This window comes from Lampetra planeri, chromosome 22, assembly GCF_965212315.1.
Source record: "Lampetra planeri chromosome 22, kcLamPlan1.2.h2, whole genome shotgun sequence".
NCBI classification, from domain to species: Eukaryota; Metazoa; Chordata; class Hyperoartia; order Petromyzontiformes; family Petromyzontidae; genus Lampetra; species Lampetra planeri.
In genome coordinates, this window is record NC_136128.1 from 9828117 (window position 1) to 9889064 (window position 60948).

General features: G+C 49.7%; 2 protein-coding genes across 2 annotated transcripts in view; both read left to right on the forward strand.

Moving 5' to 3' along the window:
- Positions 1-12599, forward strand: part of LOC144725116 (collagen alpha-1(XXII) chain-like) — a 14179-nt gene extending 1580 nt beyond the window's left edge. The window contains exons 2-9 of the mRNA XM_078604587.1: positions 74-307; positions 1501-1727; positions 2367-2537; positions 4095-4320; positions 5592-5715; positions 6347-6734; positions 8099-8180; positions 12403-12599. Of these exons, the coding sequence (XP_078460713.1) occupies positions 74-307; positions 1501-1727; positions 2367-2537; positions 4095-4320; positions 5592-5715; positions 6347-6734; positions 8099-8180; positions 12403-12599 (1649 nt within the window). The remainder of the gene's footprint in view (positions 1-73; positions 308-1500; positions 1728-2366; positions 2538-4094; positions 4321-5591; positions 5716-6346; positions 6735-8098; positions 8181-12402) is intronic.
- A 5362-nt stretch (positions 12600-17961) lies between these two features.
- LOC144724996 (uncharacterized) lies at positions 17962-60707 on the forward strand. The gene is made up of 19 exons (XM_078604393.1): positions 17962-18010; positions 19955-20008; positions 21808-21861; positions 23197-23250; positions 24295-24348; positions 26430-26483; positions 27774-27818; positions 32282-32335; positions 35682-35735; positions 37653-37706; positions 42400-42471; positions 44007-44042; positions 45677-45721; positions 45981-46013; positions 46946-47092; positions 53320-53496; positions 54926-55016; positions 57871-57948; positions 58444-60707. The coding sequence occupies exons 2-19, from the start codon at positions 19979-19981 to the stop codon at positions 58644-58646; spliced, it is 1335 nt and encodes a 444-aa protein (XP_078460519.1). The 5' UTR covers positions 17962-18010; positions 19955-19978; the 3' UTR covers positions 58647-60707.
- Positions 60708-60948: the final 241 nt, after the last annotated feature.

The following is a 60948-nucleotide window of genomic DNA, read 5'->3' on the forward strand; positions in this document are numbered from 1 at the left end:
CCCACGGCGCGCCCGCCCCCCCGACCGGGTTGGTACTGAGCTCCTCCAGGATGTGGCAAATATCTGCAAACAGACGAGTACTGGAACATCGGGCAGGAGGGCGAGCCGGAGCCGCGATCGTCACAGGGACGTGACCCCTGGGCGACCTCGGGGGAGAGCGGCCCAACCCCCGAGCCTCCGCCGGAGAGCGTCCTGCCCACCATCCCGCCCGTCGCCACGCTCTCGCCACCGCCGCTGCACTTGTGGTTCGAGAGTGGCGAGGACGACAGTGCCGCGTACCTGGAGGACGCCGAGGCCATGCTCGGGGGTGAGCGACAAGTGGGCGAGTGAGCGAGCGAGCGAGCGGGCAAGCAGGCGAGCGAGCGCGCGACTGAGTGGCGAGGGTTGGTGATTAAGAAGGAGTTTCACATTTGTTTTGTTGAATCGGTTGAGAGAACTGCACTACGTACCCGACGGACCTGAGTTTGATTCCCGCTTACGACCAATAACGGCGGTGATTATCCGGTCCTGGGCCTCCCCTAGGTCGACTCAGCCTCAAATTAGTACCACCACCACGACTGTGGACACCACCATGGCCACTGTGAATCCGAGGTGGTGGCAATTCTGCCAGCCCTTCCCTCCAGCTCTGCGCCCCTCCCCCACCCCTTGAGATCCAGACAATTGGTTTTGTATGAATAATTATTGGAGAAAATACATTGAATGATTCATTTTGCAACATTAATCCACTACCCTGTTTAAAACAGGGTCGCCGCTGTGGCAAGATGTTATCTGTCTCGCCTGGTATACAGGAGATCGTAGGTTCGATCCCGACCCTGACGCCTCCTGTATATTTGAAGTTGGCGTGTGCTCTCTCCACGTGGTCGCGTGGATTTTTCTCCGCATCCTCCTGGTTTTCCCTCCAACATTTATAAAACATGCGCTCAAAATTATTCAGCTGCTATGAACGCCACTTCGTTGAGCTATCATTTGTGGCCATGTCGCTGCTGAAAAAGAGCTACACAGTTCAGTGGGCCTCCCCTGGTTCAGTAAGAAAACTTGTTTACATCTTCTTGGTTCTTTCGGTAAAGTCACGTAGAAAGGAAATAATAAAATAATAAAAATAAAACATAATAAAATAATTCTCACGACGTTTCGGCCACAACGCAAGCGCCGTCTTCAGGTGAAGAACAGGTCTGTCAGAAAGACAGCGTCTGTCTTTCCGACAGACCTGTTTAATTTTTATTATTTTACTATTTCCCTTCTACGTGACTTTACCAAAATAACCAAGAAGATGAATCCCTACAGTCACGAAAGCTTTAAATCGAAGCTTGTTTACAGTTTATTGTAAAAATTTGCGAGCTTCTTCGCCGGGACAATTTTTTTTAGCTCGCACCGCTGCCACCGCTGCCAGCGTTGACAGGTCGTGTTCACCGTGTCGTGGCATCGTGACGCTGACGGGTTCCCGGTGCGCGCCGGCGGTGGCGCGTCGTCTTCATCGTCGCGGTCTTCGTCGTTCCACAGCCTCGCACGATCTGTGCCGCGCGACCCCGATGGACCTGGTGTTCGTGCTGGACGGCTCGCGCAGCGTTCTCGCGCACAACTTCGTCAAGGTGAAGCACTTCGTCAACGCCCTCGTCGACTCGTTCAGCGTGGGGCCCAGCGCGACCCGCGTCGCCGTCGTGCAATACAGCAGCCGCGTGCGCACCGAGTTCACGCTGGGCGAGTACGACTCCAAGGAGGCTGTCAAGGTGCGCACGCACTCACTCGCTCGCTCGCTCGCTCACTCACTCACGCACTCACTCGCTCGCTTACTTGCCCCCCGCACTGCTGGGGCCCGCTGCGTCGCTCGGGCGGGGACGTTGGGGGGGGGGTGGTGAAGAGATGCCAATTCTGGAGGATGATTTTTTTAGTTTGTTCTTATCTCCTGGGTTAATAAACGGGGTGGGTGGGGGAGGGCTTTTTTCGTAACGGGAAACTATTGTCGCAAGAACAATAAGGGGGGCGGCCACGCATCACTGGGAGGAGCGGTGGCCGGCGGTCGACACTCGTGACCGGGGGGGGGGCAGCCAAAGAGGGGGGGAGCGCTCCTGAAATCACGACCGCCGCGATGGGAGACGGAGCGATGAATCCCCCCGCGTGCGCTGGTCCTCGGAGGATCGTTTCATCGCAGGATCGCCGCGAGAGGTGGCGGCAGTTTTGGTTTGGGGTGAGGGGAGGGGGGGTTAGGGGAGGGGGGGTTAGGGGAGGGGGGGTTATGGAGGCCTTCGTCCAGCAGTGGGTGGGTGGACCCTGTCCGACGGTGTCGATGACGACGGTGAACGTCGTTGACCGTTACCCGATGAGAGCCTGCGTGTCAAATTGAATGAATGGCTGTCGCCGCCGCACAGGCGGCCGTGATGCGCATGAGCTACATGGAGGAGGGCACCGTGACGGGCAAGGCGCTGAGCCACATGACCGAGAAGAGCTTCAGCCCCGAGGAGGGGGCGCGACCCAAGGGCCTCGGCGTGCGCCGCGTGGCCATCGTCATGACGGACGGCCGCTCCGCCGATGACGTCAAGGTACGGCGCGGCTCACCACCACCACCGCTGCCACCGCCACCGCCACCACCACCGCCACCACCACCACCGCTACCGCCACCACAACCACCGCCACCGCCACCACCACCGCCACCACCACCGCCGCCGCCACCGCCGCCGCCACCACCGCCACCGCCGCCGCCACCACCACCGCCGCCGCCACCGCCGCCGCCACCACCACCGCCGCCACCGCCACCACCACCACCACCACCGCCACCGCCGCCGCCACCACCGCCGCCGCCACCACCACCACCACCACCGCCACCGCCGCCGCCACCACCACCGCCGCCGCCACCGCCGCCGCCACCACCGCCACCACCGCCACCACCACCGCCACCGCCGCCGCCACCACCACCGCCGCCACCGCCGCCGCCGCCACCACCGCCACCGCCACCACCGCCACCGCCGCCACCACCACCACCACCACCGCCACCGCCGCCGCCACCACCACCGCCGCCGCCACCACCACCACCACCACCGCCACCGCCGCCGCCACCACCACCGCCGCCGCCACCACCACCACCACCACCGCCACCGCCGCCGCCACCACCACCGCCGCCGCCACCACCACCACCACCACCGCCACCGCCGCCGCCACCACCACCGCCGCCGCCACCGCCGCCGCCACCACCGCCACCACCGCCACCACCACCGCCACCGCCGCCGCCACCACCACCGCCGCCACCGCCGCCACCGCCGCCGCCGCCACCACCGCCACCACCGCCACCACCACCGCCGCCGCCACCACCACCACCACCACCGCCACCGCCGCCGCCACCACCACCGCCGCCGCCACCGCCGCCGCCACCACCGCCACCACCGCCACCACCACCGCCACCGCCGCCGCCACCACCACCGCCGCCGCCACCGCCGCCGCCACCACCGCCACCGCGCTCGCCCACACTCTCTCGCTCGTCCGCCCTCAGCCAATTGTCCCGCTACTCGTCCGCTCGCTCGCGAGTCGCAAGTCTGACCCCGCGATCGCTCGTTGCCCGGAATCACCATCTTCCTCCACTTTTGTATGGCAAGGTCAAGTTTAGCAACGTTAGCCGTGTGAAGATTCTCATTCTATGGTTCTTTCGGTAAAGTCACGTAGATAGAAAAAAATAATAACAATAAAATATTTGAAAAAATGAAAATAAAGTGACTGTCGAGGCGATTCAGCCGTTCGTTAGCCCCTGTAGAAGCTTGTTGGATGTCGGTGTGGGATAATGAGACCGATGGTCTTGGCTCTGGTGACCACGGCAGCCATGTTCACTGACCTGCGCTCACCCGCTCGCTCACTCGCCTAAATTCCGGTACTTGCCCGCACGACTGCGCATCTGGGAAAAAAAAGCTTCGTAGCTCATCGGATTCCTCGAGGATAAATGTCACGATGATTCTGATTCCGCCTCGCCGGCACTCATTCACCCGCTCGACTGCACAGTCACTCGTCAGCCACTCACCGTAACCACCGAGACTACAAATTCCTCGTCGCTTGGTGAACACGTTCACCCGGCCGGCCGACATCTGCCGCTGTGTTCACGCGTGCGCGTCCAGGACTCGGCGCGTGCGGCGCACGAGGACGGCATCCTGGTGTTCGCCCTCGGCGTCACGGACAGCGTGGACGTGTCGGAGCTGGACGCGATCGCGTCGAAGCCGTCCAGCGTCTACATGCACCACGTGGACGACTTCGAGCTGCTCTCCAAGCTGCGCGTGCAGATCGTGCGCAAGATCTGCGAGGGCCTCTCGTGCCTGGGCGCCACGGGACGCGACGGCGTGCCCGGTGAGACCCGCGCCGACGACGCCGACGCCGCAGTACGCGCGTGCGCCCGATGCGAGTGAAACGCAATCACGCGTGGATTTGCGCTGCGCCTAAATGCGAGCGCCGTCGTGAGACACCGCACAGGGTCAGAGGGGCACATTCCATAGGTTATAAACGCCGCGGTTACTGAAGAAGGCCCCGGCACGCGGGAGCGAAACGTCGGACGCCGCGCCGAGCGACGCGCGGCACCGACGCTAAAAGACGATCGCCCGCTTCCAACGGAATCGTCGGGGCAAAATCTCCCGACGGAAGATACTTCCTGACGAGGCTTTTGCGAGCGAGCATTTCAAATGATAATAATAATAGTGTTAATTATTATTAATTGCATTTCCGCGAAGGAAGTGGGCAAACATTGCGAAGCCCCAGCAATGCGCAGGCGACGTGAAGCCCAGGGATTAAGGACTTGTCCCCATCATTATCCTCACGCACGCACGCAGCGTGAGTGCTCGCCAAGCTGGCCCTTAATGCATATTTAAATAGCCAAACGTCTTTATTAATGAGCTGATGGGCAAATGTGTGCCGTTAATGAGGGCCGCGTTTTAATGAGGGTGTGTGTGTGGTGGCGGGGGGAGGGGCGGGGGGGATTTGGTTTAACTCGCGATGACAAAGTTTAGTTTTTTGGCTTTTGAAGCCCCGCATGCCTCGGGGTGAAGTTGAACACTTTTAGTGAATTGGTTGATGTAAATGTATGCAAATGAAGGGCGATTCATTAAATCGCACACGCCTCGGTCTATTTGAGAAGTAACAAATCGGTGTAGGCTCCCGTGTCAAATTACCATTCAAACATAAGCAAACTGCAAATATGTAAGCGCCTCTCTCAATGGCATTGAGGAGTTGATTCATTTTTATTTTGTTTAACATCGTTGCGAATGTTCGTGCCTTTAGTGACTGCAGGGGTGACTTGAACCCATTCACATACAACGTGGACGGAATAAATAAAAAACCACTCGACTCTTACGTGCTCCGATCCAAGCCGTGTATCGCGAGCTCAATAATCGAGGCTGCTCATTGGTCAGCTCACCGCGCTATGAACCCGGTGACCTGAGTTCGATTACAGGGTCATGTTCAAACCACTGCACAATTTTTTTACCGACCTTGTAGATCTATTGAAAGCCTTCTGGCTTATTGAAAGGCACCCGTAGTACATCGCTCTACTTCGGCACCTGATTTAGCGTTCACTTTGTTGCTTCGTTTCTTCTTTTTTTCTTTCTTCCAACATCTTATCGCCCCAGGGACCGACCTGGTGAAGGAGTTCGGTCTGGCGACGGCTCCTGGAGTGACGTCGGTAGAGGGAAGCTCCTCGGATCATCCCGCGTTCCACCTCGACGCTTCCGCCAGCCTCATCAAGGACACCGTGTACATGCCGCTCGCTCGCTCGCCCGCACTCACTCACCCCCAGCTACCCCCCCCCACCCCCCGTTTCTCCCCTCTGACCCCCGTCCCCCACAACCTCCGGTCACCAGTCCGCAAATAAAACAAAAACTCAACACATTTCTGATAATAAAATTAATATTTTTACTATAGAGAGCGTCATTCATGCTAATTGTATCCCACAACGCCGTACATTAATTATATATAATGGCCACATCTTACGTATAGCAACTACCTAGCAAAATAAAACCCATAAGAACATTGTTTTTAAACAACAAAGAAGAAACGGCACGAACAACAACAAAAAACATCACAACAGAGAAATTAGTTCATTATGCCACATCCCCGACCGCCAATGCCAACTTCACCGCCATAAATTGAACATTGGTGATGATGTTTGGCACGTGACACTTCTCCTATGGCCCAGCTTCTACTGCTGCGGGCTGGACCCTGATCAAGGCACCCAATGGGAATCCCAGGCGCAACCGGGCGGAGGGGGGGGGTGGGTCATCTTCCCAGTGGCCGTGGGAAAGGTGGCCGTGGGAAAGGTGGCCTGTGAACCTATCGCTAAAGCGCCGGTTCCATCGTTGTCGCTTCATCTGACCGCTCGATTCAGGTCCCTCCACCCGTTCGGGCTGCCCAACGAGTTCGCCCTGGTGGCCACGCTGCGTCTGCCCATCCCGGTCAACTCGGAGGCGCCCTGGAGCCTGTGGTCGGCGCGTTCGCCCGACGGCGAGGAGCAGGCCTCGCTGCTCGTCGACGGCCCCTCGCGCTCCGTCGAGTTCTCGTCGCGCCGCTCGGGGAGGCACACCTTCGGCCAGCTGGACGCGCTCTTCGACGGCGAGTGGCACAAGCTGGCGCTGTCGTCGCGCCACGGCCGGGTGGCGCTGCTCGTGGACTGCCGCGCAGCCGGCGCGTCCGACGTGTCCGAAGCGAGGGACGAGGCGGTCGTCGAAGGCGGCACCACCGTCGTCGCGCGCCGGGCCGACGGGTCGACCGTTCCGGTTCGTCGCGCGCCCCGCCGGCACGTCGGTCGGGGTTCAGGCCGATTGGCTCGACAGCTACACGGAGGGGAAAGATCTCAACGATTGTTGGTTTTGCGATGGTTGGCTTGCACATTGTCAGCTTGCAATGATGCCCTGTGGCGACTGCTGCCACCACCCGCGCCTCTTGGGCTGTGGCCGTCCATGTTTAAAGAGCTGCTGAGCTCAATGAGGCCTTACCGGCTGAGTTTTGACAGCCAACCCCGAGACCTGCTCGCCAGTGTCCCAGCTAAACTGCTCAGGAGGCCTCGATGATGCTCAACGGGGTCATCTTCTGCAGCAGCGGCAGCTGGCACCACTGCCACTGTGACTGCTTTCATATACGGGGTGCCATGGTGGTGAGATGTTAACTACCTCACATGGTATACAGGAGGTCGTGGGTTCGATCCTGACCCTGATGCCTGATGTATATTTGGAGTTTGCATGTCTCTCTCTCTGCCCGCGGTCGTGTGGATTTTTTTCCTGGTCCTCCAGTTTTTCCTTCCACATTTAGAATCGATATTCTATTCTATTTAGAATGTATCAACGCCCTTTCTAAGGCGCTTTACAACGCAAACCGACGGCGGTAGACAAATTGGGCAAACGGGGAGCAACGGGTGGGGTGGAGCGGCTGTCAGTGAGGTAGGTGACGGAAGGGATGGAGGGACAGGGGCTGGGAATGGAGCCACGTGATGTCGCAAGGGGTAGTGAAGGAGGAATAAGGTGGAGTGTGATGATGAACGAAGGTGACAGAGGGGTGCAACGTGGATGAGAGACAGCGGCAGGTATAGGGCACAGGCGTAACGTGGCAAGATAGATAGGTGCTACGGCTGGGCATGGATGAGGAGGGTAAGTGAAGGGAGGTGGGGGCAGAGGTCTGGTGGCCGGAGGGTTGGGCTGATTGAGGAGCACAGCGGAGGACTGGGCGACAGAGGTGGTTCAGTGATTTGTTTACATTCTAGATTTGAAGTTTTCGTGACTGCAAGGATCCATACTCTTTGGTTCTTTCGGTAAAGTCATGTAGGTAAAAAATAATAAAAGTAACAAATTAATTTTTTTTTTATAAAATAAACATAAAAAATTAAATAAATGTATTTTACTTTTTTTTTTCTTATATTGATTTGCTTATCTTTTCTATACTTTGCACTCTTGTCGTGTTTTTGTATTGTTTGTCGTTGTAACGATCTGACCCCGTGCCCCCTACTGGACATCCTTCGGGGGGGAAACAAAAAAATAGCTTCACAGCTCAGCGTCAACAAAAAATGTCTGCACGCCGATGAAGTTGCGACGTCGTCTGGTTTTGCGACCTGACGCCCGATCGCGTGTCCGACCGTGTCTGGCTGCAGATCGACGTGCAGCAGCTGCAGGTGTACTGCGATCCCGAGAGGGCCTCGCTGGAGGTCTGCTGCGAACTGCCGAACGTGGTGAGTCAGCACCGCCGCTGGGGCTGCTTTTGTTGTAGTCGTAATAATTATTGTTTTGATTCAACAAGAGGCCGGGGGACAAAGCACCGTTCAGTTTGCCGTCCTTCCCACCCGCACCTCCGATTAGCACGGTTGGGGGCTGTCCATAAATGACGTCACGCACCTAGAGGTGGGGGGGGTTCAGGCATTTGTGACGATGTGTGACGACGGGGGGGGGAGGGGGGTTTGAGAAATGTGACGTCACATCAAAATGCGCAACTTTAAATAAATATAAACAACACGTTCTGCTTAATTAAATATACTTTTTAATAAATGTTTTCTCCTACAACATCAGAGTGCAGCGCCACATTAAATACGTACTACAATGACAATAGTTTAAAGCGATTTGAAGCATGTTTTATATTTTTAGGGGGGGAGGACAGAGCTTTGTGACGTCATATTTGAGGGGGAGGGCTCTGACTTTTTGTGACGCCGTGTGACTAGGGGGGGGGGGGGGTCAAAAATCGTCCAAAATCGCGTGACGTCATTTACGGACAGCCCCTTGGCTACGTACGGCGTGAAAGAAGTTCAACGCGCACATGAGCACGAGCGACGTGGTAGAGGGTAGGGGGGGGTTACAGATCTTCCGCAGACAGCAAACCCCGAGACCAGGTGCCCTTGGGGCAGGGGAGAGGGCTGGTGGTTTGGGCTCAACCCCCCTACTCACTTAGGGGTAACGCTTTTATTGTAAGACAAGGAGAGGAGTTGAACACGCACACGTGCGTACTCACCTCTCTGACTCGACATCAATAACAATACTCGAGCCCCACGTCAACCCACTGCTTTAGATGCAGGCCTCCCCATTCATCGTAGGTGGGTGCGTGTGTTGAACTTCTTTCTCACCGTACGTAGCAAACCGTGCTAATCCAAAGCAGCCGGGGAAGGACCAAAGAAAGGGCTTGTCGGTTCACACCACGGGTTGCCACTATACAGCGTGGTTTAAAAAAAATGTGAACACTTCTGAGAATTTGCAACAGTGTCACGAGAAATGTGCTGCCTCCGAGCTCTGGAGACCACCTGGAGAAGATTCCAGGAACGCGTTGACAATGTTGGCGAACAAGTGGAGACTCTTTGAACTTTTTTAAGCTATTAACATTTACATTTGTTATCATGTTACAGTGTATTATCCTTCTCTTTCCATTAAAAACTAAAGTCTCATATAAGTGTTAACATTTTTTTGAAGCACACTGTGTTAAGAATCGAAAGTTCACGTCTGCAGTTGGTCCCAGCTTGCCCTCTCTCCGACTCCCCCCTTAATGAATCCCACGGTCCCATTGGCAGCTGCCTGGCCCCCTCCCCGCTGTGTGAAGTTGGCCTCCCCGACAGACGAGATTCACTCGTGCGTTGGCCCAGACTCGGGTTCGTCATCTTGGTTGAGCAACAGCAGTGAACACCCCCCCCCCCCACCTCTGCATTGGGTTAGCTCTGCGTTTGAATGTAACCGTGAATCGATTAGTCGATTTAAAAAAAAGCTATTGTTATTTTCACGATACGAGCATTAGCCCTGTGCCGGTAAGAAGTGGGGTTGCCACCCTTTCTGGTTTTCCCAGAATTCACCTTTTTTATTGAGGAGGTAGCTCTTCTGCGACGTCTGCAAGTCTTCCCGGGAAGTATGTACGTATATATGTTGAACTTTCTTCGCACCAGCCGTGCTAATCGGTAGTGTGGGACATTGCAAGTTCTGGCATTTGTCAGTTGCGTAATATAACGCGCTACTCAAGACAATTTATTTTCGTGCACTTTTCCCCTCGTTTGCCCTTGCGAGGAATTCTTTTTTTCTTTCCGTGAATCGTCCAGGGTTTTGTGTACCTCCGAGGTGGCGGCGGCGCTTGTGAGAATCGATGATGATTCGTGCAAACACAGACGACCGTTGATTCAACCGAGCACGTGGCAATGCGTTGATGTATCGGTTAAAAATGTCGCGCTCCCGATAGATGCGAGTGAAATGTTATTACTTAGCGATTAATGCAAATAATTTGGCCACGTCACTATGTAGGTTAAGGCGTGGACAACCACTGTGCAAAGTGTAATCAACAAACAAAAATATTCAGACATGATGCGGTCCAAAATGAGACAAACAGGAATCGAGCAGTCGTGTAACCACGTGGAGATTCATTGATTGAAATCCACCTTTCCAGCCATGATACATCCATCAGGTCATCAGGCGTTTCCACTTTCCAACATTTACTCCCCTTTACCAATTGACCTCCCTTTCAAACACAGTACAAATTAACTCATTCCACGCTGCACACGCCTGATGATTGATGAAAACGGCCCACGTGACGCACTAGACAATCGACTATATGTGCGTCATGCGGAGCACGCGCGCGCGCCCAGATTTTCGATCTTCGTGAGCGAATGTGCTCCATCAAACGCGGACGGTGGGGAATTGCCCTAGCGCATCACGTCGCACGCGCCGGTCAAACATCGGGCGCGTGTTGCGTGCATTGAGTGAAATTTGTATTTGAATGGAGAGAGTAAATTGGTCAGCGGAGGGGAAAAACGTAGCGTGGCCGTGGGTCGCGAGGAGCAAAGTTTGGGAACAAATTTAAACCTGAAACACGTGACGTTGCTCATACTCTTAGGTCTTTCGTTCAAGTTACGTAAATAAAAAATAATAGATCACGACGTTTCTATCGCAGCACAAGCAATCGTCTTCAGGTGAAGACGATCTATTATTTGTTTTTATTAACGCGACTTTACCGACAGATCCAAGAGTATGAATTCCTGCGGTCACGAAAGCTTTAAATCACGTGACGTTATATTCTCACTCGTTGCATGCCACTTGTTCACGGGACCCCCGGTAGCCGCTAGAGGGCTCTACATTTTACTTATGTCGTGGGTTTACTCTCCAACACGCCGGTGTTGCTGAACTAGTTTTACGGGACTAACCCTATTAATTGGCTGCGTCGGGTGGTGGTGGTGGTGGGTTTAACGACACAACATTTATATTTACTCGATCTAACCTTCCCCCCCCAAAAAAAAAAATCTATTACGGATAATACTGGTCGCGATAGCCTACTACGCGTTACACTTGACTCACTGGTATTAACAAAAATAAAGAGAACAAATCTAGAATGGAATCGTCACGTTGTAGAATCGTGGAAATTCCATCGGATCTCTGTGGGGGGTGTCGTAGTGGTCGGGGGCTGGAGTCGTGCACCCTCAGCCGTGTGACGTCCTTTGGGCTGCAGGCAGGCGTTCTCGCTTGAAGACGCGGATAAAAGAATACTAATTAAAACTTGATTTGAAGCTTTCGTGACTGCAGGAATTATAATAATAATTGTAAAATAATAATTGTCGCGCGCGCAACAGTGAAAGAACAAAAAAAACTATCCGTTGCTGATCTTTTTGTTAATTTATATATTTTGTGTTATTGTTGTCCCGTGTGTCTCCGTTTCAGATTGACACCAGGGTAAGTTGCGCATCTCGTGCCCTCTCCTGCACACACACGGACATGCACACGCACGCACACGCACACGCGTGAGCATCCACAATTTGTGCGCGGCTAGCGTTGGCAGGGACCATCCCAACGACACGGCAACCGGTGTTCAACTCTCACGCACGTGTGTGAGGCTTATTGAGGCTTGACCTGCGTTTAAAAAAAAACACCCGAAGCGATTCAACGCACGTGAAATTCACGTCGAGTGTTGTGTTTTCTGTTGTTGCTGCTGTTGTTGTCGTCGCTCGACGCATGCGTTAAGCGGTTGTTTGATTTTCTTTTGTCCGTGCGCGAGTTTAATTTGTGCCGCCCAGCAGTCGGCTCCCACGCACAGTAATACTCGCACGGGGAGTTGATTAAAAAGTAATTATCCCAAAGCAGCGTTTTATTTATATCATTAATAATTTTAATAAACGAAAAGTGTGAAAATGCATGCATCAACAAACAAATCTTTTGTCACACTCTTCAAATCCAGTAAAAGTTTCGGAAATAATTACTAAGTCTCTGGCGAGACGTTTCTGTGTAAACAGATTAATTACTCTCATATCATTATTACCGATTGATCATCTACATGCCTGATGAGACTTTTCTAATACACACGCGCACGCACCACCGCACAGATTACTATTACCATCTTGAAGTGGTTCTCCAACCCCGCCATCGTGAGGTGCTGCCTTCTTCTGCACGCTTGCTTTGAGTTCTCTCACGACGCCCGCTTCGTTACCCTCGCCCCCCCCCTCTCCAGTGCGCCCCGCGGGTCCTCGTGGTTCCGACGCCACCTCCGCTCCCGTCGCCGCAGCCCGCGCCGGCAGCCGAGCCTTGCACGTGCCGGATCGGACGCCTTGGACAGCCGGGGTTTCCTGGGACAAAGGCATTCGCACGCGCAATCACGCACGCGCGCGCGATCACACGCGTCGGAATGAGCGGTATTGCCAGCTGTAACAAACAAAAAACGTGTTCCCTAGATCGCCCTCTTCATGTGGTGTAGGCATCGCTAGGAAAGCCTCGGGACGGCTCATTGCGACGCGAAAAGTCCTGGGTTTTTTGTTGTTGTCGGTTGCGTAGTAATAATCATGATAATTATAATGCACCGTGTGATATATTCTTGTTTCCACATTGCGTCCCCAGTCTTTAGTAGTTTAGAGGTAGCAATTTTAGGACGGATGTGAAATGCGCTGTTTTAGCCATGCGTACACAGGTTGACATCTCGCTCTATGTGGTAGTCGTAGTAGTAGATGCGTTCCGAACAAAGAGCACGCAAAGTGAAACTGCGCGAGTAGCACACACACACAGTACCGACGCACAGTACACACATAGTACACACATATTGCACACACAACGCTGTCCCATGTCCGACTGGATAGCCACACGTATGGTGAATTCAAACGGCATGGTAGCACATTTTGGGTAGAAATAGGTTAGCTGTATACGCGAGTAACCGTGAAGGGCACCACCCACAGCCGCCTTTTTCTTCCCAGTGCTGATATTTACCGACCGCGCCACGTGGCTCATTCAACAATTAGTCGAGGCCCAAGCACTGCACAACAACAACAACAATAGTCGCCATTCGCCGCGGTGATGTCACCGCGCGCTTGTGCCAGGCTAGGTGCGCTTCGAGGCCACGTGAAGTGTCGAAGGCTCGCTGGCAAGAGGTCACGGGACAGACCCAGGTGGCATGGGTTGACTGGCTGATCGCACGCAAAGGCAAAGATCCCCCCCGTATAGCCTTAAAAAATTGTTGGGGCAAGTGGTGTTAGTGAGGAGCACCTGTGAAGGCCGGCACGGCACGTGAGGGGGTGGGTGGCCAACACCACGCCCGGCCGCCTTTGTCTCCCTAGTGGTGATGTTTACACACCACACAGGGTACTCATTTGAGGCTGAGTCAACCTAGGGGAGGCCCAGGACAGGTTCAGGTAATTGTCACTGGTGTTAGCCGTGAGCGGAAATCGAACCCGGGTCGCCAGGTTCGTATGGCAGCACGCTAACCGCTACACCACCACTCCCCAAGGGGCATGGGTCGACTAGCTGACCACACACACATCGACGTACACAGAGTGCATTTCCACAGACGAATGTTTATGTACGGTTGTTTTCTTGCGCAAGCTTTGGGCCGGATATAAAATTATTCAAACCAAAGGGAAAATATGATATCGCTCGTCGTCGTCGTCACAACCAGCCTTCGAGCGGTAAAAACGCGTGTGCCTTCAGTGTCATCCTGTCACCTCATTGGCATGCAGTTCGTGTGCAGCGTGTCCCCTGGGAGATATTCAACTCGCCTTTGCTCTCATTTACAAAATGTTGTTTTGCTTGATACTCAACAGCTCTGAGCATCACAAGATTAACAAACACATCTATTACATCCATGATACAGGTGTTTTTTTGGGGGGGTTAGATCGCGTGAATATATAAATGTGTCGTTAAACCCGCCACCACCCGACACAGCCAATTAGTAAGGTTTGTCACGTAAACAGAACGTGCCAATTCGTCACTAGTACAGCACACCGGTGTGTTGGAGAGCAAAGTCACAACATTAACAATCTGAGTACCATGTGTTGCCAGTAACTACAACCTGCTTCATCAGGCGACAGCCAGATTTGTGGAGAAATCCTCCTGTTACGTTCCTGAAAGAGGGGTAGATGTGATGACGTCACTTGTGTGCTCTCCTTGTTCCTGTCGTCATCGTTTTAGCAGCATGATTTGCACCCTTGTGCCGTTCGCATATTTCACCATTTGTTTCATGTTTTTTTTTACTTTGAAACCAGGGTCCAAAAGGCAACAAGGGAGAATCTGGATTCCCCGGGAAGCAAGGTCGAGCGGTAAGCACAGGAACCAGCGTCGTGCCCCGAAGCGACGAATCCATTCAGCGCTCTTGCGGAGAGCCCTTGCGACACACACCCATGCCAGAGAACATCCTGAGCAGAATCGGATATATATCACGATACTTGACCATGCTGGTCAGTGTAGGGCTGGTAAAAAGGTGTGGTGGGGAGGAGGCAGGACCGGTTTAGGCTATCACCTCGCCGCCGAAGTTAGCCGTGGCCTGGAATCGAACTCGGGACGGCTCCACCCAAGCGCCTGGGGAACAAAAGTCATTTGTTCGCGTGCGGATGGCGGTTTGACAACTGGATTATGGCAATCTGGACGTCACAGGGGCCGGTTGTAATAGTTGGGGTTTGGTACAGAGCCAGGTTTAGAGGCTTTGGTGCGGGGTAACATCCTAACTCTGTTTCGTTAATGGGACGTTAAAGAAACGTAGACAGAAGCGGGTTCTGTTGAATGCTCTCACACCAAATTTATTACTGAAGGTAATGGTGGTGCTTTTAAATAATTTGACGATACAAGTTTAATGCAACTAAAAGTTAAATAATTTTGTTCAAGGTACATGACCCTTAATGGGTCCATCAACCTCATGTTTAGTAATGAGGGGCAATGAAAATCTGCATAATCACCTCTCTGAACTGGGATTTCATTTATTTCTGGGCCGTTGGACAGTTTTGTGATAATTTATGCAAATGTGTTTGGGTTTTATATATATGCCAGCTCTTGATGACTCGCGAAAATGGGCAGAATTTAATTTAAGGAGTGAAATGAGTGATTTTTTTTCGGTACATATTTTAATTATATTCCCTGGTATTTATTTATATCGCTTTTTTTTCGCCTCTCTTTTTTCTCTCTCTCTCCCTCTCTGTCTCTCCCGCAGGGATACCGAGGCTTTCAAGGAGCCCGGGGGAGAACCGGAGACGGTGGCCTCACGGCAAGTTGCTTTCCTCCTTGGCTTCGCCCGTGTGTTCAGTCGTCTTTGTGGTCGCTGTGTTCCCACTGGACACAAATCCCACCCCCCCCACCCCCCACCCCCGCATTTGCTCGTTCATGCTCATCGCCCGAGGTGTGCACGCGAGTGATCGTGCCTTGCTGATGATCACCGAGCAAGGGCGAGTCGCAATCCGGCGTTACGTGCGCTGCAGGCCAACGACCCTAATGCCTCTCTTCTTTATTAGAGCCTCTTTTGATGGGAAAAAATATTGTTTGAAAGTGAAGCTTGCAAATGCGTAAAGGCAACACTTTATGTATGCTTGCAATTAATTTTAAGATCAAGTTTATCCAATTAAATATTTGAGGCCTTTTTGGAATTTTGTTACATTTTGGGGATTAAAATGTGATACATGTGAATAGGTTTCATTGCTCATGCACACACTGTAATAATTTTTAAAATGTTTATATTTATTAAAAGACATTTGACAATTTTTACGGAAAGATTCTCTAAAATCAAAACGAATGCAATGTAAACTTGTTTACTTTATGATGATTTAAGCAAAAGTAAAGTTTGCGTGTCGTAGAAATTACTTTGATAAATGGCACTTTCGGCAGGAAAGAAGGCAAAAGTGATGTCACTTCCTATGACATCATAAGATTTCAGATCAGTTAGGAACGACTAATTCATTTTGAGAATCATCCAATGAATTCGGATCGATCAAAAAATCTGGGAAGCATCCAAGTTTTTTTTTACAGCACTAAGACTGGTACAATTTGTTCATCTTGTGCTATTTATCAGTAGCAGACTTTGCTCGTTTTTTTCTTGGCTGTAGCCTCACACCCCATAGGAAGAAGACTACTTGTTTCATTGATGGTAGAGATCGTACATGTGTGAATGTTTCACAGGAGACTTAAAGCAATGTAGGCCTTTATACTCGTAGGTTTTTTTCGGTAAAGTCAAGTAGGTAAAAACAAATTTAAATAACAATATAAATAAAATGAGAAATCAATCTCAACCATCATTATTTTATCATCAGTTATTTATTATTTTATTTATATTATTATTCATATTATCTTTATTATTTTATTTTTTACCTACGTGACTTTACCGAAAAAACCTAAGAGTATGAATCCTTGCAGTCACGAAAGCTTCAAATCTAGAATGTAGGCCTTTAGGCTGATAGAATTAAATATTGGTATCGAAGTCCTTATCAGTCCTCCCTCTCTATATACATACTGCATCGATACATTAAAAGCAGTTGAGAATGCAGCCTGACTCACGCATGCATGCACACGCACGCACACACGCAGTTTGACACGTAAGGTTTTCGCTGCCAATATTATTCAGAATTAAGCTGTTTTAGGTTAGATCTCGTAAGTATAAATGCGTCGTTAACCCGCCAGCGAAACGTCGTACCCAAATTCTGAATGTTGTGGATTTGCTCTCCAACACACCGGTGTGTTGAAGTAGTAACTAATTTGGCTCGTTTGGTTTACGTGACAAACCTTACTAATTATTATTTGTCTCTTTCGGTTAAGTCACGTCTAAAGATGAAATAATAAATTAAATTAAATAATAGAATACGACGTTTCGATTGCAACACAAGCAATCATCATCAGGTATAATGAAATAGCGACATAAAATCTAACCAGAAAACTATAGACAGACATATTAGCAGACAGATATCACCAAGATACATAGCGAGAGCAACACAGGTAACAGAGAGGGGTGATCGTCTCTGTGTGGTGGCCTTAAATAGACAGAGGGGGGGGGGCGGAGGCAGAGAGAGGGAGGAGGGTTAGAGAAAAAATTAGCATATCAATGAGTGGTCAACAGACGTGGTGCTGCGAATGCGATGGCACGGCAAGCAAGCCTGAAAATCAGGAGAAGGACACACTAAAATTAAATAACCTAGTAAAATATCGAAATGTAATGTAATACAACACAGAGGGTCGGTCAACACACAATTAACGCATAGCCTGGTTGATTACGTATTTCAAAGATTGCTAAGTTAGAATTTAAGTGTGAACAATCTAAAGAGAGGACACAGGCAGAGAAAACAAGTCGCCAGAGAGAGAGACAAAAGATAAGCTTAAAACTTCCCCGTAGAAGTGGTTCAATCTTAATTTTAGAACTTTCGTGATTGCAGGAATTATTATTTGTCTCTTTCGGTTAAGTCACGTCTAAAGATGAAATATTATTTCATCTTTAGACCTTACTAATTGCCTGGGTCGGGTTGTGGCGGGTGAACGACACATTTATAAATGCGCTATCTAACTTAAAAAAAAAATCACCTTCATTGTCAACGCACACAGTTGCGTGTGGCGTGCTACCTCTGTGCCTTGCATTGCCACTTGCAAATTTAATTTCGAAAGTTTTCCGCTTCTGCGTTTTCCAGATCTCTGCGGACCCTGCGTCTGTTATCGCTCAATAAATGTCGTCGCTTTCTTCATTTCTCTCCGTAGCCCCGAGTATTGGTTTCAATCGGTTGAGGGGTTGTTTATTTATCTGTCTCTCTGTCTATTTGCCCGATTGTTTACTGCAGGGAGAGCAAGGGGGCTTCGGCGCTACTGGTGAGGTGGGACCCCAAGGACCCAAGGTAATGAAGTGGCGGCTGCGAACTTGTTTCTTCACGGAGGCCGCGGTGCGCTGTTAGCTAAGCCATCCCAATGGCAGTAATAATTAGAAGTGACAACAGCAACAACAAACAACAACAGTCGCGCCAACATACGTACGTACAACAATACACGCGATAGGAAGCAGGGTTTCGCCACCTGTATTCAGATTCTTCATAGTTTGTCGGGGTCAGATCACCCCCGCGAGCAAAAACGTGCTTCTTAAAGCCTCCTCTCCCCAGACACGCCCAGTGAAAAAAGTTTCCACGTGATGAACAAACGTGCCGATGTATTACCGCCTCAATGTTTTCCGACGTTTTGCCGGCAGGTATAGCAAGCATCGTCAAATGGAATCGTTGTGACCCATGGAGTATCGGTCCTCCCATCACGCCTGGCATGTCACGAGACATTTGTTAATGTAATGATTAACCGTTTCCGGTCCTGAGACAACTCCAATTTGCAGGTTGGGTCCCGTTCATCGTTGAATCTCGGACCGAGCAAGCGGATTCGTCATTCATTTTCCTTGTTTGGCTATTGGTGTTTCATTATTGAACACTGAGTGTGTGTTGATTCAAACAAAGTGAGTTCACAAGAAAGAATGCAATTCCCCCAGCAGTTCGATAGATCGTCGGCATTCGGGGGGGGGGGGGGGGGGTCACGTTTTGATTCCTGAATCAATTTGTTTCCATCTTGTTTGAGCCATCGCCCTTGTTTCGTCCGTCTCGTGTTCTACCACTGAGCCGTGAGAGCTATTGATGCCTCTCTTGAAAACTCACCGATTTAAATTGGCCTTTAAGCCCGAGTTCTGGCCATCTATCCTGTCTCCGTTGATTTCCTGCTTTCCACGCATGGCAAATTGGTATCTACGGATGAAATGCGCCTTACAAATCTAAATTATTATTCGTTTCTTGCCTCATTCTATTGACCTCAAGGTGAATTGTCACAAACTTTCCAGATAATTTATTAAAAGCATACATAGTCAATTGTTCGACGCGTAAATTATTGTTTTTGGTATTTTCAGCATGAAGAATGCAGCATCCTGCATCGAAACAAACACTAAAATATATCAAATTTAATAGCATAAAATAAGAAGAAATAGACGTATATAATTTTATCCAGATACGACTTACTGAGTCTCAAAGCTTGGCAGTAGGATGTTTGGCATGATCCTTTTCAACAGAGTGGTTTGGATGCTGTAGACTCTTATGAGTAAACGACCCTCGAAAATCCACACGGGTGCACTAGGAACCCACTTGCAGTTCTTGCAATCTCCTGCCCACCTCATAGCCGAGTAGATTTTGGAATTTCACAAATACATCTGAATCACTGACCCTCGGTTCAAAAGCCACTCGTTAACAAATGAGTCCTGATTGAGTCTTCAAACTGCTTTTTTTTTATAATGCTCCTGCCCTGCGATGTTTGGCCGAGTACATTCATGAATATTCACCTTGGTGTGGGGAAACCACTTGGAGAAACCCATACACGCATTAGACCCAAGGCCAGACCCATAAAATCAATCCACAGACGCACTCAACTCGTTGAGTGGACCAAATCTCCCTGTGGACCGAAGCCATCGCTGTACCGCATCCTTCCAGGGACCTCGCATCAGTTGCAGTCATACGCGTAGGGCATGCGCTGTGCGGTCCCCGAATCGAAACGCTAACCCAGGCCAGTCCCTGCTCGGTTTTCATTGTCGCGTGCGATTGGCATGTTGACCACGTGCCCTGGATGAGGCCCAGCAAGAAGAGCTGTGTGAGCGGCTTCCACTCGGATCCTCGCGTGCATTTCCCCGTCGTGTTTCCGGCTGCTGGCGGCCAACAACCTGAAATATTAACAAGGCGCAAGCGATGCTTTGTGTTCCGTTGTGGACGTTGCAATACGTCTTAAGTGTTTGTGTGTGTATGTGTGTTTTATAACTGTGTCTGTAGGGATATCCTGGTCCAATTGGGCCTATGGGTCTCACTGGGAAAAAAGGAGACAAGGTAGGGCAGCACAAAGGGAACCCTTCTGCATTCAATATAATTTAATGTTTGGAGCCTTACACCGATTGTACCGTAAAGTATGTTTCTATTCTACGTTTAAGGGCCTTGCGATGCGACTGCATTTACACACTGCATGCACATGCACGTGTCATTGTTGTCGTCATGCAAAATAGATCAATGCTCCTCCATTCGTGTCTCCACAGTTTTACGGATCGATAATATTTGGCAGCGTTTTTGCTTAAACCAGTCCACCTTTACTCGAGCGTATTTAGACGTTTTTTGAGTCCCCCATCTGCAGGCAGGCCAGTTCAACACACACTGCTGGGTTGACAAGAGAAGTGTCGTTGGCAAGAGGTCTCGCTCATCACGGCAGGGGGTGCTATTCAGCGAAACAAAAAAACAATCCACGACTGTTTTGTTGAACAAAAAAAAAACTTCGCTTATGCTGCTATTGTGGAGCAATACTGTTAGGAAAATAAACAAACGCACCAGTTTGTTTATAGTTGTGAATATGTTTTTTCCCTCCACGGACTTCCCGGACTGGCTGTTATCAAATCACGATTTTATTTCAGCGCGGACAAAGAAAAGCCAACCAACGTGTTCACTTCACACTCGAAAGCTCGTAATCCCACTGAGCTACACATACATAAACTGGAAAGAAAGAAATAAAAACAACGGACAAATAAAATTCAACAAGGTAATATGTCTCAGTTGTAAAATAAAAATAGAAATGCCTCGGTGGAGTTACAATGCAAACATATTTTGGCTGCCATACGTAGTTATACCAATACGGGACAGAGCACCGGAAGAACTACAAAAGTGCAGCCCCGCAATTGCCCGCTCGCGCCAATGCTGGCGGAAGGGCCCTCCCCGCTAGAGGGAGCTCGAGAGAGCCGCTGTTAGGGGCCACGGTTTCCGTGTGAAATATCGTCGCTGATTTTACCGTTCAGCGTTGTGCGCGAGAGGCAAGTTGCACCAAACTGTTTGATGGCCCAACTTTTGGGAAAGGCGTTCCTCTCAATTCGCGTGAGTCCTACGAAGGCGAAGCCTTATTCATCAAACCTTCGGCAGGCACGGTCTTAATGTCGCCGCTTCCATGTGCGTGCCGCACGCCCGCCGAAACAGTGGACACGCGCGCCTCCGATGGCCGAAAGCGCAATTCGTCGCAATCTGGCTTTGCTTTTTTTTACCCACGTTTTCTTCAAGCGTTTAAAATTTGCCGCTCGGATCTATGGAGCATCTTTCATGATGCCCGATTTGACCGCGGAGGGTCCGAATTTAATCATAAGGAAGCGCGATTTTCAAAGCGAGCGAATTTTTAATGGTCAATTCCACCACGCGCAACGGTCCACGGATAAACCGGAGGGTACGAATCGAGCATCTGGGCTTTCGGATGCTCTCATATCCCTGTTCCTCTTGAACATCCAAGGGGCACACGTCCGTCCCTGCTTTGTGCACGGACACAGACAGAGACACCTGCAGCTGCCTCCCTCCACGAAATTTCTCCGCCGTTTCCGCGCGGCCCTTGTAGATCCGGCTGCGTTAACGACGCCGCCGTACAAAGTTCCACATTGTTGAGACGCAGCCACGTCCAGACGCTTCATGAATACAAATAGCGTGTATGCAGCAGTGCACGCTGCTCCGATGGCGATATGGACAATCGCTTTTCAAACTCGAATATAATGTCAAAGTGAACTTCCAAGAATGCCCCCAAGCGTTTTCCATATGTAAGACAAATGCAGCAATGCCCAGATTCCAGGAATGACGCTAAATAATGCATTGTGCTTTATTCTTTCTAGGGGTCAAAGGGCTTTGTTGGACTCCAGGGAGAGTTGGGACCTGACGGTGACCAGGTAAACTGCCTGAAATTACGCTTCACGTTGTGTTTTTTTTTCCCCCATCACGGTAATTTCCTTCTTGTGCTTAATAATTTAAAGCCGGGCTTGCCTCACTTCTTAGCATTTACAGCCCCTTCTCAACCACCGTGCCTTTTTCCCCTGCCGTAATTTGTTTTAAAACTTTGAATAAATAATGAGGTTTTAACGAGTTGTCAATTAACCTCCACGAAAATTGTGGCCATTCCGACAAAAGGTTTCTTTTTTTGTCGCCCCTTGATGGATTAATATTGACGGGAAAAGTGTTTTGGCAGTTAGCGAATGTACACTCTGCTACCTCTCTCGCTAAGCATGCATTTCCTGAGAATTTCAAGTGGGCTGACACCACACTTGTCTGTGTGTGCGTGTGCCCGTCTCTGTACAATTCACTTTGAATAAAAGATGTTTGAAAAAAATCAATCGAGGGTGGACACAAAAAGAATTGCACATGTCCTTCCGAAATATAAAAAATAATGTGCCCAACTTGCGAACAGAATCGACAATTGTGCACACGTGCCTTGCGTTTTTTTGTTACATTCTGGGCTAAGTGAAGGGGGTTTGGATCGGTTGAAAGTAAGCAGTTCGTGACAAACATCGTCCAATCGCAGACGGTTATCGTCAAGAAGCTACAATGTAAAAAAAATAGGCCCCGGCATTAGGCCGAGTTCAAATCCTGATTTGAGCCGGTGGACTCAGCCAATCACCCATCTGGGATTTATAACAATAAGTTACCCCAATGTGCGGAGAAGGCACCCAGCCAGCAGTGGTTGTCCTATGGTTTACTCACCCCTGCCATAGGATTGTGGAATTTCCTACAGCTGGCTCAGAGCTGTAAACCGCCTCGATGCTGCTGATTTGAGCGGGAAATCACCATGAATGTAAAATTAGCTATACGTGATGGATTCTATCCGATCACAGACCGGTTTCAATCAGAATCTGACCGTGATAAAAAAAAAACGCAACACTTCGCAGCACGCAAGAGCCGGTAAGTGGCCACGTCTCAGGAACGACTCCATTTTTATAAAGCGATCTGTTGCTCCGTCTATGCAAATTATAAAACGGGGCAATTTTAGACCCAAAATTCTCGCGGACGTGTCGTAATTGCTTTCTGTTGATCGCCGAGCGGTGACAGGCTCCGTCTGCTGGTGGTTTGCCAGGCCGCAGGCTGCTGCCCCTGGGTTGTGCGCTCATCGGCAAGGCGCAGATTGGAAGGGGAAACGCGGAAAATTCATCCTACTGTGAATGCGTCGATGCCTTCCCTCCGATGCGTATTTCTCTCTCCCCCGCCCCCCTCCCAACTTTCACCCAACGCAGGGAAACCTCGGGCTGTTTGGACAATCCGGGACTGGTGGAACGGGTGGCTCTCTGGTAAATACAATTTCGTGCGTGGTTGTAGTCATAACCCGACTGATGACCATACTTAGATGAGCACACAAAATTACATTGTCACGCTATCTTGGGATGTTCCTTTCTAAAGCGTATTGATGTAATTAGGGTAGGAGTGGAATAATTATACAATCTCCCATGGTGATTTGATTAAGTTTTTGATGGTTAGGGGTTGCCATTCAACCCAAAACTCCGAGATGTATATACTATTTGTTTATATGGCGGTTAATGTAAGCACCTCTAGTGGTTGCAGGGGTAATGTGAGCCCATTGCATACATTCATACACATGATAAATCCCCTGCATCATAGAGAAAAATCGTGTCTTTTGAAATTAAGCTATATTTGTAAAACTTCTGACTGCACTCTTGTGTTTTGTAAATGTAATGACATTGTTAAATTACTGCTTTTTATCGACTGTTAATTCTGTTTGGTGTTTTAACATCTTGGCACCTGTTTTTATTGCCAGAAAGGGTAAAACCTATTGTTATATCATATCGAGGGTTAGTTTACTGTCTTATGTTGTGACCCAGGCTTCCCCTTGAATCGAGAGAATTTTGGTTGCTTTGGGACCATGCCTCAACGAAAGCATTACAACAACCGCCATTCGCGATTTAAGTGGCGGCGACGTCACAACTTCGCTTGTGCATGGCCAATGTGCACTTTGAGGCCACGTGAAGCGTCGAAACCTCGCTGGCAGGAGGTCACGGGACAGACCCATGTGGTGCCATGGTTTGACTGACTGAGATGGCTGGCAGGTGCACCACCTGTGCCCCCTACTGTGCCAACATGCCGCGTTTTTTAGCTAAAGCATGCGTTGGATACAGACACGCACGCGCTCATCACGGACTTAACAATCGATTGACCAACGCATTGCCCCCCCCCCCCACTACTATTCGTACGACAAGCGTGACCAACCCAGCAGTGCACTGAGCGCACCATTTAAAAGCGACACCAAACTAAGGTCAACCGCTGCATTCTGCGTGTCCGCCATCTTTGTGACCGTCCGTGCTTCTTCCCGTTGTCAGGGCGACCCCGGTTTTGAGGGAGAAGAAGGCTCTGCCGGTCCGATGGGGCCTCAGGTGAGACACCGCAACCACAGGCGGCCGTCGAGGCCCTGCATTTGAATCGAGGCTTCCGCCACTCCGTGGCTGAGCTGCGTTCTCTGGTGCAGCGAGTCGATGGGCCTCGGAGCGGGTCACCGCAATGGCCGCACGGACATTCATCGTAACAGATCTGCGTTTTTTTTTTCCCACTCACTTGAACTTGCCAAATTGCAGACGGCGATTGTTGCGCCATGCTAAAGTTACACGCGAGATAATTATACACGGTGATAATTACACGTGATGATTACGCACGTGATCATTACACAAGTGATTATTACACCACGTGATCATTACACGTTGCGATAATTGCACCGTGTGATCATTGCACGTGATCATTACACGCGTGATAATCGCACCACGTTATAATCCAAGAACGTTGGTTCAATGCGGGAGCACGGGGAAGTGTGTCGCTCTCCGTTGTGTGGCTCAAAAGGGTGCCTTGGAGACGTCTCAGAAGCAGTCCTGCGAATTATTCCCCGCGCTGGCTTTTTATCGTCCACGTGGGATGCGAAGCCGCAAATCGGGGCACCGCGTAGATCCTAGCGGTCGTGCTACGTCACTCGACGACAAGGTTGACCATTAGTTGCATTCATTAATCCACTACATTGGGTACCACGGTGGCGAGGTGTTGACTACCTTCCTGGTATGCAGGAGGTCGTGGGTTCGATCCCGACCCTGATGCCTGCTGTATATTTAGAGTTTGCATGCTCTCCCTGTGGTCACGTGGCATTTTCTCCTGGTCCTCCTGTTTTTCCCTCCACATTTAAAAGCATGCGTTTAGAGTATTTGGCTGCTATAAATTGCTACACGATAAGCCACTTCGTTGAGCGATCATTTGTGACCAGGTCGCTTCTGAAAAAGAGCTGTATAGCTCAGTGGGCCTTACCTGCTAAAATAAAGCATCGTTTATTTTGAAATAGTTTTTAAATAGCCGCATGCGGCCCGCCTTGTCTCTCTCCTCTCGTGAATCGTGACGAGCGGGTGGACAGGTCGGCTAAATAGACAACAATATAAAATAATGAAGTTGGGAAACAATGAGTCGATTCTGTACATTTGTGTTCCGTCCTCCTGAGAAGCGAGGCGACTCCACAGCAGATACGCACCAGAGGTTTTGCGAAACAGCAACAACGCTTGATTTCAAAGTGTTTTTCCGAGGAGCGTTTGCGTGCCTGCAATAATGACCAGACACAACACAACAACAACCGGCATTCGCCACTAAGTGACGGTGACGTCACCACGGCGATTGTGCCAGGCCATGTGGACGGTTAGGCCACGTGAAGCGTCGAACGCCCGCTGGCAGGAGGTTACGGAACAGACCCAGGTGCCATGGGTTGACCGACTGAGACGACTGGCCGATGCACCACATGACCAGACACACCCTCCTTATCACCCTCCACGTCACACAGCACCTCAGCTCAGTCCCTCAGCATGAAATCCACCCCAAAATCTAGATCAGGGGAGTGCCCCCTTACTCTCAATAGTCTACACACCGCCGCTCTACGGCGTGCTTTCGGTGGTTGTACGGTGTCCGACGTTTCGCTGCATGTGCTTGGAAAAGCTCTTGAAAATGTTTCTTATCCCGAAGGTCCCCCCCACCTCCCCCACTCAAAGCATGTGCAACGACACATCTGACGGCACGCCCGACGATGCGCGGAACGATCCGAAAACGACACACTTTTGGAGAGCTACCAAATCGGAGGGCGCAATTTGAATACAATTGTCGGGAAGAGGAGCAGAACATTGTTAGTAAAAGTAAAAAAAACGCTTATACACACCGCTGGATGGATTAATTGATTCAGCAGAACTGCTTAAACTCTGCCTCTTTGATATTCGAGAAAGTGCTCGCTGCATTTAGACCCAGCGCAAGGAGACGTCACGGCGATATGCGCTTTAATTCCCCTTCCGTATCCAAGGAATCGCTCGTGGGTCATTTGCGCTAAGCCGCAGCCAAAGCCGACGTTAATAACAGATTGCATTATGGGCCACTGAGCACTGCCGGGAAACTTCTGAGCGGTCGCCCGTTGCAATGGCCATGCTGATGCTGATTTCCTCCCCAGGGCATGAAAGGTGTGGAGGGGCTGGCGGGGAGCCAAGGAGATGCAGGCTACACCGTGAGTACTGGATGCACTTGATGTGCTAATCTCTGCGTGTTATCCCCAGCATGCCCATAAGACATTGTCTCGCAGCCAGGGCAGTGATCCGCGCTGCGAGTTTCTCCTGCCCGAGTCGAGAGGGAGGCTACTGTGATGGATAATAATCTAACGTATGAGTGAGTGTGTGTGTGTGGGGAGCGGTAGTGGATGTACCCTGCGACCCGGGTTCGATTTCCCGCTCACGGCCAACGGCAGTGACGATTATCTGAACCTATCCTGGGCCACCCCTATGGTCGGCTCAGCCTTAAATGTGTACCTGGTGCGATGTGGAAACATCGGCACTGGGGAGACAAAGGCGGCCGGGCATGCTGCTGGCCACCCATACCCTCGTGCCTTACCGGCCTTCAGCACTTGCCTCAATAATCTGGCTCTACGGAAGGATAGTTGTCTCTGGGGAGCGGTAGTGTACGAACCCAGTGACCCAAATTTGATTCCTGCTCACGGCTTACACAAGTTGTCAATTATCTGAACCGTTCCTGGGCCTCCCCTAGGGTCAACTCAGCCTTAAATGAGTATCTGATGTAGTGTGTAGACATTAGCTCTGGGGATACAAAGTGTGTGGTGTGTAGCGGCATTCTCACAGGTGCTCGCTGTTTATTGTGCGCGGGGTGGTATTGTAGTGGTCACGTGGCAACTTCATTCATTTGCTGGGTCGGGTAGAGGAGGGTTTACGACACACAAAATCAATTGTGAATCATAATACTGGTCATGAATTTTTTTTTCGTGTTTTAAATAACATTTTTAATTGTTAAGCAGAAGACTTAAATCAATGTGTAGCATTGCGATAAGCCTGCGATATAAAAAAAAACGGCTCACCACCCCCGACGTGCCGAGACACTCATTGACGTGAATTCAGAAGTAGTTCTGTGGAGTCATGTTCCAGGGCATTTCTCTGAGCTCCAAATGAGAATTACTTCGTCGGCGGCTATAATGGCACGATTTTAATATCATTGGGAAGCAGAAATATGAGCTGTTGAGCTACAACCACGTGGTCTCCTTCCCCCGCACCAGATGCGCCTCTGCGGCCATCTGCAAACGGTCTTCCTTCCCATATTAGGAAATCTAGTGGAGCCATGCACTTAAAAATCATCGTCTAGATTGAAAAACGAATTTCTATAGAATTGCCCATTGTGTTTAGTTTGCTGTCCTTCACCCGGGCACTCGGATTAGTCACGGTTGGTTACACACGGTGCAAAAGAAGTTCAACATACATGTTGCGTTTTAACAAGTCTCTCTCTCTCTCTGCAGGGGTTCCCAGGACCAATGGGACCACAGGGTGAAAAGGGGGTCAAGGTACGTTCCGTGGAATTAAAAAACAAAAACATTGTTCCTTTCCTTCAGCTCGTTCTTGGCACCAAATACTATGATCACTGTTTCATTGCTTTTATGGCTTTATTTCGGTGATTTCGAAAACTTTTTTTGGTTTGGCCATGTTTGTTTGTTGTAGTACGGAGTTAGACTGATGGCCTTAATCTATGTTGTCTTGTGGTTGTTGTTGTCTGACTTGCATCACACTGGGATTTTTGCACCGCGTTTGTGTACGGTGCTCTTTCTGCAACATTTTGCTGTCTTCTCTTGGATTTTCTGTTTGCACTTAGTCACATATTCACTTTAAGATGTTTTTTTGTTCATGTTTTAGTTTTTTGTTTGTTGCGGTTGCACCCGATTCAAGAGCCGAATGGCTCACAGGGCTATACCTAATAAATGAAACTGAAAAAGAAATGAAACTCAAACTGAAAATCGCGTCGACAACAACAACAACAACAACAAAACAATTCGACGCACGTGGAACCGACATGGGAAAGGAGTCGAGCTCGCGGCTCCGGCGGACAAACGACGCGCCGCTCGCCGAGGAGGCGATTGGCAAGTCGGGCGGTGCGCGAGCTCGTGGCCGCGATGCGAAGTTCGTCGCAAGCGAGCGCTGATCAGGCTGCGCGCCGTTCTCCAACTCGCAGGTCAAACATCGCCGTACGCCATCGAGCGATTTTCCACGAGCCCATAAAATGCACTCTTAAACGAAACAAATTCTTTTGTTTACCAGGTTTGGCCCACTGAACTATGTAGCGATTTTTCACAAGCGACCTGGTCATCACAAATGATAGCCCCACGAAGTGGCTTGTCGTCAGGTTTGGACATTTATCGCAGTCTGAACGCACGTCGATTCTAAATGTGGAGGGGGGAAAATTGGAGGAGCCGGAGAAAAACATCCAAACTCCAAATATACAACAGGCGTCAGGGTCGGGATCGAACCCACGACCTCCTATTCTTAGGTTTTTTCGGTAAAATTAATAAAAATATGTATATATATTTTTAAAATTAATTTTGATGTTTCACCTACGTGACTTTACCGAAAAAACCTAAGAATATGATTCCTTGCAGTCACGAAAGCTTCAAATCTAGAATCCACGACCTCCTGTATATATCCCGAGGCCGGAACACTGCGCCAACCACAAAACAGGGGGGGGGGGGGGAGGGGTGGGAACAGAAACTCCGTGATCAGCAGCCCGACTTTGGCGCAGCAGGGCCATGCGACGGGGGAGAATTGGGCTCACTGCCCCATGCCAGAGGGGGGCCACCAGCGGGGGACTTGAAGATTTATATTGGGAGGGGAAAAGGGTAAGATCACTCACACACTGTGGGAAAGAAAGGGACTTGGAGGGAGGAAGGGGGGGGGGGGAAGGGGACCAGGAGAGGTAGTTAACATCTTGCCACCGTGATAACGAGCAAGCATGGTGGACCCGCTGACGTGAAGTTGGATGCACGACGTCCGATCACACGACGCCGCCGCCATCACCCGCGGATCGTCATCGATGGACCCTTCGCTCTGCATCTCAAACGAGATCGCGGGCAAAGATGACCAACCGCGCGCGAGAGGTCGCAATCTTCAATCCACAGCGGCCCTCTGCGAGACAAGCGTGCATCTCCACAAATTTGAAGATGCAAAGAGACGTTTTTTTGAAAATGTGCCTCTTTGTAAGTAAGTACTTACTTGTTGAACTTCGCTCGCACCGTACGTAGCCAACCGTGATAAAGTGCATCATTCCAGTGGCTTCCTAATATTGGAAGGAGGAACGTTCCAGATGGCATCTCAAAATGCGCGATGCGGTGATCGCCTTCGTTCGATGGCGAGCCAAAGGACGCTGCGAGGATGACCGGAGTTTGCGTGACGGTTTCTGCGCCTTGACGAGATCAGCAAGTTTCGATTTAAAGCTTTCGTGACTGCAGGGATTCATCTTCTTGGTTCTTTCGGTAAAGTCACGTAGAAGGGAAGTAATAAAATAATAAAAATAGAACATAATAAAATAATTCTCACGACGTTTCGGCCACAACGCAAGCAGCCGTCCTCAGGTGAAGACCAGGTCTGTCGGGGAGACGAGGTCTGTCGGGGAAACGCTGTCTCCACATCTGAGGACGGCTGCTTGCGTTGTGGCCGAAACGTCGTGAGAATTATTTTATTATGTTTTATTATTATTATTATTTTATTACTTCCCTTTTACGTGACTTTACCGAAAGAACCAAGAAGGAGAGATCAGCAAGGTGTTGTGGTTCATTTGCGGCAAGCACTTCGTGTGCAATGAGTGCGCACTCATCGTTTTATTTGTTGAGTAACAAATTGACTTATTGGCGGTACACCAGTGCAGCATAGCACACCGGTCGTCAAAAAACGTCTGACGTTTTCCCTGTTGCCCTTGAGTGCTGTGTCAAGTAAATTTACTTGACACAGCTGTCGGGCTGTGACGGTTCCACCTGAAGACGGTAAATTTACTTGACACAGCTGTCGTGGCTGTGACGGTTCCACCTGAAGACGGAAGCTTGTGTTGCTTCCGAAACGTCGTGATTTTTATTTTATTTTACTTTTATTAATTTAAATTTTTTACTTACGTGACTTTAGCGAAAAAACCTAAGAATATGAATCCTTGCAGTCACGAAAGCTTCAAATCTAGAACCATGAGTCATGATTTTTTGATGCCACCGTTCCACCAAGAAATTATTCCGGAAACGAATCGACGAACCATCCGAACTAGGTCGAGGGCACGAGGAGTGAAACCTGCCTTTGGAACACGGAGACAGCCAATTAGTTGCCACGTTAGAACGTTCGTCTTCCTCGCAGCGCTTCGATGTCACGAGAACTGATGTTGACGCACCACCACCCTGCAAGATTTTCTGACCTTCGAGAAAATAAGTAAGTTTTTGCGAAAAATGTGCTCTTTATTCTTTTATGAGGTATGATGTTTTTTTACAATTTACTTTATTAACATAAGTGTTATTTATTCGGAATTATTTTAATATTTTAATATTTTTATTTCTACGATATATATCTTTTATCTATTTCATATCATTTATAATAGGGTTTTTTTTTGTTATTTAATATCGCAACACTGGTCTACCGCCAATATACGTTCAAATACACAGCACCGGGAGGTTTGGCACCGCGATTTGCCGTTCGCAAAAAAATACAATTTAGAAAGCATGAGATGGCGAGCGTTTCCCCCCCAACCCCCCCCCCCCCTTTATCCTATTTGCAATTTGGCAACGCTCCGTTTGGTTTGGAGCCACGGAAGGGGCGCGCTGGTTGGGTTGTTATTGTGTTCGGAGGCAGACCGTTGTCAATGCTCAGTGTCCACCTCCGTTCCGAAAGCGACATAATATTTTGTTAAGGCAAAGATATCCATTGCCACGGATTTGTTTTGGCGCGGCGGACGACAGAGGTAGAAAAGTAGTCATACATGAGTTTTTTTTTTTCTTCAGACACATTACAAAAGCTCAAAGTCGTCTCGTGTAGAAATATCCAAAGCTTAAGTTTTCCTCTTTGACAAATAAACTGCCTGCCCTTCTTTGCTGCTCACAAATTAAAGGGGACACCGTTCTGTCAGTCGACCAGGGAGTCCTTTATAACCAGTCTCGTGGGATTACCTAGGTGAGATCGCGTACATATATAAATGTGTCGTTAAATCCGCCACCACCCGACAGAGCCTACGTGTTATACAAAAATGCTGCACGCACGCGCGTATCGCGATATTTAAACGAACATATCTATCTATTACCATTGAGTGTTGATTGAGTATTAGTCAACAACTTCTGTGTCGTGCCGCTCCTCCGTTGGCTTCCTCTCCGCTGTGTTCCATTCCTCCAGCTGCCCCCTTCCATCCTCACCCTTGACCCTTGGCCACCGTCCATCCTAGCGATGGTGTCCTCGGCCATGGCATGGAGTGTTTCCCCATCGCGTGCGTGGAATCTTCCGGTTTCTTCACTTCTTTTCGCCACACGTAGACGCTCGTTAATTGGCTGATGACACCTTCACATTTAGAGGACAGCAGAGCTTGGGAAATCGTTGGCATCGGCTCATCGCGTGGCCGCCTTCCCGCTTGTCTGTTGCTCCTCGCACCCCGAGTAATTTTCTCTCTCTCTCTCCAGGAGAGCCAGGCGAATGCTGTGCGGTGTGTTAAAAGTTGAAACGCTTCAAAAATTCGTATTGAATGCGTACGTGCTCGTGTTAGGCATTGCACCGCTGAAAGGTGATTTACTCCAGCAGCGTCGCGCGGAGGCACGGCGCGTGCCGCTTCATCGTGGTTTCTGACCTCTTTCTCCGAGCAGACGACACTGCGGATGTGCCCGCGTGCAGCCCTGAATACGCATCCCCGGTGAAACTCAAGCGTTTCGTAACCAGTCGTGGAGGTTTTCACTGAACAAAGGAAACGGCTCGATGGTTTTTCCACTCGCGGCGGTTGACGTCGCTGCGATGATTTCTCCGGCAGGGAGACGTGGGGATCGCCGGCGTTCCGGGCCGGGACGGGATGCAAGGCATGGACGTGAGTAGAATCATCCACGGGAGCGACGGGTTCAAGGGGATTAAAGAGCCGGATCGCAACCCAAATGGGTGGCACCCGCTCGTGGGTTAGGGGCTGCGAGAGAGTGCAGGCTGCGGAATGGACACTGTGCAGGAGAAGTTCAGAATGTGTGCGGGGAATGCGAGCACCATTGTGCAACGGTAAAACACACTGATACGCAACGCGACAAAGGTACCTCACCAACACAAAACACACGGATATATGGAATTAAAACAATTTCCTTATGAACACAACATTTATGCGGCACGTGGACACGTGATCTCTCTGTATATTGTGGCCTTTTTACCTGGGTGGGGGCCAGGAGGTGGGGGGGGGGCCTTACGGTGGCCAGGAGAGACGGCAGTACGGCAATGGATTCTTAAATCCATCTTTGCACAGCCTCGAGCATTGAATTATTTTCACTCGCCAATCAACTATAAATGGACTTTTCCAGGCAGCCCAAATCAGGACCCTCCACCGCCGAGCTGTGTCAACGTGTCCAACAGCTGTAGCCAGACTGCAAGGCGTTACATGCGGTGAGAGGCGAATTTAAAACATGCTACTTCCATTGATTGTAATCGTCGAACTTCATAAGGAAAAAGAAAAAATGCCAAAAATAAATGTATTACATATTCAAAGCATTTTGCATATCCCAAAATGCATTTCATTAGAGTACTGGAGCAATGTTTTGTCATAAAATAGAACGAAAAACCGCCACTCACGGCGCAGCGTGCACATTGGAAGCCTGCAAACGGCTATGTGATGGAATGTCCAATAACCGACAACACGCAGAGCTTGGCCGCTATTAGCGGCTTGCGGGGGAATGAGGATGTTTCCGCAGGTCGCCCGGTGCCTGGTTATTAAGGCTGTCCGCGATAAAAATCCCAAATATTTTGATGCTCATTTCCCCGCTGTTTGCATTGCGGTTTTCAATAACTCGGGACCGCCAGGTTCCACTTAATTGCCGAAGCGGTGTCGTGATGATGATGATTTTTTTATCCCATCGTTTGCTTTATTAGCGTATTTTTCATATCTGCCCGAGAGCGGTTAAACCACTTCGCAGGCCAGGATATTAAAAGGTGCTCTGCAGCGCGCCCTTATTTCTTCATTATTGTCTGAACTCATAACTAAAGCTAGGCTACGATTATGCCTTAGAGAAATGAACTGTCGATTCAAGTATAATAATGGGAAAGTTTCTTGAACCCCCCCCCCTGCCCCCCTCGCTGCCTGCCGAGCAGTATAAATGGGTCCACCACAGGTAATCGATCTTATTTATAGGGCACCTTAGCTCAAGGTGCTTTACATAGTAAAAATAAAAAGCAGTAACAAACATGGAAAGATTTATGTGGCAGTGGCAGTGCAAGAGCCTTGGAATGAGTGACCGCTGCAGAGGTCACACGGAGGTCACGAATGGGCGACAGGGGAGGGACGGGCCCGAGTGGAGGGGCGAGGGGAAGGTAGAGGAAGGGAATGGGCGGCGATGGAGAAGAGGTGGAGCTTCGAAAGAGACGCGGTGGGGTAAAATGTGGGCAACTCACGCTTCTTCGCAGACGAATCACCGTGCCACCATTCCCCCTGTTGCAGTTCGCAGTGGAATGAAACAAATTAGCTCCTCCCTTCAAAGTAAGTTGCTGGAGTCTGCCATTGGCGGAAGGACATTTGGCGGCGGAGGGAATTGCGATGCCGTCGAGTTGCATCGTTGCGGGGTGTCAAGCGCAGGCGATTGTGTCGCTGCAGCCCAGAATCCTCGTCGCAACTTACTGGGTGCCCCTAAATGTCAAGGTGACCCGGTCGGCCGCCATGGTTTCCCTCCGCCTTGCCGCTAGTCGGCGTGCGACGACGCAGCGAATCGTCGATTTAAAGTGATTAATTTGATGATAACGTTCATCCGGTTGTGCACATCATAATCAGTTGCTCAGCGGTCATCCTCAACTATCCCTTCTGGCAGTTGATTATCGATAAAGAGGGTGTACATATTCTTGGTTCTTTCGGTAAAGTCACGTAGAAGGGAAACAATAAAATAATACAAATATAATCCAATAAATGTTTTTTTAACCCCCCCCCCTCGTCACACATTTTTCTGTGTTTTTTATTTATTATTTTTATTATTTCCCTTCTACGTGACTTTACCGAAAAAACCAGGAATATAATATCCACTCAGTTGACGCTCTCCCCGGGTCCCGAGGAAAGGAGGTGTTGGAGATGCGCAGCGGTAGAGAGTTGTAGCGGCTGACGGTTCGAGTGCAGCAGCCGCCCTAGTTAATACTGCCGGTGTTATAGCCACTAAAGACACGACTACCGTACGCGCCGTCCGCTTCAAAGCGGAGGTTAAAGGTCCCGTGAAAAGAGCTTTATAGCCCATCGGATTCCTCCCGGCGAGTCTCGGTGACTCACCAGACTCACTTTTGAGGAGGGCCCTGTCACACTGCGGCGTTCGCCAAGAATTAAATTGGTAACGAGTGATGTTGAGCTTTGTGTGGGGCGGCACCTGGGGCTCACGCACCTACTTGCTGTACCGCCCTCTGCTGCTTTAAATCAGGGTGTACATACTTTTCCACGATCCTCTTTCTGTAGCCAGCAATCACCCCTTACGTTCACCCCCAGTCGTGATTCGTCTATGCTGGCTTCTTACCGCTGCGTCTATCCCACCTGGTTTTCCTGTCGTTAATGATCACTTTTATGGCAAACGCAGCGGACAATACTGTGCAAACCGAACGGAGAGAAACGCGAAACGGCACAAATCGATTCGCAGAACCCCCCCAAAGTGGTGACATTTTCATCGAATCTCTGCCGAGCACAACAATCGCGTGCCTCTCATGAACTCCGGGAATAGGAGCGGCGACGTTAAGTAAAACAACAACGACCGCTCGTACATGCTAATAGGTGTGGGGGTCTCCCTGGCAAATAAGGTCCCTTCACCGTGGCTTAATTAATACGATCAATGAACCGGTGTTAGTGGCGTTGGTGTCGTTTCACAGGCGGTCGATAGGCCTCTGTATTGCGAATGTCCACATCCACACAAACAGCCCGAGCCGTGTTGAAGATGGAAGTAAAGCAACGCGGCGAGGAACGTACAACCGGAGGAGTTCGATCGGGTTTCTCAGAAACAAGTATTGACTTGTTAGGGCTGTATGGATATCAAAGGTTCCCAATCTCAGCAATTACTGTGACTCTTACTGTGACTCTACGATAAAACAGTTCCACCGCAACAGAGGCTTTTTCGATCGCCCTTTATCGATGTGTGTTGGGCGGGTTGGGGGTGGAGTGGGCGTCTCGCCACTGCGCCCGCGCGTTTGCTGATCGTAGATTTGCATTTTGTTGTTCTCAGGGAGCTGTGGGACTCCAAGGGCTAAGGGGACCCTTTGGAGTTACCGGAGCGAAGGTGAGAGGAGACGGGCGACGCTTGAGGAGTCCCACTCCTCCTCGCCTCGTGGGGCACACGTTCGAGGGCGCGTGTGCGCGTACGCAAGCGCGCGTGCTCTGCTCGCAGGCATTTGCGGAGCGTGTATCACGGGCGGGCGGGCGTGGGACGTATGCGCGGCGAAGTTGTTATGGTGGACGCGGAATGATTGAGCAACGGACGTGAACGCACGTGTACACACGCACACGTATGCACGCGCACACACATACAACAACAACAACCGTCATTCGCCACTAAGTGGCGGTGACGTCACCACGACGCTTGTGCCAGGCCATGTGCACCTTGAGGCCACGTGAAGTGTCGAACATATGCACACGTACGTACACACGCACACATATGTACAAGCGCGCACAAACGAAACAGCACATGCACACAATTGTACAAGTGTGTTTGTGTATGTACGAGCATATACAAAGACAAAGATGTACACCAAGATAGAGATCCCCCGTAGAGCCTTAACAGACTGTTGGGGAAAGTGCTGTTAGCGAGCACCTAATGAAGGTTAGTTGAGCACACAACGGGGTGGGTGGCCAGCACCACGCCCGACCGCCTTTGTCTCCCCGGTAGCGATGTTTACTACACACCACACCAGATACTCATTTGAGGCCGAGTCGACCTAGGGGATGCCCAGGATATACATGCACACACATACACACCAGCATGAGCATACGCGCGCGTGCAGACGTGCGCGCGCGTGTGCGCTTGAACCTGTGGGACTTCCCGTGCGGGGGAGGAATCTCACAAGACCCAGAGAGAAGAGAACCACGCATGAAGGAGTGTTGGCTATTTAATCGTATTATTATGCAACTGACAATATCCCAGGAAGACTTATAGGTTTTCACCGGACGGCCACCACGGTGCGCGAAAAATCAGGATAACGTGGCAAGCCCTGGCCCGGAGCCTGAGTGAACGGTCACCCACGGGAACCCCCGCGGGTCAATTGCATAAATCACCTGAGAATAAATGACTTCCTAACGTGCAGAGCTGTCGGTGGCAGAATAAGGGGAAATTCCACTGCAGGAGGTGTTTTTTTCTATTACGCAACGGGCCACACTCGCTCCAAAATGAGGGCAGCTTTGTTGCAGTGCAAATGCAGCGGCCGGCTCGTCCATCGGTGGCTGCGCGAGAAATTAAAATGAATGTGGCTTATCACGTTACGCCTTGACATCGGTAGGACAATCGAATCTGTTAGTTTAGTTTTTTTTGTCGCATGATAATTTAAGCCCAGCTCTCTTCTCCGCGCCTGGGCTCGTATGGGAATACAAGTGTGTGTGTGTGGCCCTCCGACAATCGTACGGCAATACAAATGTGTGGACCTCTGACAATCATACGGCAAAATAAGGAGAGGAGTAGTGATGAGTTAATGAGTTAATGATGACGTCACCCTGCTGCTGCTCTATATAAGAACGGGAGACACAGCAGAGCCTCACCATTCTGGCGAATTGCCCGATGATGCTGGATGCAATTACCAGCGAAACGTCGTACTCAAATTGTAAATGTTGTGGTTTCACGCTTCAACACACCGGTGGGCTAAAGCAGTGAACTATTTGTCTTTTGTCAACGTGACACTTTTTTACTGATTGGCCGTGTCGGGTGGTGGAGGGTTACGACACATTTATAAATAACGCGATCTAAACCCAAAAATCGTTGATTATGGACGTCACTCGAGGTTGGGATGGCGAGAGGGTGAATGCCGTCACGAGACCTGGGGGTGGTGAAGTGTAACCGTCGGTTCGTGAAATAGTGAGTCGATAACCTTAGTTAGTCGATGTACACGTTCGCCATCATGTTCCCGCCGAAGTTCCGAGGTTTCCTGCTCGTTATGATAATATTGTTGAACTGATTACATTGACGTGATGGATGCTGTGTGTGTCGCAGGGAGACGTGGGAGACAAGGGCATTGAAGGACCCCAAGGACACATTGGCCGAGCCGTAAGTTCCCTGCAAAATGTCCGTGTCATCGTGTTTGTTTGGAGTCTGGCATGGGGTGGAGAGGAGATGGAGTCATCTTCTTGGTTCTTTCGGTAAAGTCACGTAGAAGGGAAGTAATAAAATAATAAAAATAAAACATAATAAAACAATTCTCACGACGTTTCGGCCACAACGCAAGCAGCCGTCCTCAGGCGAAGAATGAGAACATTATCAAGCTAGGAGCTTATATAGGTGTAGCGAGGAGGAGCGCCTTAACAAAAGAATGTGCATATGAAGAGGAATTTAGCATACCAATGGGCAATGCGTAGGAGGTGGGCGGAGGGGTTTCAAAGTCCCATTATGCCCATGCATTATGCAGGATCAACAGCACCACGGGGGGGCGCAAGGAACAGCGTTAATAAAGGGAAGGAATGTTAATGATATGTAGCTGCATTTAACAAACAACCACGTAGAAAACCAAAGTAAAAACTACATAAAAAACTAAAATATAAACTGATACTTACTATACTCTACAATAAGCTGAGTTACTAACAACAAATAATAAATTACAATTCTACGTCGTAAAAAGTATATAATATACTTCCATCTAAACTTTATTCTCTTAGCATATACAGTACTATATACTGCCATAGATAAACCCAACATTAAATTATATACTGTATTGCTGTAAACCACCCTATACTTTATACGTTTTAATATAACACTATGTATTATTCAACTCACCCTAATGTGTATCGAAATGGTTTATTACGTCCTTCCAATGATTGCTAAGCCTGAATCCATCTTCTCGGTTAAAATTGTCTCTGTGTTTGTATATGTGGATCGCCTCATGAACGAATCTCTCATGATAGCCAGATGGCTTGCAGAGAACCTCCGTCTTGGAGAAGTCAATGTCATGTGAGCCCACTGAGTTGTAACAGTGGTCTGCCACGGCTGAGGTGTTTGTCCTACCGTGTTTTAGATCAGCTTTATGTTCACGAATGCGGTCTGAGACGTGTCGTTTGGTTTCCCCAATGTAACTGCTACCACAGAGGCAACTTAGTTTGTAGACGCCAGGGTACTGTATGTCTGGAATCACATCTTTTACAGACGGTACCAGATCACGGATTTTATGTACTGTGTTGAATCGGACCTGGATCTTGTGTTTAATCAGGATTTTGGAGATCTTTTTTGTGACCCCAGCAATGTAGGGTAAGGTGATGGTCTTGAAGGGCTCCTCAACAGGATCTTTCTTGATGGTTGGAGTGATGGCTTTGCGGATTGTGTAGTCGGAGTAACCATTAGCCTTAAGAGCTTGGCGTACGTGTTTGAGTTCACTGAAAATGTGTTCATGGTCGGAGATGCATTGGGCTCTATGATATAGAGTCTTAATGAGGGAATTCTTCTGGGATGGATGGTGGTGGGAATCCGGTTTTAGATAAGCATCCGTGTGGGTGGCTTTCCTGTAGACAGAGTGGCTCATTGAACCATCAGGTCTCCTTTTGATTAGGACATCCAGAAAGGGTAGCTTGCCATCATTTTCGACTTCCATGGTGAATCTGATGGCTGGGTGTATGGAATTGATGTGGTCGAGAAATTGGTCTAGAGCAGGCCGGCCATGTGGCCAGATGACAAAAGTGTCGTCTACGTACCTCTTCCATAAGGTCGGGCGTAGAGTGGCAGTCTGGATGGCGTCCGTCTCAAATTTCTCCATGAAGATGTTGGCTACAACCGGAGATAGGGGGGAGCCCATTGGAGTGCCCTCAATTTGCTTGTAGAAGGTTCCATTCCAGGTGAAGTATGTATTGGTTAAGCAGTGTCTCACCAGGGGGGGTACCCCAGCATTTAGTCCTTGATGAACCAAGTCTTCAATGATTGCGATGGTGTCAGGCACAGGCACCTTGGTGAACAAGGAAACCACATCAAAACTGACAAGCAGGTCGTCTGGGGACAGGGCAATCCCCTTGATTGTCGATACCAGGTCAGTAGAGTTTAGTACTGCAGAGGTGGTTTTTCCAGTGAAAGGCCGTAGGATTTCGGACAAAAAACGAGCCAGTTTGTAAGTGGGGGAGTTGATAGTAGAGACAATGGGACAAAGAGGTGTATCTTCTTTATGTATCTTTGGCAAGCCGTACAATCTTGGTGGCCTGGCTGCAGAAGGTTTCAACGAGAACTGTTTGGTCTGATCAATTAATGCGGTTGAAGCAGAAATGATGTTGTTGGTTTTGGAGACGAGGCTGTTGGTGGGGTCTCTTTTTATTTTTGTATAGCTGCCATCGTTGAGTAGTTCTTGAATTTTGTTGTTGTTTTCTATTTTGTCCATGATGACAGTGGCATTGCCTTTGTCGGCTGAGAGGATGACAATGTCATCCCTCTTTTTTAATTGAGCTAATTCAAAACGCTCATCTTTGCTGATGTTGCTAGCTGGCATCTTAGCGTTTTTGAGGGTTACAGAGATTTCAGATCTTGCTACGTCTGCAGCGATGTGACTCAAGCCCTTGAGAGCTACATCTACTCGAGCAATTATATCATTAACTGGTATGTGTCTAGGTGTGACTGCAAAGTTTAGTCCTTTAGCTAAAACGGATTTCAAACCTTCAGAAATAGGACTGTTACTGCGATTAATTACGACTTTGTTAACATCTTGCTTTTCAATGTGTGGGTCCGGTTTCTTGTTTGAGAGGCGGTTGAATTTGGAAATCAAGTTGTCCTTACATTTAGTCGACATAGCGGCAGCTGAAGAGGCGGTCATTTTTTCCACGTGTTCCCAATCCGATGTGGACATTGTTGCACTCAAAGATAAGTGTGATTTGTAGAGTGTCTTGTCTAACTGATCTAGTTCAGTGCGCGTAAGTCTGATTTTCTCTGAGATAAGAGCTAAGCTAGTTCTAGACAGAATTCGTTTCGCATTAGAAGAAGTTACAGCAGCAGATGTTAGTGTAAATGCGTTTGGTATTACCTTAGAGTCGCGGCATCTCTTCAGAAAGGTGAGAGACTCGATTAGCTGAGCCTTCTTATCCCGGAGCTTGTTGAAGGATCTCAAAGTTATGTGGAAACCCTCCCCGTAGAGGCGGTTAAATTTCGATTTAAAGGAGATGGAGCTGATGCGGTACGGAAAGATGTGGAGCTGAGTGGACTTTAAATTTCGATTTAAAGCTTTCGTGACTGCAGGGATTCATCTTCTTGGTTCTTTCGGTAAAGTCACGTAGAATGGAAATAATAAAATAATACAAATAAAACATTATAAAATAATTCTCACGACGTTTCGGCCACAACGCAAGCAGCCGTCCTCAGGTGAAGAACAGGTATATCGAGAAGACAGAGTCTGAATGAAATACCCCAGGTTTGGAGCATCTATTTAAGCTGAGTGGACTTGCTGATGGCCAGTACCGGCAGTATCAAGATCGGCCTCTGTGGAGGAGGAGGGGAGGCTCGTGAAGGACGCTACCTGGCAGTTGGAGGCAGTCACCTTCCAAAGAAAACCGAGGGCGGAGGAGCGACGCTCACAGAGAGTCGGCTTGCCTTCCAATATTCACGTGGCCTCAGAGTGCACCCAGCCTGTCACAAGCACCGTGGTGACGTCACTGGCACTAAGTGGCGAATGCCAGCTTTTGATGTTGTGTTGCGTGTTGAACATCTTTCACACGGTACGTAGCCAGGCGTGCTAATCGGAGGTGCGGGGGGAAGGACCACGAACTAAACACAAAAAGCAATTCTCTTGAAATGAGTTTTCAATCCCAGATTTAAAAGTGCATAGCTCCAGTGGCTTCCTAATATCGGAAGTCACTGAACACGGTGTGCATGCACCAGTCTTGAGAATAGAACATTGCCACCTTGGTCAAAAGCCAGTGGTTTCCAGATCAATCAAGCAAGTGGGGGAAGCATTAATCAGCCATTCACAGCTCAGAGCCATTTGTGGGAAATTCCATATTCCAAATGGCAGGGGTGAGTTCCATCATGCAACCAATGTTGATTTCTCCACCAGAAGGACTTGTGTTTTTTTTTTATCAACCTTGGAAGTACAATGGGCTGAGTGCACCACTGGCTGGCAATGCTGTCCTACCGCGGGAGCCACGCACGCGTAATGCCGTGTCGCCCAGTCAGGTTGTGTACCGACTGGTTGTAATGGGCAAAACGCGTTACTGAAACCTCATTGGGGGGGGCATGCAATGTTGAAAGGATATTCTAATGGAGGGATTGTGTCGATAAAGTTGAGTACGATACAACTTGTGGGGGGAGGCTGCAGTTGTCATCCAAAGGAAGAAAAAAACCTGCACCTAAGCATGAGCTTATCATTTGCATGAATTATAAACGGTTGATTCTTACAGATACACTGCAATGATCGTGATCTTGGGAAGCGATCGTAATAGTTGGATCGATGCATCGTTACTTGCCTGAGTGCTCATCTCCTATGCATGTGTGGAAATTCCACTTTCTTCTGGTGGGACCCAGTTAATTTATAGAACAAAGTGGTACCTAATTTTATTGATTCCGGAGGGGATGATGGTACGAATATACACCTCCAAATTGCAGTTTGAACTCGCAAACTTGCCAATTGCGAGTCGCGTCATCCGAAGCACCGAACCGCCCTAGATGGACGCTAAATAATACAAACGCAACGAAAGTTTCCTCCCCGCTGCTAATGGAAATCAAAATTACACTCGTGCCATTGTCGCTCTTGTCTGTTGTTGCCCGTTGTTTCCGTGTCTCCCAGGGACCGAAAGGAGACAAAGGTACAGCCGGGCGTCACGGCAAGCCTGGCAAGCCAGGCCCCAAGGGGATGCGGGTAAGTCTGCCGCCGTCTCACGCGAAACACTCCGGGAAGGGGGGGCGGTGGGGGAGTTGGGGGGGGCGTTCGTTTGCGCTCTCAAACGCCTTCCCCCCCCCCTCCTGCTCGCCTGCCCACTCCGCTCGCTCGTGCCTCCCACACAACGTTGGGCACCGGAGTCCTGATGAGACGACGGACTCCTCCGACCTAAAAAACGCTCCGGCGCTGCCTGTTGACGCGTGGGGAGGGAGGGGGGCGGGGGGTCAAGGCCTTAGACGAAGATAAATTACGTATTTCAAGATTCGATTTTTATGACAATGAAGGAAACACGCTAAATCTCGACCCGCTCGATTTTACGCGTTCGCCGCCGCCGCCACCGCCGAGCGTTGGTCTTGCGTCGGGGAGTTTTGGCGGAAAACGCGCCGAAGTCTCCAGCGCCAGCAATGCGGCCACTCGTCGTAGCGGTGACCTTTTGGCCAATCCGTAAAGCACACGTGTCCGAGCCGGCTCGTTGTTGCCTCGCGGTTCACGGTGTGGCCCGCCTCAGCACGGCTCTCAAGCCTGTGGTAGCTCCTTCCTCAGCGCTTGGGGACGGCACGCCTGGGTGGCAAGCCGTGGCCACCAGCCGCACTCGATCGGCCGTGACCAAATGGATTCGACTTGGAAATGCCTCGATTGTGGCCGTGCCCACGCTGAAGACCGTTTCATAAGTGGCGCCGAAATCACTTGATCTGTTGCTCGGGGTCGTGGTTGCCGTTGTGCGGCGAGTCTGCCCTTCGCTCCGAACTTGGCAACCCCCTTCTGTGCCAATGGTTTTCAGTTCTAGATTTGAAGCTTTCGTGACTGCAAGGATTCATACTGTTATTTCTATCATTATTTTATTATTATTTATTTTTACTTTACCGAAAAACCTAAGCGTATAATGGTTTTCAGCTTCGACGCAGCCAAATACTGGGACTGCTTTCAGCTTCTCTGCGTCGCATCAGTGGTGTGCCCTCGTTCGTTCCCTTAATGGTGAGGGTGCATTACCCCTGGGCCTGTTATACGTTACGTGTTGGTTCATTTTCTCCCCTTTTATATATAGATACATATATACCCAGTGTATTCTGGGAATCTTGAAAGACCATAAAGAATGCTTACGAAAGAAATAGAGACGGTGGTGGGGGAGGGAGGCATTTTTAGACACGAACTGCGTGCCACTCCATCGATCCGTACTCCGTGTACGGGACACGTTTGTGAACGCACACGTTGGCACGTAAGCATTTAAAACGAACGTGTTTTATCCCCCCACGGACCTTAAGGGACGCTGTTGTTTGTGCGAGCAAACTAAACGCATGAAACGACAAGTTGACAAAGGACGACACGAGATGAATGTGAAATTGAAATCTTCACCGCGATCCCGGTTGCGTATTTCACACGGGCGGGCAACGTTACTTTATAGTTGCGAAAACTAAAATTTCTAAAGGTGTGTTTGCTTCAATTATATATATATCTCACAACGAATATGGAAATGCTTTATTTAGCTTTTGGTGTTTAATATGTTCATGTTGCAGGGCTCGATCGGAGACGCAGGTGAAGAAGGTCCCATGGTAAAACTACTCGTTGCACGCACACACGCCTACATACACACACATGTACATACACGCACGCAGACGCACATGCGCACGCACACACACGCATACACACGCGCTCGCACACGCGCACACTTTCCACTCCGCCCGTGTTGAAGAGTCTGCTTCAATTACTGGTGTCTGTCGACAAAGAAATACACAATGGACATAACACGGCAACAACACTCACAACAAACATTAGCGTCTTTCGTTCGCGGTGGGCACTTTAATACGTGACGCACGTTCCAGAGTACGGAAATTATTAATAACAGTACACTTTGAATGTTTGTTTCATATTTAATTTGTGCATTATATAAACGCGGGCAAGTGATAAGCACAAGCGGTTGATTGTGTATCTCGAGTGACGTCGGAGTGAACAAATAGCCGTACGTAGCAACAACGATGATCTTGGTATTCATCCATTCATCAAATTCGCCAATGAGCTTCAACTTTATTTTCAGCGGGGTCTTGCATTGGGGATGTTTGGCCAATTGCATTTTTAAGTGACGAGTGTTTTAATTCGCGTTTTTACGGAAAAAAAGGCTGCTACCGTAGGACGTGATTGCCATCTCGGCAAAATAATAAACATTTATTTGCTATTTTTTGTAACTAATTTTCCATTTCCGACATCAGCGCAGTGTCTCTTGAACAACAACACAAATCTAATTCCCATTCACCTGCTTTATAGGAAATTACTTCAGGTAATTTCTCAGGCTCTCTGGGTATAAATGCGCGCGTACATAAGTGGAACCCTTTATAATAGCAGTCGACTGCCCTGAATTGGTTAAATTGTATATGTAGTTCCACTTCGGGGGTAATGCGTCAATAAAAGCAATATTTAATACATTACAGGGAGAATATATACACATTGAGGGAGCAGTTAAATGCATTTTTAATTGCCTGGGAAAATAAACAATGACGTGCGCGTTCGTTATGTCGCGTCGGCTGAAACTTAAAAATGACAGCGTATGCTCAGAAATAACGTATATGACTTTAGTTGGGGGGGGGAAGGGAGGAGGTGTAGGAAATTAAGCCCTGTAAATGTATCTTTATGACTGCGTTAAATTCATCGCCTGTGGAAATGTGAGGGCCCATGATTGTGAACAAGCGACATGAGTCGGCGTATATACGCGCGGAGGCGGTGGGACGAACGAACAGCGCGTCGAATATTGATTCCCATGCCACGGCCAACAATCAGCGGTGAGCGTTATCCAAGCTGGCCCCTGGGCCCCCTTTTTCACTTCACCAACTTTTGCACTGATCAGCTCGGTGGAGTATGGCCAAAACAACCCCTAAACGACGGTCGCTAAATGTCAAGTCAATTGTATGTTTTTTTGGTTTTACGCAGACGCGCACATGCTGTTCTGACACAAACATGCCACTCGTCAACATTATTGTTCAACATTGTAAAAGAAGCTGTCGAATGGACGGATTTTCATCCTGCAGTGGATTGTCAAAGAGATGTACACATACACCGTTCGTTTTTTATTCACTACTATTATTATTATTCACTTGCATTTGTCAACGTAAGATGTGCGAAAACGATGTGAAACGCTCGCTTCTTTCGGCTCTAAGCGTGGCTGTGCTTGACCACTCCTGTGTACTTTTTTTAGGGAGATATTGGCCGCGATGGGAAGGGAGGACCTCTGGGACCCAAGGTGACGTTAACTCCTCGGCCAGAAGTGGCTCCCCCTCTTATAAGCCCACTCAATCATTCCCCCTCATCACCCACACTGCGTTTCCCCGCGCTTGAATAATGTAATAACCTGTAAAACTCACCTTCAGTCAAACGGCAAACACCGCTTGTATCGCGCGGGGCGTCGTTAATTTTTAATCTCCGCAATGACTGAGCGCCGTAATGAAAAAAAAAATTATGTTTTTTTTTAACTCGACAATTTGTCTTGCCTGCCGTTACAGGGGGACAAGGGCACATCTGGAGACAAAGGACAGGTAACACCACCTAAAGTGGACGCTTCATTTAGCCGCTAATCAGATTGTCACACTCGCTCCCCAGTTACATTTATTATGTTACCGACGGTTTTCCCCGCCTGATGAATGGCGAATTGTAGCTTTTTTGTCTGTTGAAAAAAAATACTTGTGGTTAACTTTGAATCGGCGGTGACGTTTCTGGCATAGAAGTAGGTCCAATTGCCTGAAACGTCACCGATTACATTGGTTACATTGGTTAGCACTCTGGCCTATGAACCTGGCCACCGCTAACATCAGGGGCTAGGGTCAGAATTGTTGTTTGTGCACAGACGCACACATGTATTGTGAATATGTCAAGTCCACCTCCCCCATCGGTCTGGAGCACTCTGGCCAGACTACGTTCAATCCATCCCGTCTCACGAAAGCTTTTGGGCCTTCCACTGAAGGTCACCGGCATCTCCGCTACGCGAGGATCGCCACAGGCCTCGGCCTAGCGAAGTCGTCTCTGAATTATGCACAAATGTACATGCTTGTTATTATCACCATTATTACTGTGTGTGTGCGTAGGGAGCGGTGGCGCAGCGGTTAGCGCGCTGCGCTACGAACACGGCAACCCGAGCTCCATTCACGCTCACGGCCCAACACCAGTGACGATTATCTGAACCGGTTCTGGGCCTCCCTTAAGTCAACTCAGCCTCAAATGAGTGCCTTGTATTTTACGTAGCAAACATCGCCACTGGGGAGACTAAGGCGGTCGGGCGTGGTGCTGGCCACCCACCCCCTCGTGTACCGTGCTGGCCTTCAAAGGTGCTCGCTAACAGCACTTGCCCCAAAAGTCTGTTAAGACTACACGGGGCGGTGTCTTTGTGCGTGTGTGTGTGTGTCTGTGCGTGTGCCCCTGCTTGTGTGTGCGCCTGATGTGTGCGCTCTCCCCGTGGCCGTGTTGGTCCCAGAAAGGGCTGCGAGGCCTCGCCGGCCAGAAGGGCGTTCTGGGCCAGCGAGGGTCCCCTGGCTACCCCGGCTCCCGAGGAATCACGGGGCCGAGAGGAAACCCCGGAGGCAAGGGCCTTGCTGGGCCCCCAGGTCCAGCCGGCCCATTGGTAAGGCTTCTATGACTTCATCTTCTTGGTTCTTTCGGTAAAGTCACGTAGAAGAGAAATAATGAAATAAAAATAACAAATTTAATTATTCTCACGACGCTTCGGCCACAACGCAAGCAGCCGTCCTCAGGTGAAGAACAGGTCTGTCGGAAAGACAGCGTCTGAATGAACACCACCAGGCTTGGCAGCGTATATTTAAGCTGGGTTGGAGGGGGAAGAGCGCCTTGACAAAGGAATTTGCATATCAAGAGGTTAGTGTAAATGCGATTGGTATCACCTTAGAGTCGCGGCATCTCTTCAGAAAGGCGAGAGACTCGATTAGCTGAGCCTTCTTATCCCGGAGTTTGTTGAAAGTTCTTAAAGTTTTGTGGAATCCCACCCCGTAGTGGCGGTTAAATTTCGATTTAAAGCTTTCGTGACTGCAGGGATTCATCTTCTTGGTTCTTTCGGTAAAGTCACGTAGAAGGGAAATAATAAAATAAAATAAATAAAACATAATAAAATAATTCTTACGACGTTTCTATGACTTCAAGGATTTGCGAGATGTAAGGAGCGCTTGCTTTATAAATGCATCAGCAACTCAAAGCGTCTTTGTGTCACTTCTCATCTCAATAGCCTCCTGTGCCCCCTTGTTGTAGTAGTTTTTATTTTAGCCTAGGGGAGCCCCTTATGGCAGCCGTCCCTATGTGGCACCGTTGAGTACAGGCAGACAGACCTCGTTTAGCACCCCCCCCCCCTCCCCGGAGAACGTTGATTCGTCATAGCGCACTTTGTCCTGGAGGATTTTTTTAAATATAAAAAAATGTTTAAGAAAATAAGTCATATTTTTAAAAAACTTGTTTTTTTAAACACGCTTTTATGAAATGTACTAGTCATGGCAGAACTCCACGACTCCAGGAAGTGGCCCACGAAGCTTGCCATAACGTAAGGGACCGTGGCCAATTACAGCCAACGTCAGTTGACCGTGGACAATTAGACCCAAGCCGAAACATAACATATAAATAATAACGTTTCAAAATATATATTTTTATTTTTTAAGATAGAATATAGTATTGTCATCAGTATGACATGAGTATACCAAGTTTGCAGTCGATACCACATTGGGAAATGGGTTAAAATTGAGTTACAAGATTTGAGGATACAACAACGACAACAACAACGACGACAACAACAGACTGAGTGAGTTAAATGAAAGCGTATCATTAAAACAATCTCCAAAGCGCTTACGAGCGAGACCACGCAGCTGAGCTGGCCGAAGAAACAATACCCGCCCCCATCATTCGCTCGGCCAATGAGAGCGACACACGCTCTCAGCCAATCAGACCCCACCACCCCTTTTCGCGGTTCGATTATCACGATTGGTTTTTCACGATTACGTAAAAAATAAATAAATAAATCCATTGCTAATAAATATATTATTTTTTGCTAATAAATATATAATTGCTTAGAAAATCAATAATTTTTTTGCAAATAAAAACATATTTTTTTGCCGGGCGAGAACTCACGAGACCAAGGGTAATAGAGTTTCGGGCTCCACCTAAAGGAAACCTCACCACAGAAATCTCGACTGAGGGGCATCACTGATGAGACCACTCTGACAGTGAGTGGCCCGCACTGCGAGCCCAGCAAGCAGCTCCTCCAACCTCGTATCTGCCACCGCTGCGATGTAAAATGCACTCGTGAGTACGATGCATAACGCTGACAGACGTTATATGAACTAATTTTTTTTTATTCATGAAATCATGTGCACCACCTGTATTAGTAGTATTATCACTATGACCGATACGCAGTGAGAGGCCTTCGTATATTGCTCATAGGAAAACAATGACGCTGTCAGGAACGCATCCCCCCTGTATGCAGTGGTATGACGACTCCTTTTAGCACCGATTTGATTAGCGCTCACTTCTCCAGGAACGCATCTTAAGCGCTCGGCTGAGGTCTGCTTATAATCAGCGAGTTTTTTTTTACATTCTTTCCCATAGGAATGGCTGGTAAGAGCACCACTACAGGACCGCTCGTCAAGTTATTTATATTTTTAAAAATGTACCTGCCGAGAACTCCAGGGGTCCCGCATAATCCCACTTGGCAAATTTGACCCGGGGCATTCGTCTCCCAGTAGGGGGCGACAATTGCATTGTGCAAACTCAATTGAGTAATTCTCAGCATCATTAAAATGTTTTGCCAAATTTTAGACCCCGACGCCAGTATGCAACATCCCACTCTTGCTAATCCCGTCGTGGGGGTGGGTGGCGGGGTCCCGCTGTGAAGTGGACGTCGCGCATCCTTATTGCTGTTATCATTATCACTACGGTTATTAACGCCCGCAGTAATCGATCGGGGTGGCCGCTGGGTTTGAACCACGATCCTCTGCGGCGAACAACGAACACGCCACCGCTGGGGGGACGCGTCGCTGTTCACAGTGGGGAAGCTCGATGGCTCGGGGGGGCTGCTGCCGTGCTGGACGAACGCTCAGCCAGCCGGTCTATGTGAATGTTGGCTCCGATCTAATATTTGCACAACCCCGGGAAAATATGATTATTTGTTCCTACCGGCAAAAAAAAAAAATCCGTTTTGGTTACTTAGAAAAACGACAGTTGGGTACAAATATTCAGGAAAATATAGGTTCTTATATTTCCAAATATTGGTTTCTAAATGGAACAGATATTCATTCCTCACAGAACAAACATTCGGGGGTGGGTGGGGGAACACATTCTCTTGACACGGGCCCTGCTGAGATCCTACCAAAAGGCTTCAGAAATAGCTTTGATAACTTCACGTGACCATTGTCCAAACCAGGGGGGGTGGGGGTGGGTCGGTCCACTGCTCGCTGCAATAATTTCGGATGGAATTGGCTTTGTCTCGTGACGTGATTGTGAAATATAAATGGAAGGGGGGGGGAGGCAGAAGCCAAAACACCGTATGACAGAGAAGCGAATGAAGGGAACGACACATTATTGAACAAGTGTCAGCCTTGTCTTTCGCTGTCCTCCTCTGTGCGGAGAGGAGAGGGGCAGAGTCGCGTCTAAAATCCGTCGATGAGACGTGTGGAGAAGCACGTGTACGTCGGTGTGGACGTTGAACTTCTTTCGCGCACCGCACTTAGCCAATCGTGCTACTCGGAGGTGCGTGGACCATGGAAACAGACGAGAAGCTTCACAAAAGCGCACTCGTGGGTCGAGAAAGAAAACATTCTGGTGGTGGGTTTAGGCAGAAAATGAGGCAGTGAAACCCAGACACATGATGGAGATTTTCCGGTGCGTTTTAGTTTTTTGACCACATGTTGTTCAGCGTCACGTCTAATGTTTCAGTTCCTGAAGAAGCTGTCAGCACGTAGACCGAAACGTCGGACTACATTTTTTCGTTTTATTTTGCCAGGTAAGGCCCACTGAGCTATATAGCTCTTTTTCAGAAGCGACCTGGCCACAAATGATAGCCTAATGAAGTGGCTTACCATGTGGAAATGTATAGCAGCCAAATATTCTAAACGCGTGTTTCTGAATGTGGAGAAAAAAAAAACAGAAGACCCAGAGAAATATCCACACGACCACGGGGAGAGAGACATCGCAAACTCCAAATAAACAGGCGTCGTCCGGGTCAAGATCGAACCCACGACGCGAGGTAGTGAACATCTCACCACCTTGGCGCCCCAAACGATACGCGTTACGACCTGAAAGCACGCTCTTAAGAGCTATCTATGCAGCACAGATGCAAAAAAAACCTACGTAGCGGCATGTGATGCAGATTTTAGACTTGGCGGACTTGGGTTGGCACAAGTTGACAGAAAAAAACTTTTTTACTTTATAAAACAAATATCGTTTTTATAAAGTACAACGTTTTAAAATTACGTTGAACACGAAGTCATGCGCTAAATTACAAAACACGGCGGTTTAAATTTGGGAATAAATGTCCCCCCCCCTTCCCTCCTCCCTCCCCGTCTAAAAACTCGAGCTTAATACATCGGCTTCATTTATAAGCGAGCGGAGGGCACTCCTTAACAAAGACGAAAGCCAAACACAATGCGGATAACGAAGGTGATGCATCGGCATTGTTTTCTTTGCGAGGCCAGGGACCCGAGTTGTAATTGGAATTTATCTCAGGGTCCTACCCATGGGGCCTACGCTACATTTTTTCTCCCGGTGGGGTGATATTTTCCCCTTTTTCAGAATTCCATAAATTGACTTGCCTGTGCCACTACCGTGTGCGGATGCGCCTCTACTAATGAGGAATTTTAGAACGGTCCTTTGGCCTCCTCTTCTACGCTGGCCACACGAAATTGGAAGGCGTGGGAGTACCCCTCCCCGCACTTAATTCTCACCGCACGTGACCTGCCGTTCGACTGGCCTGTGGCGGATCCCGTTCATACCGCCGGTGTGGACAGAGGCGAGGGGAATTAACAAACAAACGAAAAACTTGCCCATTGGTTCGAACGGGAGATTGAACCGGCGACCTCTGGTTTGCAAGTAGAGCGTTGTTAGCCATGAAACCATGGCAGTCTGGTTGAAATGAAGACCGTATTTGCCGTATTGGTAAGACGTACTTTTTCCCCTGTCATTTTTAAGCAAGCGTTGGGGGGGGGGGATAGCAATCTCACAATCTGGTCACGTCTGTCTGTGTACGTGGGGAGCGCTCACGCAGCGGTTAGCGCGCTGCGCTACGAACCCGGCCACCCGAGTTTGATTCTTGCTCATGACCAACACTGGTGACGATTATCTGAACCGGTCCTGGGCCTCCCCTAGGTCGACTCAGCCTCAAATGAGTGCCCGGTGCGGTGTGTAAACATCGCCACTGAGGAGACAAAGGCGGTCGGGCGTGGTTTTGGACACCCACCCCCTCGTGTGCCGTTCCGGCCTTCATAGGCGCTCGCTAACAGCACTTGCCCCAACAGTCTGTTAAAGGCTATACGGGGGATCTTTGTCTGTGTGCAACTAGATTTGTTGAACTTTACTGACATCTCCTGGCCAAACTTACGACCCAACACACCTGCAACACCTGTGAACGCATCTGAGGGAGATGCCAATAAAAAAAAGTCCACACACAGACCGGTCCACAAACCTACTTGCTGTGCCGTCTATGTGGTCACCTCGCCAACCGGGGCATTTGGACCGAGGCTAAATTGCAGCCGGATCCGTTCGGCTCCGCAAACACGGAGAATATTTCCACACCGGGCCACACCACGTTCGGTACACCCCTCGCGATGGCTGTGGCTTCTCGTCTGAAGGATCCGACTGGGAAGTTGGAGGCAGTTGCCCTCCAACAACGGGCGGATTGCCCGGTGGCTAAAATACAGCAAGTTGGCACGGTAGGAGGTACAACTGGTGCAACTGCCAGTTTCCTTCGTCATGTAACCCATTGCACCTGGGTCTGTCCCGTGACCTCCTGTCAGCGAGCTATGAACACTTCATGTGACCCCAAAGTTCACCTGGCCTGGCACAGGCGCCGTGGTGACGTGACCGTCACTAAGTGCCGAATAGCGGGCACTGGTATTGGCTACTCGTCACATGCCTACTCCGGCCTTCAACGAGTCCGGCAACAAAGCGGAAGAGTAGGCCGAAAAGCAGCGGGTGGTGGGAGGGTGTTAGGGCAGATCGTCAAGGGTTGGGTGTCTTACTGTGCAAGCATCTGGGGGATCTGGCGAAGGGGTTGAAAGGCATTGGGCATCAGTGACTCCGGCCTCAATGACATCCCGATCGACTCCGGTGTGCCGGCGACCCCGGAGAAAATGTGCAGCGGGAAGTAACGCCCAAGGAGGTTTCCCCACGGCGTACGCGTGTACGTTGAACTCCAATCGCACCGCACGTAGCCAACCGTGATAATCTCGCCGCGATTCACCAAACCCTCGCCTCCAAATCGTGCCATCGGCGAAGTTTGGGCTAAAGTGCCGGGAAGGTTTCGGGGTGGTGATTGTGTTGGGGGGGTGGGGGGACGGTGGTTTCCGTGCTGCTCAGAGGTCCCAACCGGGTACCCGATACCCGTACCCTACCCGATACCCGGCTACCGGTACCCGGCCGGGTACGGGTAGCCGTTTGCGACCCTGGTGCGGCCGGGTACGGGTAGGCCGTGAGTCACTGGTGAGTCACCGTTTGTCACTAATTTCGGGTAGAGTACGGGTAGGGAACGGGTACCCATTTGCGACCTTGGTACGGGTAAGGAATCAAAACTCGTTTGCGACCTCTAGACTGCTGCTTGGGCCTCTGCTGCCCCCACGTGACCGCCTGTGGCTACCGCAGGGCTCAAGCCTCAACGACTCGGTGGTGGCGGAGCTGTGCCGGCGCGTCGTCATGGAGACGGTGGACAAGTACGCGGGCGCCCTGCGTCGCACGTGCATCGCCGCCTGCCCCAACAACGGGCGCGGACTGCTTGGCTTGCCCGGACCGCCAGGCCCGCCGGGACTCCCCGGCAAACCGGTGGGTGTGAAGCCCAACGGTCATCGCTGCAACACACGGGCAATCTGCGGTGCCACCCTGCACCCACGAGAACACCGTTCACGATGGTGCCAGTCTGGATTCACTACAACACCATTCACCATGGTGTCAGTCTGGATTCACTAGAACACCATTAACCATCATGCCACCCTGCACCCACTACAACACCGTTCACGATGGTGCCACCCTGCTCCCACTACAACACCATTCACCATGGTGTCAGTCTGGATTCACTAGAACACCATTAACCATCATGCCACCCTGCACCCACTACAACACCGTTCACGATGGTGCCACCCTGCTCCCACTAAAACACCATTCACCATGGTGTCAGTCTGGATTCACTAGAACACCATTCACCATCATGCCACCCTGCACCCACTTCAACACCGTTCACTATGATGCCACTCTGGATTCACTAGAACAGCACGAAAGGCAAATTACATTTAAGCAACTTTCAGGAGCCGATGTGCTGGTGACATCACTGCAGCGACACAATGCCCTCTTCGTCATTCATGCATCGGTGACATCACTAGGGAACGCCCCCGAAGTGAGTTTAACGTTTATTTGTGTCGTTAATGAAACTTCAAACCTGTGACGGAGAGAGCCGGGGACGCACAGCCTAGATACGTACAAGTTGCACAACAGCAGTATTTTCACAGTTTTTTCTGCTTTAGCGTGAGAATTGATACATGTTATTGCCTACACTATCTGAAAACCCAGCAAACATTTGTTTGACGGGCTTGCCTCTGCTGATGATTCCCAGAGGGTCAAAACTATTCCCGACTTTACCTGCTTACACAAATGCTGCTCAAAAGCACAAGTGCAGGTGACTCGGATGACCATGGACTAGAAAAGTTTAATATTTTCTTTTGTGTAGAAAAAAGTGAAATTTTCTGTTAACTTACGGTTCCTTCACTAATCCTCCACGACAGCGCATGGATAATTAATTGTGTTCTTACATCATAAGAGCTCTTTATTCTTTGGGTTACATCTTCCTGTCATCATTCATAAGTTACAGTGTTGACCGCTGTGTAGTCCTGCGAAGTCTATGCAAGGTCGCACCCGTCTAGGCCTGGCCTCTGTGGATAGAATAATCATCGACTCAAACCGTGTTTTACCTTTATCTTAAGCATTGATCCACTCCCCGTTAGTCTCTTTCCGTCTCTCCATCTGTGCCTCCGTCCGTCTGTAAGTCCGTCTGTCTGTTCATCCCTCCGTATGTCTCTCTGTTCATCCATCTGTGTGTCTGTCTCTCTGTCCATCTCACTGTGCGTCCACCTCTCCAACTCTCTGTCCATCAATCTGTGCTTCTGTCTCACCGTCTGTCTGCTTGTCTCTCTGTCCGTCCCTCCGTCTGACTGCCCGTCTGTTAATTCGTTCATCCGCTCCGTTCTGTCTCGCTGCGCAGGGAGAGCAGGGCCTCGTGGGATTCGATGGGGATGTTGGACTCCGGGGTTTGACCGGCGACGGAGGGCAGCCTGGCGATCCTGGAGAGAGAGGTGCGTGTGATCCTGACGTCTCTGAACGTTGTCTTAGAAAGACTCTCGTACCCATTTTCCGCTGCAGCAGCCAAGGCGTGCCACGGACGTGAATGTACGTGTGTGAACTTGTTTCGCACCGTACATAGCCAAGCGTGCTAATCGGAGTTGTGGGGGAAGGACAAGAAATTCGTTTTTTATCGAGATGATTTTAAAGTACATCACCCCAGTGGCGTCCTGATATCGGAAGGAGCAGCATTGCAGATGGCCGCAGAAGCGTTTCTGTAAGTAAGCGATGCAGTGACCATCTTTGTTCGATGGCCAGCAAAAAGCCGCTGCAGCGAGGATGACCGGAGTTCACGTGATGGTTTATACTCCTTGACGAGATCAGCAAGGCTGTGTGGTCGATTTGTGGCCAACACTTTGTGTGGAATGAGTGCGACCTTATATGCCGCTGCGTTTGAGTCATACTGGCTGACGTCACATACAACGGATGCGTCATTAGCCCCTCCCCTGGTCCTGCTTGGCCCTAAGCCAGATTCAGATGTCATTTTAGACCAGAATATTTGGATGCAACTTGGAATGACAAATTGCCAGTGAAAAAGCACCCTGTCATTGGCAGCCGCTGGAGAATGTATTCGAGATGAATTATTTAGTTTTATCAGGCAGGAAATTACGTTTGCAATTGGAGATCTGCCTTACAACTAAATTACCCAGAATGCAGCAGTCTCGTCAGCTATCATAGCTCAGCAGGCTTGAGTTTGGATATTGCTTTGATGGGCAACCACTGGTCATGAAGCCTGTATTATCAGCTGCTGTGGAGCTATGTTGTCAGCAGAGGGCAGTGCAGCAAATAAATGGTTGTTGCTGTACCAGTGGTGGGCAACCAAAGCAAACAAGAAGGGCCATTCTTTTCGAATTCGGGGGGAAAAATATGATTCAAGAGCCACAATACATGCGAATACGAGACGGTGGGTCCCTTGATAAACAACATCACGAAGCACTCCTTAATGAGCCGACTAGGTCGCGGACTTCTGCCCATTGGTAAACTGGACTCCCACGGTGAACTGGACTCTCACGGTGAACTGGACTCCCACGGTAAACTGGACTCCCACGGTAAACTGGACTCCCACGGTAAACTTGACTCCCACGGTGAACTGGACTCCCACGGTAAACTTGACTCCCACGGTAAACTGGTCTCCCACGGTAAACTGGACTCCTACGGTAAACTGGTCTCCCACGGTAAACTGGACTCCCACGGTGAACTGGACTCCCACGGTAAACTTGACTCCCACGGTGAACTGGACTCCCACGGTAAGCTTGACTCCCACGGTAAACTGGTCTCCCACGGTAAACTTGACTCCCACGGTAAACTTGACTCCCACGGTAAACTGGTCTCCCACGGTAAACTGGACTCCCACGGTAAACTGGTCTCCCACGGTAAACTGGACTCCCACGGTGAACTGGACTCCCACGGTAAACTTGACTCCCACGGTGAACTGGACTCCCACGGTAAACTGGACTCCCACGGTGAACTGGACTTCCACGGTAAACTGGACTCCCACGGTAAACCGGACTGCCACGGTAAACTGGACTCCCACGGTAAACTGGACTCCCACGGTGAACTGGACTTCCACGGTGAACTGGACTCCCACGGTAAACCGGACCTCCACGGTAAACTTGACTCCCACGGTTAACCGGATTCCCATGGTGAACTGGACTCCCGCGGTAAACTGGACTCCCACGGTAAACCGGACTGCCATGGTAAACTGGACTCACACAGTAAACTGGACTTCCACGGTGAACTGGACTCTCACGGTGAACTGGACTTCCACGGTAAACTACATAGTGAACAGTCGGCAACCAAAATAGCAAGAAGAGCCATTTCTCTTTCGAATTCGGTAAGAAAAGAAACTCAGTATTTGAAGAGCTGCAACGCAGTCCTTAAAGAGCCGCATGCGGCTCCAAATTCGCAGGTTTGCCGACCCCCGTGTTGCTGCGCCATGCCCCACTACCCATGCTTCCCGCACCTTCGAAAATCCACACCGACCAGCCTCGTGGACAACGCTTGGCTGATCCTCGTGACCCCTATGACGTCGAGAGGTCGTCATCCAGCAGTGGATCGACAAATGGGCTGTGTGTGTGTACACTCGCGAAGGGAAAGATACATGTTATGCCACTGCAGGTTTAGTTGCTGTAAATGTGCACCTCGTGTGTCTATGTGGAGCATGCCACAGTTGTCAGTGCACTGCACTTCAATTCTAGTGACCTCAGTTCGATACCTTGGTCGTGGATGACAGCAGTTGCATTGAGTGTCTATAGCTGGTTTGGTCCTCCTCTTGGTCAACTCGGCATGAAATTATCACGTGGTGCGATCTGTGCCTTGAGTAGCAGCGTTGGGGAAGGTAGTGAAGGTGTGGCCAAGGTAAGTTTGGGCAGCATCCTCCCATTTGAAGTGTCACGTCGGCCTTAATAGGCACTCACTAACAACACCTGCTCCAGCAGTGTGTGTGGTTCAACTGGATGGATATTTTTGTCATTGTGGGTATGTGTGTGTGTGAATGCGAGCTGAGCATTACTGCAACGGTTAGCGCGCTGCGCTACGAACCCGGCGACCCGAGTTCGATTCCCGCTCACGGCTAACACCGGTGACGATCATCTGAACCGGTCCTGGGCCTCCCCGAACCTCAAATGAGTACCTCGTGCAGTGTGTAAACATCAGACAAAGGTGGCCCGGGCATCGCGCTGGCCACCCACCCCCTCGTGTGCCACCGTGCCGGCATTCACAGGTGCTCACGAACAGCACTTTCCCCAACAGTCTGTTAAGGCTATACGGTGGGGATCTTTGTCTTTGTCTTTTGTGTGTGAATACAAGGTAAATCGGGGATCAAAGGAATCAAAGGAGCGGCAGGCATTGGGCTGCCTGGATTGGATGGCCTACAGGGTCCCGTCGGTGAGTGGACAGTGCAGGATTGCAACATTCACTGCGCCCACACGTTGCCCCAGTTGCAGGCTGTGTGGACACGCGCAACGTGTCAACTCCAGCACATCGGAGGAAAAAAGAGCTGGTGGATCGCGTAGAGATTCGTCAAGTATTTAATTGGCAGCACCGTCTGGGCAAAGCACATGTTCTTATTTGCAAGTAGTGCATTCGTCCTTAGTTTGTGTCTCTCCAAGTGTATGGGTAACCCCTTCTAATCAACGTGGCCGGTTGTCATCCGTGTAAGTCCTGAAAATCAACGGGACATTACGCTAAAGGCGTTCTTCATCTTTGATCACCTTCACGAGAGCTGTCGTACACCCCACCCTGCCCACCGTCACGGACGCACAGGCAGGACAGAGCGCCGATAGTGAATATCATCAAACACGCGTAAACCTGAACCAGAGAGAGCGTTAAACGGATGTGCCACTCTGCGTCGCCCGTCTCACCCCGTTATCCCGGACGCAGGCGCGCCAGGAATACCGGGCATCGCGAAGGACGGCGTGCCTGGGATGGAGGGCCCCAGGGGTTACCGGGGCCGACCGGGCCCCCCTGGCCAACCCGGCATGCCCGGCGAGCTCGGCAAGTGCGAGGCGCGCGATTGCGGGGCGCCGCCATTCGGCCTACACGCCGCCATCGGCCTCCTCAAAAGCCACAAGCGACAGTCTTAAGGCCCGCGCGCAGGACTTCTTGGGCCACGCCTCGTCATCCGTCTGCCGTCCCCCCTCGCCCCACCAACCCCGCCCCTCCCCCCCCTTCCCCTGGTTCTGTGTTTTACCAAAAGGGCAGCACGGTCCTCGCCTCGTGCGCCTCCTTGAGAACGCGGTGGCTTCAGCTGCCCCCCCCCCCGGGGCCAACGTTACACGCTTAACACGCGGGGCGGGCGGGGGGAGACTCGAGAGAAAGCGAGAGAACGTCTTCAAATCCGGCTCTTTCGGTGGAGGCAGTTTCCAAGAGCTACTGCGGGTCGTGCGCGTGTTCCCGTGCGGGTTAAAGCGGCGTGCGGCCTTGCTTTAATGTAACCGTGTGTGAGCGCGCGCATCGGGAAGCCTGGCTTGTGCCTGATTCATGTGTTGTTGGCGATTGCCTCCTTAACGGTCAAACTTTTTTAAACAATTTTTTTTTTTAAAGAGAACGCGTCGATAGACATCCCCGTCGCTAACAATGGGTACAAATCCCGAGGGCGATGTTGCGTTGTGGGCCATCTTGTCGAGGAGTTGATCTGGCGCCTCCGGAGTTTATTTTCTTAATTATTTTCGGTGTAAAAAAAGATAAAAAATGAAAAGTAAACATTCCGGCGGAGCAGTGAGTTGGGTTGATCGGAATGCACACCTCTTTTTTTTTTTAAAGCAAATGTTCCTTCACGTGGTGCTATTCTATTATAAAATATGCTGTGCCCAATGTTCATACAAGTGCAGTCCATACTTCCCTTTATGTGCCTTGGGACCTCCCAGATGGCCTGTGAACGGTCTGAGCAAATCGCCAGTTTTTCGAAGTGCATTTTTTTTATTTTGCTTCTTTGATTTTGGTCACTTTAAAAGTCGTATTTTTTATTATTATATTTGCTTGTCCACGCTGTGAATAACCCGGTGGATTCACTGTGCAAAGAACAGCAGAGTGATGGTGTCCAGACATTTGTTTTTAATTCAGAAAGTGTACAATGGTGAATATAAAATGTTTATACGACGCTTATATTTTTTTTTTAACCACCTGGGGAAAAAACTTGAGTGCAAAAAAAATAAAACATCTGTACATTTTTTTTTTTACAAAAAGAGCATGTCATTACATCATCAAATTGTTAAACGTGCGTTCACCAAACAGCGTGTCGAGCTGGAAGATTTACCGTTGAGGGCTCGGGTTTTTGGTTTCGTGTCGAGATGAAGACGACTTTTTTGGGGGGTTGTTAATTCAACGAATCCCCCCCCCCCCGCCGCCGGTAGTGAACACAACAATCGATGTAAATATACTGTGGCAAAAAGTGCATTACAGTCAAAATCATCTTCCGTTTCGGGTCTCTGCACCCTGCACGGCGTTCCTCAAATAAATGCAAGAAACTACCAAAGAATTGGCGCAAACGGTCTTTTTTTCCGACACCCCGCGCCGACGAAACGCTTGGCACAAGTCACGCCGAACGCGCAAAGCGCCGTCGCCCCACTGCGTTGCTCTCACGCGTGCGCGCTATTTAGGTGCCATCACAACGAAACGCATTTTTATCCACGGAATTCACTTGATTTTCTCTCGGTGCCCACCATCGCTCGGCGTGGGGATATCTCCGACCCTTGACTTACGACGCCGTTTGCCTGCCGGGGTGGCGGGGTTGCCCATCGGCCGTTTATTATTTTTTTGCGCCCGTCTCTTGCCGCGCCATCCCTCCATCCAATCCGCCGGTGCCCTCGGTTTCCACTGCAAGTGGAAGTACGGGTGATTGTACAATGTGCCGCACGCACTCCAAATGTAACTCGCATTTTCGTTCGTTACCGGCTTGGGAACTGAACTTCGCGTGGCGATTGCTGCGGCGGTGTCAACCTCCAACCTCTTCACGACCGTATGAATATTGAGCAAGCCAGTGAATGTGATTGCCCCGGTAAGTCAACTGTGTAATGTTTGTGCACAAGGCGGGGGGGGGGGCGAATCAAGTTTGGCGATGTGCAGTAACAACTAATCCACCAACTTACCAATGATGTTTTTTTAAATATATATTTAAACACGCAATAAAGAGGATGGAATTGGCACGGTGTTGTGTTTGTGAATAGACTCCACTGTCTTACAGAGAAGCCTGCGCAGGGTAACTTTCGTGCATCATCAACGCTGTTGTTGGATCACGTCTTGTTCGTGAGCACCTATTAAGGCCGGTGATGACGAGGCAGTGGGGGTGGGGGGGTGCTGTAAGCTAGTACTTTACCCAGCTGCCTCTTTCACCAGTGCTGACGTTTACACAGCTCAGGAACACGCCAGTTGCTATTTTAAGGCTGA

What these genes read in the sequence shown, in the direction of transcription:
- LOC144724996 (XM_078604393.1), top strand. Translation starts at nt 19,979, where the DNA reads ATGGGTCTCACTGGGAAAAAAGGAGACAAG. An exon ending in CTGGGAAAAAAGGAGACAAG is followed by an intron (nt 20,009 to 21,807) that starts GTAGGGCAGCAC and finishes TATTCTTTCTAG; the next exon opens with GGGTCAAAGGGCTTTGTTGG. An exon ending in AAGGAGATGCAGGCTACACC is followed by an intron (nt 26,484 to 27,773) that starts GTGAGTACTGGA and finishes CTCTCTCTGCAG; the next exon opens with GGGTTCCCAGGACCAATGGG.